Here is a 62,776-nt window from a genome sequence, read left to right as displayed (position 1 = left end):
AAGTGGGCTGTTTGATTAATATGAGCAGCTGGCCGGCTCCAGGTTCAACAGATTGTGTTGGTGCATATAACTAACAGTAATGGGCTGGTATATACTCTAAAATGTGAACTGTCACACGTGTGAGATAAGCAGAATTATGACTAACACATTCTGCATTTACAAAGTATGATGTTTGATATGCATGCTGTGTAAATGGAGGTGAGTTATGTTTTTGTTTTCACTGAAGAAATATTCACTTCAGTGGCGAGAGATGCTATCGCTTCATGTGGGCTATACAAAAGTGTAAAATAGGCTGGTTTCCACATTCAAAAAACATATAAATCTTGCTCATGGTTATGCTGCTGGAATGGATTACACCTCAACTTCACCAATTCAGTCAGTGCAGTGGTTCAGTACACACTTATGTAGCTTATATCTTCATACCGTTCCTTCAAAAAGCAGGAATTTCTTTTAGTCTAAAATAAAAAGTTATTAGAATTAACATCATGTTGCTACACTACATACAGGTGTTAATTTGATAGTAGATTGTGTTGAACCACTAATGTTACATCCTTTAGACCTCTTTACCTATGTGGTCCTTTAAGCCTCCGTAATTGGGGCTTGTTGGTAATGCATAACTCCATATACTGTTTATAAAACCATAAGAACTTTGTTTTTAAAACATGCCTCTGATCAATTTAATTTGTTCCCATTCAGTCCAGTTTAGGCCCCCTGAGTGGGAGTTTACAATAGCAGTTGGAGGTTAGAGGCTGTTTGCCAAGGGACGGGCACAGTTAATGTTTTGACATCCAACTGAGAAGCTGTAAACTATATAAATAATCATACTCATGGTCCATTAAAACTCCTGCACAAAAAAGAAGAATATTGCATGGAAAAGCTGATGCCTGAGATATGGTAATCCAAGTTTTCAAAGATGCAGTAAAATGTTTTATTTATAATAAATCACTTTTGAAAAAAAAAAAAAGGGTAGCATCCAGGTTTGGTGTGAGAAACTCAAAACTGATGCAGAATAATATTGTGGAAAATGGAAAAAGCCAATTCAGTCTAGACAAAGAACTGGGTAAACATGCTTTACACTAATTCCTAGTAACACTTGACCATTACAAACATTTGTGGTCAAAAAGTGATGGAGGAGACTCCCCACATAACAGCCAAAACCTAAAGTCAAAATCATGAAACACAAATAAAAGCTGTAAATTAGCAGATAAGGCTTTTTATTTGCAGGCTGTTAACATATCAACTAATCAGTGATTGTTGCAGCTCTAGTTGTGATCAATGGTCACTTTTCTTTAAATCGAGAAGATGAATGTGTGTATTGGGCTATTGTGAAGCAAAAAAGGTGAATCTGTCCACTTGACACCCACGGGACACTGTGACTGGACGCCTGTTTGCCAATACCCTCCTGCAACTCTGGTTCCCCAATGGCCCCAGTTCAACCTCAACTGTAACACTCCTAGAATTGACCACTCATCCCTGGACCCAACCTTTACACATTTCAACATCTTGACGTCCCACAGACAGGATCCAAACCTCTCTGTGCTCAAAGTATTGACAGCCATCAATGTTCGACTTGATCAAATGCTACCGCACCAGTCAGAGGCCATCAGTGGTCAAGGCATCCTCATTGGCAAGATCCATCGTCTCAATTTACACAGTCCATCCTCTTTAAACTGTGCTATTGATTTTGGCCTAGGTCATGAAGGTTTGGCATCAAAGTAGGGGAGAGGTGTAGGGGAGGGTAGGTGGGAGAGTAAGGACAGAGAGGGAAGAGAGTAAGGACATAGAGGAAGAGGCTTCCCATGGGTGTCTCCAGTGCCAGTTTCTTCTTATTTAGCATTTGACCCTGGTCTTGGCTTTACTGCTCAATGCAGTGGCCTTATTTTCAGCGTATAGTCAATGGCTGCCAATATTTTCAACAAAGATTTGTCACTCCTCTTCAACAAAAGCTTAAAAATACTTTAAACAAACAGACTTGATCTATGTAAGGTCAGAGGTTTCAGTTATGTTCGGCTATTCTGTTCCTACACATATCTTTTTTCTTTCTTTCTTTCTTTCTTTTGGTCACGGAGAGAAACTCAACACCAAACAGGAATCCAGTTTTCAAATCTGTCGTCCTGCTTTCCATAGTGTGACAGGTGCTCTGTACCTCCACACTTGCTGTTCCATTATGGGCACTTCTCATGGTCGCCTGTTGCTGTCGTTATTTTACAGCTCCGTGCCTCAGTCCATTAGCAACACCGCTGCCAGAGCAGAGCCGATAAACCATCTGGCCACGCTCCTGAAACAGATAGCAGCCTCTTAATGGAGTGAAAAAGTAAAAGCAATTAATGTCACATTAGCACATCACTAATAAGGCCTGCCCTCCAGTATGCTGCAGTGAGAATAATCGGTTGGTTCAAACAGAGATGCATCCCAACGCAATGCTTCACTGTTAGTCCTGAACAAGACTGTGTCAGGAGAATCAATTTCCATAAACAAATGACACACTTTCAGGTCAGCTGAGCACTGGCTTGATATGTAAGGTCAACGTCATGTATACATACACGGTACCACATGAGTAACATCATGACAAAGGTGTTAACATTAGCATTCATTAGCAATTATGCTTCTGGCAAACAAAAGTCCATAGTCACTCTCCTGTAGATCTGCTTTTAGTCTCCCCCAGCTCCTGAGAAAAATGGCAATTTTTAGCTGAGATGATAAAAAAAATACTCCTCTGTGTTCACCAGCTAGTTGCTAACTCAGTGAGTCTGGTAGAAGGCTAACACAAGTAGCAACTATTTGAGGCTGTACCTAAGCTACCTCTGCAAACCTGTGCATGGAGCTATAACAATGCTAACAGGTTAAGGACCATTGTTCACTATGATAGCATACTAAGACTTACTGAATACATTTTTACTTGAAGATAGGCCTGAGGGTTAAACTGGTGGCTGTGGGCTGTCCCATGTTCAGGAGGTTAGTGGTTTGATTCCTGGCTCATGTAGCAACAAACTGAACCCAAAATTGCTCAGTGTATTCTACTGGTAGGCCTAGCTATGAGAAACTGATATCTGTGACTCAGTTCAAGATGATGGAAATGATGGAGCGGTCACATTTAGTTAGCCTATGAAGAAATGTTATCCTGTACCAAAATTGCCATGGCTGAAATATCGTTCATAGTTGCTTTAAAGTAAATAAAGAGAGGCACTTAAAATCTACAGCTTCATATAGCTGCAAAATTGAGAAATGCAATTCTGCTACTCTGTTTATTATAAGGAGAACATTTTATTGTTACGACAAGATCTGAAATTATCCTCAAATAGGGCCTATGTTTTGTTGTCTTACGGTGGCAGCATTAGGCCGACATGTGGAACACTTTCTATGCAAAAAATTAGGCTAGTTCCAAGTAAAATCACAAAATCCAAGGCCACATGTTTTCAGCTAAACAAAACAGGCAGACATGATGATTTGCAGTGATTCAAAAACACGGCACTCAGAGTAGCTGTGCGAGAGTCTTCGACCTCTCTGAACGCCCCCTCCCGTCGCTGCCTTGACCTCCCTCACTTTCAGCTCTCGTCTTTGAACTCTAATTCAAACTTCACACAACAACATCCCCGTCTCAAGAGCTTTCCCCAAACACAATACATGCCCTCTCCGGCTTGAATGAGACTGGGATTTTAAGATCTGGCTTAATTGTTGTCTTTTCCAGCGTTTAATTATGAAAACACCAAAGCACAGTCTCTGCTGCTGTCTAATTCCACCATGTTCCGCTAATTATGTTGTGTTAATAGAGGTTTTTCTGTTGTGGCGTCACACTCATTAACTCAGCGGTGACACTGCCCTTAATTGGATAACAGGCCATTAAGTCATTTTTCTTTGATTAAAATTATTGCTCCCTAATAAACATCAGCTTTGATTCTAACTGGTTCAAAGCATGTGAAACAACATAACTTTCATAATAATCAAATTCCTAAATGTAACATCACCTACTCATCATACCAGCACAAAGAAAACCTGCTCTCTATTACTCCACATGAGGGAACGTGAGTGTCACTTGCTGCTGCTGCATGCTGTTGTTGCAGAGACGACACAGCTCTGTAGCCTACTGTAGGTTTAATAAGGATCAGTCTGGAAAGAGAAGCTCCACAAACCTCTAAAATGTCAGACACTGCAGTATCATCACTCACAGTAAATGGCCTTTTTTTTCCTCCATCTTCTGCCTTTGTCTTTTTTGTTGTGATTCTCCGGGGTCCATTGCACAGCGGTGATGCTGCGAGCTGATTATTTAAGGCAGCTTGTAAAACACAAGCTTTCAGGTCAGCTAACGGAGCAGCTAAGTGATGTCTCTTCACCAAAGTCAGCAATTGTTAATCTAGTCTGTAAAGTTGTCCTATTTAAAGCCGGAGTGTTGTCGAATCACCGCCAGCCATCATGTTTGAGCATCTCAAAGTTAATATCAAGCAGACCTCCATTTAACATAAGGCCCAATATAGACAGAAAACAGACTGATGCCACCACTGCTTTCAAATCCCCAGTACCCCTGTTCCCATACCCACACATGCCCTCAATTACCCTATGAGCACCACATGTGCAACATCATTAATAAGATCCACTAATAATGGTGGCGAGCTCCATTGGCCGTGAGTGAGATTTGACTAATTACTGTAATTGTATTGGAGTCATGCTCATTAAATATGAAAATTGTGTTCTGTGAAATGAATGGGGTTTCATGATCACTCTTGTATGGACAGGCAAGAAATAAATTAGAGAACAGTTTCTCGTTGCACAATTAACTACTGCACACACAGCTACCTGCCACTCCCCCCAGTCTGCTAATACAATGTGTGTGCGTGCGTGCGTGCGTGTGTGTGTGTGTTGGGTGCGTGTGTATTTTTGTGGATGTTTGCCAATGTGTCATTACTTGTTGCTTATGATTCTCTGTGCACGCACTGGCTGCATGACCTGCTTGCCCATGAAACGTGGAAATGTTAATATTGCACACAGCATATAATTGCAATTGTAATTATTTTTTTCTTTATTTTTCAGCTACATTAAATTCAGTTTAAAAAAAAAATTCTATTTAATATAACTAGCAGCTTATATCAAGTGTTTTTTTTTCTTTTCTGTTGTACTGAATAAGTACACAAGAAAACTTTAGATAGGCTACATAAACCCAAATTAGTTTTTAAAATGATCCTATTTTAAAGCTTTCTTTTTACTTTCAAAATTATAAAATAAAATTCTGTGATCACATTACACAACTGACAAAAAGTATGTTGCAAAAATATATGTTTTATCAGACATTCATGGCGTTTCTGTCCATGAATAATTAGTTGTGTGCAACTCCCAACCACAAACACAACAGTCTCCAGCCTTCACACAACACGATGTGTCAGTGACTCTTACTGTAACTTTTGTTCATACTTCTTTCTCTCACCTCTTGGGATTTAAGCAGCTGTCAGGACTCCAGAGCGTAGACGACAGAGTCTGGGAGTGGCTACGTCCCAGAGGAGCATGAGCATCTCTCTCTCTTTTTTTTTTTTTATCCTGCCTACCACTGTGTTTCTGCATGCTCAGTTTGTTTGAGAAATCTTGCAATGCAAATGCGATACTTACCTCTACCGCCCAGTAACAAAACTGTGTCACAGTCAGAGCTCGCTGTGAAAGCCCTGATTTTGTCTTAAGAGATATAGAGGTGAGCAGAGGCAGGTAAACAAAGCATAATGTGGAGGTCAAATGCTAATGAGCGCTCCATTTGTTATGTCTGGCTCCCTCCAAAGGCAAAGTAACAACGCCAGTGGCACCCAGACATAATAAATCATCCAAATAAATAATAAAGATTCATAGAAGACTTGGTGTTCATTGTGCCACTTTGAATGAATTTACAGCCCGAACCTGATTCCTCTCATGTGGCCTTATTTAAATTGTCCCCATTTTAAGCCGCCTGCTTGAGACAGCAAGATGCTTGCAAGTCCATTTTCAGGGCCCAACACCCTGCCATATAATTTCCATCTGCTCACTGGTTAATAGGCTAAGACCAGAGAGAACCCCACTATGAACTGTAATGTAACTTGCTTTAGTTGAGATACAGGCCAAAGCGCTGCGAGACTTGAACAGATGCAATGCCATGCGGGGTTTGCAGCTGTTGTGAGGTCTCAGAAAACCCACAGCTGTCCCCTCTCTGTCTGAGCGCCCCCAGAAAACGAGAAGACTGAAAGACGGACGTGACTGATGAGGTGACGAAAAACCCAAAGAGGCAGGTGGAAGAGGAGTAACACAGGTAGCAGAGAGCACCATTGCAGTTCAGATGTGATCATTTGCTTACTAGCTCTTCCTCCATCCCTCCCTCCCTCCCTTCCTTCCTCCCTTCCTTCCTGCGCCCTTTTTTATGCCGTAACTACCTATAGATGGCGCTCAATTCATTTTGAAAACGGTGGCTTTTCTCAGGGCTGTCCATCACAAAGTGCCACAGACTGCATGGTGGTGGGGATGAGCTGCGGAGAAAGGCACCCTTACCTGTCCTTGAGCCAGGCGAGAGAGAGAGAGAGAGAGAGAGGGAGAGAGAGAGGGAGGGAAAAAAAGAGTAGATTCAGCATGTATGTATGCTGTAGCCGGGAGCCATAAATCATGACCTTTTTCAATTTACACAGGGAGCATATTGATGGTTTCCTATCTCCTTCACTCACTTTCACCTAGTTACATTGTCTAAGACAACAGCACTCTGGGTAACCATGACTGACACTTTACAGCCTATTCTCAGTGGACTCTCACCTCCGCCGCTGAATAATACTCGCATGAGGCAAAGGAAGGAAGGGAGAAGGAAGGAGGAAAGGAGTGTGAGGTTGGACCAACAGTATATGATCCAAGATTTTGCTGAAGGTTGGTTTACGGCAGTGTCAATGTCCCATCTTGAACACAGACAGGTCAGAGAAGTGGTGACGATTCGAGGAGAATAAAAGCAGGTTTCCAAGGTGGAGGGTGAGTGTGAGGACAGTGGGCCATGTCCTGATTCTCTTCTATGACTGCAAAAGAAGGAAAAACTACTTGTATTTAATGTGAGATAATAACTGCTGTGATGAGAAGTTCAAAATAAGTGTGTTTTTTTCTTCTCTCTCCATGCTTAATGATCTTTACACCTTCACGTTGACTTTTACTGGTAACACGGATCTGCCATGCAAAACAATCCACAAGTTAATACACTGTAGTTATTTGCAGTAATAATGTGGAGTGGCGGGCGCGGCCGTGCCAAGAATAAATAAAAAATGAAAAAGTGACAAGGCCATTTATTTGTTTAATTCAATCTTCTGTTGAGAGATCTTTTTGCTGGACATCATAGTTGATTTTGTTTAGAGGAATGGTTTGTGGCAGGCTGATTAAACACAGACTTCCCCCCCCTCCTCCCCTCGCTCACCCTCATACTGGCTGAAGTTGAAAGCCCAGTAAATGAAATGACTTCCACAGGATTGCACCACAAAGGAAGAGAGTGTGTCAGATGTGCATTCAGCCAGTGTTGTAGCCAACACAAGGTCAAATGGGACATTGTGTAGACAGCGGACCAACTGACAGTCGGGGCAGGAGGATGCCGTTACACCCCGAGGCACCGTCTTGCTAAATGTACAAGTGTGTGAGCTTGCACACACACAGATGGACATATACACATAATTGGTCATACTTGGCACATTTGACTGTAGATTTCTTATCCTCAGTATGAGACAAGGACACGGCTGTAGCTACTGTGAGACCGGATGCAGTTGACGCTACTTAAGAGCATGACATTTCTGTTCCTACTGAATGTTATCGTGTTGATATTCAAGAAAAGAAAATTTTACTCTCACCATACACTTCCGAATGAGTTGGAAAAGCTATAAGCAGCTTTCCAGGAAATCATTAAAAACTCACAGTGTAGATACAGTGACTGACAGAGAAAGAGACCAAATGTATTATTTACGATACTTGTAGCATATTAAATTTGCTAATTTGCAATGATAATAATATTTAACTAAAGTAGTTTTTGAGGTGTGTGAGTGTATGTCTAACTGCAAATTTTAATTTTAATTTTCTTCTATCTGCTGTAGGAATAGATTAAGGCTGTATTCATATTAGGTTTAGGAGAAAATGTAAAATAAAATCGGTAACACTTTATAATAAGTTAAGCATTAGTTAAGCATTAATAAATATGAATACTCATTAGTATGTAGTTTATACATACAGTTAGTGCTTATCAATGATAAGTAAAACATTTTAACTGTGTTTATAAACTACATGCTAATTGTGTTATAAATGATGAATACAGTATTTAATGCTTAACTAATGCTTAATAGTGTATACTTATTATAAAGTGTTACATTAAAATCACATTACAATTACAGTGAATCTGACAATGTCGCCCTCTTCTGTATCCACACATTCAATAGGTCAAATGCTTAATAAACCCAGTATTATCGATGTTACTCATACTGGAAATCATTGAGATGCACATGCATACGCATATACTGATTTCTTATTCCCAGTTCTGGTCACAAGACACATGGTCTTCCTCAGGTCTGAGGGTCAGAATTATGAAAAGAGGGCGACCATCTGTAGTTAAAACACTGTTATGTGCAGTGTGTGGGTATTTCCCCCCTCTCTTTTGGTTTCTGTGAGTGATACATAATCCTGTAAAAAAGAAAAAAAGGCCGTTCCTCTGGGCCAAAGCTACAACCATTAGAAATGGTTAGAGGTGATTATTCAAAGAAATAATTTGCAGTGGATACATAAACCATGTGATTTTTATTGTCACTGTACATTCAGTGCACTGTTTGATCTGACTCACTCCAAAAAAGCATATATTTACACATGGGTACAGTAGGCATGAACACAACAAACAAAACACAAGAAAATGGCACACAATACTGTCCAGTGAAACCTAGCTGTAGTTGGCTTTTTGCTTCTCACTTCTCCCATTTTTCCCTTTTTTAGTCTTGCGAGCACTGTGAACATGTGTGCATAGTTACCCTGTCTTTCTGAGCAAAGGGCAAGTTTACAATTAAAACGAACCAAAGCTTCCTCTTAACTTGATTCATATATCACAATTGCTAACATATTGCTTTTGAGGGGAGTAAAACTCTTGGGTAATCACATGTCTATGGTACATACACCGAGCAGGGTCCTTTATACGCCGCAGCCCAGGTCGGCCAGAGAGGTTCCTCCATGTTTTATGTAAATCTCGTCATCTCAGAGTGCATGGAGATAAGATAAGTCCGCAAATGGAACAGCGAATAAGCAGCTTTCTCCTCCGAGGAATGTGTTCCCCAATTGCAGTAGGTTCATCTACATTTTTTTTAATACCCAGTCAGTGATGTCACTTTATTTCTGTGCCACTGATTCCCATGAGGAACCCATGGCCCGCTTCCAAACCCAGTGTAATTTTCAAAATATGAATTGAGGTATAGGGTCTAGATGACTTCACTCTATATGTCCTGCTGTGCTAAGAACCAAAATCGATGATAACTCAGGGTGTGTGTTTTCAGCGTTGACAGACACAAAGACACAGAAAAGCAAAATAAAATAAGAGAAAATCCCGTTCTCAGATTAACATAATGGACTTATTCTCACTTGAGTAATAACCCTCTGACTCAATGCAGTCGTTTGTATTATACAGCTATTCAGGTTGGCTCTAAATTCACGTTGAAGTTGCCAATACATAATGAAAAAATTCAGTAAACAGGCAAACGAAACAAATAATCATTGCTAGATCGATGCACAGCAGCTACAATATAGTATAGTGAAATATGCACAACACATCTGCCGTGTACAGCACTGTACAGTATGTAAACAAAGCACAACTAAACATCGGATGCTCCACAACACAAGGAACATAGGTGGCCATATTTGCCTTGCATAGCCCAGTGATCGCTCTGTTATGAAACTATTACAGACACCCGTGAAATCGCCTTTGTAAAGGTTTAGACAAACCCTCCCCACCGTCAACCGAAATAAAACGACTCTTGTCCCCAAGGTAGAGCCAAAGCAGAAATTTAATTGCTCCATTTCTATTGAGAATTTCAGCTTAGGAGACAATTAGAATTAATTGGATGTAGTCGAACCGTTTTAGAACTCTGAAAATAAATTAGGCATTTTTCTTTTATTTTCTTATATTAATTTTGGCAAAGTTGGGAAACAATTATCTAGCCATCAGTCTTCTTCAAAGTGCACAAAAGGAGAGGGAAGTGATGGGGTCGGCTTGCGTGGTAGCGTTGGTGTTGGTCAAGTTTTCAACCAGAACGAGTTTGTGAACACTTCACACAACCAGCACAACAACACTGAACAGATGGAGCTTGTTGAAACACTGGCTTTAAACTGCCTCCACACAGACTCTAGTGTGAACAAATGATCGCCATCGAAGGTTTAGAAGCTGCTCAGAATGGAGTGGACGCACAGCTGGACCCTCATGAGAACGAAGGTGATACTATTAATGAAACAGCTGCTGTGGTTTCATCGCATGTTAATTGTTCATATTAAATGACTCGAAGACACTACGCTTTGGTTTGCTACTGTACAGAGGTGATGCATCCCTAATTTCAATTGGGAATGGATCAGCTGGTTATAAATTTGGGGTAAGTGCATCTTGGGAATTGTATTCTCTACTGTATTGGGTTATAATTATCTATGCATTACATTACAGTGAATCAATAGCATCTGATCTAGTGGGGATTGTCTGTAGTTACTGGTCACTTGTCTTGTCTGTTTTCTCCTTGTTTGGGCAAAAGCTAATGGGATTTGACACTTTAAAGACACGGAAGCTTTTAAGTGTTCATAAGGGACGACATCTGTCTCACTAAAAATCCTACAGGCAGCCGATTAATTTATTATGGTATTACTGTGATCTCACGATAACATGTGCCATCCAACCTGCTCAGGTTATCAAGACAGGAAGTAATGTGTTGATAACTGCATCACGTTATTCTCTTATTTAAATAATTTGGCAACTGGTTTTTACAATTGATAGATACAATGCTCTAAATTGTCTACTGTCACTTCTGGAGTATACACATATATTAACGTAGTTTGTGTCCCTCAGTGTGTCAGTGTTTGTAGAAATGTACACAGAGTACAGGGTCAGTCTGAATAATTAGCACCTTCATTACAGATCAGCTAAAAAATAGAAACTGATCGGTGAGCCGTAATCTGAGGTCTGATATATTCTGCCATTATCAATGAGTTTTAATTCAGAGTGCAATTCAAGTTATTCTCAGAAACACAGGTGTCATTATATTGCAGCACACAAACATCTGTTGAAGTCTTATTCTGGACAGGTTTAAAACGTTGCCACCTTAAAATCAAGGAGACAAAGCTGCTGAACATCCTAAATCATAAAAAAAACATACGCATTATTTAATTTTGATCTTTGCCACCTTAAAACTCAGGAACATTGATATTGTGGGTACTTGCTCTTGTCAATTCATCTCTAGTGAATGTTTATTTAAGAGAAAGTTGTAGCTTCGCTAAGATAGTTTCACATTTGACAAACAGTCATAAAAGCGGAGAAATTACACCCAATTACAGCGACAACTAATGATTATTTCCATTAATGATTAATCTGCTGATTATTTTTTGATTAATCGACTAATTGTTTTGTCTTTAAAGTCTTTAAAGAGTGAAAAATGCCTGTCATAATTTACCGCAGCGCAAGGTCATGTCGACAAATGTTTTGTCTGACAACAGTCCAAAGATATTCACAGAGAGAGAGAGAGAGAGAGAGAGCAGTTCAGATATGTGAGGCGAGCACACACACACACACACACACATGCACGCACGCACATACACTTTGGTATCACACACTGCTGAGGACTGATGTAATTAGCTGTGGGACTGATGCTAATAATATAGTGACACTTGTTGTTTGAGAGTACAACCTAAACAAAGAAGGAGCGGGTGGACACAAGGAAAAAAAGCAAAACCTATACAATATATTGCAATCTAATACAGCACCTTTACAACCTATAGGCTGGAAAGCAAACATAGAGTTGAATCAGCAGCTACATGACACAAACTGAGCGTTACAGTCATTACAAAGGTAGTATGTGTCCCAGGGCTATCGAGGTGTATCAGATTGCATTAAATTGCATAGACGTTGCTGCTGTTGTGCCCTTCACATTTAGATAAAATAAACTTTCTTTCTTTTTTTTTTTTTAAATGACGGTTGAGTTGAAAAATTCTCTGCACAGAATAAAGCTTATCGTGTGTGTGTGTTTCACAGTATGTCTGGTTGCCAATATTTCCGTATGACACGTAACACAGAGAGAGAAGTGATGAGTGAGTCTCTATAGAAGCAAGAGCCGCTGACCCAGACGCTACCAGACAGAGCTCGCTAACACAATACCCATTATTGCCACGTTATTCATAGATGCTTAGTGCAAACTCTTTGTGAACTGTGATCACTCAGCCAACCACTGTCCTTCTGTGAGCACCAAGTTGACTATAACCACTGAGTCGTTGAAGCTACTATGAGGTAAATACATTACGAGGAAGTCGAGAATCTTAACATACCCGTCACGGTTGGGTGGCGCGTTCTTTGATGACGAATATAAGAATATGTCTAACAATTCTCCCCCCCCCCCTCCCCGCCCAGTGCAATTTCACACAATATACAGTACACATATTATATGTAGACCAGTTAGAGACTATTGCTTTTAACAACTGAGATTAGAAAATATGAAAGAAAAGAAACAAAAAAAAAAACACATAATGTGGCCGTGGAGCCGCACAGTTCTTTAGGACATTTATATTAACACACTTTTCATTTTGAGATGAAAATAAGATAAGAAACAAAATCACAGAAGCTTCAGGTGATATAGAGCAATGGGTCTCTGGTTATAACAAGACCTCGGTTGCCTGATTTCTGTACACAACATCTTTATATACATCATCGTGATCCCACATCATTCAGGTTGATAATTTACCCTCTTTAAACCATCGCAAGTTCCTTTTCCTTTTATTTTTATTACCATTTAAAAGTGTTAAAACGACTCAGTAGTCCAAAGCTTCCTCCTCTCACCGTCAGTTGGCACACCGCCTTTAATTTTATAGGCTGTCTCTCGCCTTTGCATTGGGTGATGCAGCTGTCTGTCAAACCTCTGGCCCGGGTGTCAAGCCTTGGCTTCCAACATCTCCAGGAATAGTTTGTGCATGGGGACTTTGCCCTGCATTTTGATGCTGTAGAAGTGCTGAACCGCCTTGGTGGCGGTCTGACGGAGCAGAGGCAGGGTCATTAGGAGCTTCCCCGCCCGTCGAGGGTCCTCCGGGTGCTGGGGGCCCTCAAAGTCCTGCAGGGCCTCGTGGAGAGAATCCTGGAGCCTTTGGACGGCCTCGATGTTTTCTATGTGCATGGAGTCTGGAACGGGGAGGGTGGAGAGAAAATACTTGCTTTCATATTTCAAAAGCTACATATACAAAATAAACATTTTCTACTCAATTTCTGCATTGCGACAAAACATCTGCAGCTACAACAACAACTTGATGTTTTGCAATTGCATCAATTGGCTTTAAATTGTCCATGGTGTCTTTGCAAACATGCAATTTTGGAGAGAGGTTTTCTCTTGTTAGTGGTTAATGACGCTCCTTAAATAAATGCCTATGCGTGGCTGGGACCCTGGGGACAGTGGGGGAGAGGGAGATGTACTGTAGGTCTGTATAAATATACAGTGGGACAGGAAAAAGATTCATTTCTTTTGGTATCATGGACCACATACATCCCCCCTGCTAATGAATTCAGATGGCTGCATTACTAGGATATCGTTCAGCTGAATGATGGCGGCAGATGGCCTTCATTTCCATAAGAAAGAGCAGTTGGCCCCCTTATGTATAGGCTCTAAAATAAAACCAGTTGAGACTTATTAAAAACTGCTCTCTATGTATACGTCTACAAGTAAGTAAAAAAAAAAAAAAAGAAAAAAAAAAAGGCTTGTCCTCCAAAGGACACACTGACAGAGAGGGTTTTAATAGACAAGCAGTGGTTTGCTTTCAGCCAATTTCACTGCATAGACTTACAGTGTCAGGTCTAATCTGTGTATGCATCATATCCACAATTCATCAGCTGATAGATAAAATAGTCCACAAGCAAAATGTGAATTCAATTCGGTTTTATAATTGAATCAAAACAATTCATCCTGGTTTATCCATCAGAATAAAATCGACTTGTTTCTTTCTAAACGCGCCGTATTACCGAAGCTAAACCAAACGTGGCTGCTGATTGAAGTGCGTGAGTGAATTAGATCAGCCCTGCTATGTGTCATGAAAGTTGTGGAGTGAAGTAAGACCGTGTATGAACATGTAAATGAGGCAGAAAAAAGGAAAGTACAAGGCTAATTATGTTCCTAACTGACTGATTAAGTCTCTTTTACCAGTCGCCTTCTGTGTAAATTGCGTTTCTATCTTGGGAAATTAACTAGGCTATGTGGACCGCACATGTGTTCCAGCACTCTTCATTTGAAACCTTCATGTTAATACTGATCTGATCCTCGTTTGGCTGTGTGAGCATGTGTGTGTGTGTGTGTGTGTGCGTGCGTGTGTAGGAGCAGGGAGAGGAGGAGGGGGACGCAAGAATATGTTTGCAAATGTGTGTCAGTGTGTGTAAATGCACTGGGAGAGTGTGACTCTGTGTGTGTTGGAGGAGGTTAGGGGCGGAATGCAAAACTAACTTTGAAGAAACAATTTCCATGTAATCCGTCAGCAGCCTGGCGTCAATCCCGTCGATACTCCGCTAATTACAAAATCAATGGCCATGAATTTCCACAGCTGTCACACCCACAGGACCCCTGGAGCCGCAGCTCTCCGAGACTGTGTTCAAACGAGCCGAAGCTGCCCTCTCGCCCTCCCTGAGCCTCCCTCTCAACCCCTGCCTTCCTCTCTCACACTTCTCCCTTACCTTTACATCCCTGCCTTTCCATCACCCCCTCTTTTCCCTCCCTCCCTCCCTCCGGCCCCTCCCCTCCCATTTATCCTCCCCTCTCTCCACTCTCCCATGGAGAGTTTGTCATCAGAAGACTAAAGCTCTGGGCTCAGCATTTTTCATTTTTCAGTCAGGCAGGAGAAAAGACTCCTAACAGGCATTGATTAGTGGGGGACAGGCCCGGCCTCATGAAAAGCAAACTGTCGATACGGGCGCAGCATCTTCGCATTGGAACAAACGAGGCCCGTCGCTCCCCAACGCTCATTCCACTCCGCTTAACACATTTTATTGACAGCCCCTGTTTTCCTAATGAAATGCTAAATATATCTCCCTCGGCTGTGGCGCGCTGGCAGCTACTGTTATGGAGACGGAGAGAATGAGAGCGCAATGTGACAGTCGCACACACATACACACACGTATGTGCACACAAATTAAAATATAGATGCACACACACACTCCCCCACACATAGGAGGTGTTAAATTAAACAAGCGAGCTGCTGACCTTTTTGTCCCCCTCTTATCAGGTATCCCTCATTGTGGAAGTGATCAGCTCCTCAGATATAGACAATCACTTGACATTTTTTTTGTTTTATTTCTTTGTTTGCTTTAATTGAATGCCAGCTATCTCGATTTATTTGAGATTTGACATAGCGACGCACCTTCTGCTCAAGATCATGTCACCTTTGAGTTTGTAGGGAAAAGTAAAGGATATTTGGCCAAATGACTGATTCACAAAAAAACACCAGTTCTTGATGTTACCTTTGTATAAATTATTTTTTGTTAAGTCAGTCTTACCTCAATCAAAAAAAAAATTCAATTATATATTCAGTATTTTGCAGTAAGATATTTGTTAATGTATTGAATGTATGAATTTACCACTTCCTATCTAGTTTTCTTTACACTTTCCATTTATTGCCACTTTAAAAAAAAGACCAAGAAATCATCTTAATCCACACTGTCTGGAATATTTGGTATATTTGGTCATTTTGATATCTATGTAAACCGACTAACTTGGGGTTAACTTTACCTGAGTTGGCGAGGGCGATGGCTTTGAGCGTGACAAACTCCTCCTTCTCCATGCGCAACTTCTTGTAGCGACGGACCAGCGGCAGGATGGCGACGTGCAAGTCCAGCAGGCCCGAGAGCCGCGCCTGCTCCTCGTCCACCACGTAGTCCTCTGCGTACACAATCTCGTCCTCGCAGGGCAGCGAGCGAAACACGATGCTCAGCACCAGGATCTCCATCCAGGCGCTCTGCAGTAAACTCATCTGGTCTGCCAGCGACAGAGTGGAAAAACCTAAAAAAAAAAGAAGAAAAAGTGTCATTATTTTTTATATTTTCTTTCCAGCCATTGCTTTGTACAACCACATGACAAAGCATGAGATCAATCCATTAATCTCACTACACTTTAATTGGCCATTTCAAGTCCTCTGTATGTTTTATGGGCAGTGTGTACAACGCTTTGCAATCCCCAGAGAACCCAACTTGAAACAGGGGCCGACCACTGTATGCGCTGGCTTAAGGGAAGAATATAAATCAGTCAAGTGTAGATGCCTTTGAAACATGAGCCAGAGCTGCTTCACCCATCAACCGTCAACAGTTCTTCTGCGACCCGGTGCATAAGCACATGAGACAGCACTTAGTGAAGACAAATCCATTCCCAACACTAACCATCTCTTATTCTGCTCACAGTGAAGAAGAATGAACAGAAAATTAATTCTCCTCCAAAAACAAAGAATAAATCCTGGATTTTAAACTTCAGTAAATAAATGGGCCCAAATTTTAAATAGCTTCACTGCCATTATTTCAAGTTTGTCTTTCACAATCTGATGTTTAAATCACATCTCATTGAAAAAGTCACAAAACTCTCCTCTGGTGCAGTGGGCTTTATTCATCAAACATTATTCAGACACTGTGCCTTCATCATCAGTCCAATTGTTTGAGACCCCTTATCCTGTGGGGGCCCTGAATGACGAATAAATGTTAAAGGAGACAAAATGAAGACATTGCAACCTGAACAGGAAGCTACATTTGGAAAAAAAAAATGAATAGTTGATTTTCTGAGGGGGAATTATTTTCATGTTGAATCATAGAAAAGGTTTGATATTGTACTTTTGCAATTTGATGGAAAAACATTGTAGAGTCAAGACTTTACAACATGGTGAATATTTATGAAAAGAAACAAAAAAGTCATCAAGGTACACTTTAACTTCCTCGATTGTTTTCCTCTGCGCCAGTGGAGAGGTTTACTGTGTTGCCTGGATAATGTACTGGATGCAGTGTTATGTAGAGCATAACTTCTATTTATGGCAATTTATATTTCTCTTGCAACAATTTATAAATAAAACTTAAATCATCAGATACCACCCGCATAAAGAAACCTTAGCTGGAAACTCAGTATATTAAAGAAGAGTTGTGTTTAAGTGTGGTGGACATAAGAGTATTGTACGATTAGTACAATTAGAAGTAGAAGTTATAACATTAAGTTGAGTCATAAAAGTTAGTTATTGGAAGTCTCTATGAACATTTTGCATGAATCAATGTTATGAAGGGACAGACTTCATAAATCCAGCAAAGATAAAACTGAACTATAACCGTATTTTCAACCTGAAAGCTTCCTCCTTTTTTCTTTATTCTTTTGACTTCAACCCTCTGAGTTCAGCAACAATTCATCCAAGATCTCGAGGTCGACCCATCAACTCTCTCCTTTAACATTCACACACGGCGCATCAAACAGACGGACACCTGAAAGGACCTGGGCCGCCACAATACCTTTCACTGCTCTATGGTGAATAGGAAGGTGATTGGGGGGTATTGACCAGAGCCTTGAACCCACCTCTCTGCTTACTTAAATCTGCGCTCGTATGGCTGGGAATGGGGCAGGTTGACTTAAAAGAGGCCCCTCCGATGGTTCTTATCAAGCAAATAGAGGAACGATGAGAAGAGAGAGAATGAAGCAGAGAGAAAAGAGTGCTGGGGGTGTCATTGATTAGTAGATTGTAATCAGTCCACCAAATGCGAAGGGGGGATCGATCCGAGCCTCAGATCTGACAAACAGACAGTTGATGGAGGACATCCGGTACACGTTTAGTGGGGGATGGGAGGACTCCGGGATCACAGAATGTAGATACTGTAGACTGCATCAGGGATTCATGAATGTACTCGCCATAACCCCAAAACATCCTTTCTACGAAAATTAATGGGTTTAAAGTGTATTTAGAATAATGATTCAGAATCAATGACCATACATGCAACACGTTAGTTGACTGGAAAACGCTAGAGTAAATTAGAAAAATAAGTGTTTAAATCATCAAATCTCTTGTATAGACCACCAAAAACATGAGCAAACAAGATACATTGAGGCACCTGTTTTTGTCATGTGCCTTCTTTCTCTTTTTCAAGCAACACTATGTTTCTGAGAGAACCAACAACCTGTTCAGCTGTCTTCTCATCACTTTTCTGTTCTCCAGCCTGCGCTCCTTTCTTTTTTCTTTCCACTCAATTTACTGAAGCGATGGAGTGACTTCCTGCCTCCCCGGGGGTCGCCCCCGGAGCTTCAGGTGCGTCGCCCGGAGGTGGCTGAGTTAAGTGTTGCTGTAAAGGGTGATTCCCCCCTGATGAAATATCAATATTTCACCCTACTGATTTACTGCCGTTTGACCAAACATGACACAATATTGAACAAACTGGAGGATGTCTACGTCTCTGTCTCTGCAGTGTCCTCCTCGCGCAATGACAAAAACCACGATAGAGACAAGAAATACAACAAGAAAACTAATTATCGCAGTAGGTTTAAAGTATTCATCACGGTTGACATTGGATACAAACAACTGATCACACCTGCACTCACAAAGAGTTTCCAATTAACCTGCAGGACCAACCAGTACATGGAGGAAACTAATGCAAGCACTGAAAAAAAAACACAACTTCTCCACCATTGAGCCAAGCGTGCTAACCACTGCACCATCATGTCGTCCTACACTTTAAAATGAAATCTAATTGAGAAAAAGTTTTACGATTGAACCAAAATCACCAAATTAAATAAAGTGTTGCCTAAAACTATGCAAATCTTAGTATTTTAAGTTGTATGAAGTTAAGGGGGAATCAAAATAAAACATATTTCTTCTTTCTGGGACTGTAAATATTCATGTAAGAGTCTGCAATGTTCAAACTGTTGCACTACAGTATATGATGTGAAATCACACCTTTTGTATATTTCTATGTAGATTTTTGAAGTACAATATCTGGTACATACCAAAGGGAAATAAAAAGTGCTGTGACTATGCAACAGTACAGTACAGGTAGAGATCAGATGAGTAATTGAATCCCTGCTCAGTACAATGAAGAGACTGAGTGGTTGGCAGTGAAGCTTGAAGCTGTCATTGAGAGCCAGGTCTAAAACAGACAGCAGTTCACTCTCTATTCATTTAGTATCATTACAGGCCTCCTAAGAGCCCTAATGGGCCTAATAAAAAGACAGAGGTAATAATGAGACTAGAGGGCCCTATATGAGCTGGAGGAGTAGGAGGGGGAGAGCCAGGGGAAAAAGAGAACAAGGAAGCCAGAGTGTGTGTGTGAGAGATATGATGGTGAGAGAGTGGCAGAGTGTGTGAGTGGCAGAGAGGGAAAAAAAAAAAAATCAAAGAGGAAGAAAGTGATGCTCTGAGCCGAGTGAACATTAAATACCAGAGGGCGCTGAATGCTGCTGCCTCGAATATAAATCTACACATGTTGTGTGCGGTGGCTAGTACGTGTCTAAGATGGTGTGTGTGTGTTAACAGCTGCACAAATTAGCGGCCACCTCTGACCTCCTGACAACTGTGTTACGATTCTGTTTCCATTTTCATGACAGTGTGTGTAACTGCCTGCTGATGAGTTACAACCGTCCTCTTTAACATGTTTCACCCCGTCTGCTAACTGCTTCCTGTTTAACGCCCAGATGTGTTTTCACTTCTGTTCTATTGTGATTAAAGCGTCTATCTTGAATCTGCCACAAATGTTTCCTTTAATTTAAATATATAATGAAATTGAACTTGTGCACGTTATTGAACAAAATCTATTTACCACAAATATTCAATCCTTCAGAAATATGTAACATAAAATCGATTTCACGTTGCATGTTTCCTCCCTGGTCTCCACATCTGGGTGTTGAAGGACTTTTACATTAATGGAGCAATCTGCAGTAATGACTCTTATTACCTCATCGTTAAGGCCATTTGCGCAGCGGTCTATGAGTGTAATGGTGGGAGTGGACTGTTAAACTGGAGGGACCCCTTTTGTCTTAATCGTTACTTGGTGACACTCTGACCCGGTGGCCCCGGGTAAAATGTCCCCAGAGTGTCACACGCACCTTTAATAACTCTGTCAGGTCTGGACTGAGATCGTCATAGCACACAAGATCAATAGTTATACATAGAAAATGTAACAGAGATTGAGGTCCAAAAATATGACAGAAAATTTGTTGAATTCATTTCTGCGCGCCCGTGGCTATGATTAAATTGAAGAATTTGATTGTAGTTGCCCTGTTTGACCTCCTTTTCACTCTGAAAAATATACCTGAATTAGATTTTCAAAAATAAAAAAAGCTAGTTCAGACATATCCTTGTTCTCAGATGTTGGATGAAAAAGAGGTCAGGGAGAGAGAAAAAAAACTGTGCATTTAGGTCAGGGATGCTCCTTTCGTTGCAGTGTAAACTGAAGTGGTGAGACAGCAGCTCTCCGGCTCTCTCGGCACAAGTCAGAAGCCTCTGAGGGTCTCAGGGCCAGTTTGGCATCAACGCACCTTCAACCACTTCAAATTGCATTAATAAGGTACTGAATCTGATCAAAAATTTGTAAAAAGTGAACATGGGGAAAACCTGGACAGACGAGAGGAGGAAAAATATCTCCAATTGTTACATTAAAGGAAATACACTAAGATTTCTTTCACTCCAGACTTTTAAATGTGAGGATTTGCTGCTTTATCTTATATCACTGTACACAAAATATTGTTGGATTGAAGTGTCTGTGAAGCACAATAAGATGTGTCGGTGCTGAAACAACAACTGGCATTTAACCGGGGGGGAAAAATGTTCAAAACACTCATCCACAATATTTCTCAGTTAACTGAGCTGAACTGTCTACACATTAAACTCTGTACATACTTTTTGTGACTGGACTCAATGGGATGCATCTACTTTGACATGCGCTCCCTTCAAACATACTGGGGTCCAAAGTGTCTGTTTCAACTGATAGAGATGAAAAGAAAAGAGGATCTAAAAACATTTGCATAACAAGCCTTATTTAAGAATTCTTCAACAAGGACCGGGGAAATCCGTCAGTATTTCCCTAAATAAATCAATTTTACCACAGGCCCTGTGTAGTCTCCTTAAGTAAGTAAGAGGATTGCTTTCTTTAAGTCCTGGATTGAAATGGAATACATTGACATAGGGGCGGATCCCAACCCCCCAGACTCCCCCACCCCACCCAGTCAAATCAAAGGTTTCAGCTGCTCTTTATTGATTAGATTTTAGAATATGGGACTGGCTTTTCCCTTAGGTGCAGATGAGTAGCAGATGTTAATTATCCTGTGTGTGCATGAATGTATGTATGTGTGTGTGTGTGTGTGTGTGTGTGTGTGTGTGTGTGTGTGTTGGGGAGGGCGGGAGGGGTGTTATGTGTGTGCAACAGTCAGTGAACTACTTCAGTAATCTCATACTGTATCATTTCAGCAAATTAAACATTGCTTTACCAACAGCACACCACTTATGAAGTTACCTTTTATGAATCCAGTCGTCAAAAACAACAACTTAATATGATTTTATCCTCATTATAAATAATGTTCATATTCTGAATCCACCCGTTGTTTCTTGTACTTATTCTACTGATTCTACTGAGTGCATACACAGCTTTATAGAGGAAACATATTCATTAAATGTGTGACCAGGTTTGAATAATTAAGAAATGAAAAAGGAGGTCATTCATTAGCAGTCATGTCTCTACCTGGGATATGTTTGGCCCAGCCGATGATGACCACCAGCTCGCGGTCGGCCAAGTCGCACAGCGTGGTCAGGGCCTTGATGTCTCCGTCGGGCATGGTGGGGTCAGGCATGGCGTAGATTTTCTCTGGCTCCACCACCAACAGATGGGAAACGATTTTAGTCACTGACAGAGAGGAGGACGGGTAGAGGGACAGAGCAAGAGGAGAGAAATTAGAGAGGAGTTCTCAGATGTCTGATAATTTCAGGAAACATAAAATTGTTTTTTTGTTTTTTTTTAAAGGAAAATAACAAAACTGAATTATGCACTGACAAAAAGAAGTGAATGAAATAGGTTTGAAAATTGTTAAATAAAATAACATTGTCTCTCAAACATGTGACAGGTTGGTCTGGAGATGAATCTGACTTCTTAGTGCCAACATTTCATTTCATAAAATTAAATTGGTGCTTTGATATAAAAGCAGAATGACGTCTTTCTGAATCACTAAGGTACAAACCTACATTTCAACTGATTAAGATAAAAAAGAAAGAAAAAAACAACAAGAACAAACAAACAAACAAACAAAAAATAGTGTCTCACGTGGCTTTTTGGCTGGAGGGGGGATAGTGAGACCGAGGTAGGCGCCACTCTCCGCGTCCAACCTCCGTTTGTACTTCTGTCGCCCTCCTCTCACCCGGTCCAGACGCACACCTGCAAAAAAACAACAACACACACACAGAATAAAACCGATGAATGAACCATTAAATGCAGATATTTTATTTGGCGGTTTAGTTTTTTAATCAATCAGACAAATCTCACATCAGTACAATTAAAATGCCATGTGACCAATTTGCTGCCATTTACATCGACAGCTACAATTACTGCTATCGACAGCACTGTAGCCTCCTTCTTACAGGTTATTACTGGGAAACTTGACTTATTTGCATATTTTTTGCTGAGTCATAAATCTCTCTCAAGCCTTCCAATATTTTTTAATTTTAACCTCTTTATGCCACACCTCATGCAAAACTAGTTCGTATAATACTTTATATTTATAGTAATAAATTACGAACACATCTGTCTTCATTTATAAAGGCCTGCTGCATAAAAAGTACATTAAGGACCTACGTATATGTTAGGTATTATTATGTATGCATTATAAGTGGTAGCACAGAGTTTCCTTCCTTTATTCTTAACCTTTTGACTGTCAAGCGGGACCGTTCAATACTTCCTCGTTACAGATGGAGGAGTGTAAGTACCTAGTTAGTATACAAACGTGACATATCTGGGATTATCTTGAAAGCCATCTCAGAGGACACCGGCTCCATCAGATGCACCTTATGTCCTGGATTTACACACTCGTATTAAAAGTTGTTTGAGCATGGAGGGAGAGCAAACAGATTTTACATGGTCAAGTGGAATTGAGTCGTGTGAGATATCCCAGTGACTCATATAAATTCCTTTGATTCCCCTGGAAACAAAAGAATCCGATTAGGATGGTCTTTCAATTTCCTGACACCGACTATCCACTAACCTAATTACCCACCGTGCCCAGAGGGAGCTCATTCTTCCCAGCAAACACAGTGAGATCATTTTATGCCTGGCAGATTGAAGCTAAATCGAGAGCACCTCTCCTAACACAGCTTTCCATTTGTACGCCTTAAAGTAATCAATAAGGCTTGCAAATAGACTTCTTGTTCTTTGAACACATGTGGATGTGGTTTTAATTAGTCAGTTAGGCAGCTAGGAACTGGGTTTTGCGACAGATGGAGCTTTAGTAGTTGTTTTTACCATTACTCTTGGTTAAGGCAAATTCAAAATTATAAATTGTGCTTCAGGAAAACTTTGCATGTACTCCACATATTAAATCAATTCAATAGCGTCTCTCTATTTAATAACACACACAGGCCCAATAAAGGGGCATGCGGTTAGTAAAGGCTTTCACAGCAATAAGCTTGTGTAATGCAAAAATATATTGAGCAGGTGTAGACTCTAAATTCACACACCATAGACTTGTCAGACTAAGTGACAGTGAATTGTTGCTGCTTTTGTCCCTGACATCTACTGCCATCCATCCACACATGCATGCACATGGAAACACACACACACACACACACACACACACACACACACACACACACACACACACACACACACACACAAGTACAAACAAGTGGACAGACGCACAAACACGCACACACTGGTTTCCCTGCTGCGGGCTGCAGGGTCATGTGGCTGCGACAAGCGACAAGTGACCAAACAGCCGGAGTCAGAATTCCAAGATCCGCGGGGGCTGTTTGAACTGGAACATCCAACTGGTCCATAATTAATGGACGCTGACAAGAATTAAGAGCTCAGCGCTAACCAGTTTCAGTTTACAGCTTAGCAGCGCTGCAAACGGCAGAGACCCATGGCAGGAGGGGGCACAGAGAGAATGACAGAGCGGAGGAAAACAGGGGGTTAGATAATGCTGAAGAATGGGAGGGTTTGGGGGGGAAGAAGACAAAACAAGCTGCTGCTTTTGGCCCGAGTGTATCAGTTTTCTGCAAGATCTGTTTTTTTTGTCTTTCTTTCTCTCACTTTTCCATCTGTCTGCCTCTTTTTCCTCTCCCTTTTAGCATCGGGTGTACATCTCCTCCCTCACAGCACTGCCTGTCCCAGCCAGCGCCTGATCCAACCAGTGCAGGATTATCTCCTCCCCATGTGATACAGCACAGTACTGAGAATCTGACCACAACAAGACAGCTGGATGAGGCCCTTTGTAGAGGGCCGGGGAGAGGAGGAGGAGGAGGAGGAGCAGGCGGAGGAGGAGGAGGAGGAGTGAGGGGGCTTGTGTCATCGTCAGCACCACATTCCACAACTCAGGCCCAAAACCACAGCAGCCTCCATGTTTCGAGCCGGTCGCGTCCTGAAGAGAGCCTGCGTCTCGGCGGTGTGTGAGCCGCTGGTGACACGACGGCGGCCGAGCGGGTGCAGAGATCATGTTAAAAGCATCCAGATCCATTTTTTATACGGTGGCTGCATGGCCCTTCATAAAGTTTGGCAGCCAAAATATGGATGCAGGGGGTGAGGTTATGGGGTAGAAGAGCGCAGGGAATGGGAGAGGTGGTAGTGGAAGTGTGCAAGCTGGATATTATGGGCTCGGTAAGATCATACAGTGCTGTGCAGTATGCTCATAACTTACTGCAGACTGTGAGGAAGACGGGCTGAGACACAGAGATACTGCCTGATAGTACATCCTCCTCACTATGTGTGTGTGTGCGTATGTGTGTGTACATGTGTATGGAAAGACGATGAGGCGTGTTTGCATAGGAGCAATCTTTACGGCCACCTGACCCCAGCTTCCCTTTCACATTCAATATCTTTATTGACTTCTTAAAGCGCAACCTTAAAGCGCATTCCTGATTGAAGCGGCTGTTTATTCCTGACGGTGGCAGAGTGTGTCATCTGGATTTATTTTATTCTTTCATTTGTATGTTATTTGTTTTTATTCAGGTCCACAGTGTAATTGGGATTCCTCCTGTGTCCATATAAAAACCTATCTATTAAAAAAAAAATAGAAATACTAAAGTCATGACGCCAAGTCTTATTGAATAAAAAATAGAGATAAAATAATTAAAAACTCACTAAAATGACAAATCAAAAAATGATGAAAAATCACAAAATGATCACATGTATCATGTTTATTTATTCTGTCAATTGTGTAATAGACCAAACATGGTCTATATGTGCCTTCTCAAAGATGCAAGAATGATTTATCTATCTATCTAGTTGTCCTAAAAGAAGAACAAATGAAAAATACTGAGTCTAAAATGCTGAAATTATTTGATAAATTACCCACCATGCACTAGTTTTTGTTTAAAATCCAGTATGCTCTCATTCAACAGTGGGTGGCCATCAGAGTCGTGCCGTGTGCGTTCTGTATCATGTTAAAACCTAAGACTCCATTTTATGGCTGTAACATATGACATCAACCAGAACTATTCTGTCTATCTTAAGCATCGATTTATAGCGTATAACTGCTCACGGTTGTCACATTCCCAGATAAAACAGACGACATGACTTCAGCGTCCTTTAGTGACGGGTATGGCTCGACACAGTGCATTAATGACACTGCTGGAGTGTTTAACAAATCACATCTAAACAACAGAAGTTATGTGAATAGAAGGCTGAGAAATTAAAATGATAAAAATCCACTTTGGTTTCAAACACAAAGTTTCATTCTATGTAGAAGAGATTCTTCAGCGAGAAGATTTCATCTGACAAATGTGCATGTGCAGGATCAAGCCGGTGTGTTACAATATGAACATGTGCATGAGTGTGTGTATCTGTGCGGGTACATGCGTGTGTGTGTGTTTGTATCTCACACAACTATTTTCAGCCGCTCACCTGTCAGAGGCGCTTCTTTCTAGAGAATGTGTCAGAATTGGCTGGCTGGTGAGCGCTGCCAAAGGGAGATTAGGAGCTCCCTATTTTAGCTGGGAAAAATCAGAGGGATGCAGCGTGCGCCCCCTCCTACACAGCCGCTCACCCTTTACAAGGCACGGGGACCTTGCCCTTGCAGAGCTACTTCTAAGGGCCGAGTGTGTGAGCCTGAGAAGAGCTAAAGGCACTGGACGGCTTTTGTTTGATTGTACAGAGACTGGGTGGGCCGCCGCCGCAGAGAGGGAGGGAGGGAGGGAGTGTCTGAGAAAATGGGTATGGGACGAGAGGAAGAAGGGGTCTATGAGGATGGCTTCCCACCTGCTCTGCCCTGATGGGCTGACAAGACAAAGCTGGAGCTGTTCTCCCATAACCACGCACACTGGCATCGCTCTCTTTATCATGTTTTACACTTTTCATAGAGCTGAGCCGGCGTGTCGGCGAGGGGTATTAGTACTGTGTGTTACAGAGCCGCCCTGACCACAAATGTGCCTGTAATCGAAAACATCTGCACGGCTGGAGATGGGCGGGTCGATCCGGGATCCCCGGTGTATTGGTTGGAGCTGTAGCCGGCTGCGTTCAGTTTGTTGTGTTCGCACGGTTGTGTTGCGGGCGAGTGAGAAAAAGACATAGACTAGGAGAAGGGTGCCAGGAGGAAACATGTACTTCAAGGTCCGATTCCATGTCACTTGTCAGGGGTGATATACTGTACATTTGGCATGTGTGTACATGGATGTATGTGTACTGCGTTGTGTGTGTGTGTGTGTGTATGTATGTGTGTGGGGAGGGTTGTAAAGAGGTCAGCACTTCACTAAATCCCCTTCTTCAGAGGAACACGTGTTAGCCTCCATGTCTGATCTATCACCTGCCAGACAGTGAGGACAGGCCAGAGCGGAGCCTCTGGGTGGGCGCTGACTCTCAGCTGCAGCCTGCCAGATACTCTGACACCCGAAAAAGCAAACAAGGCCTCATACACGTGTGCTAGATAGACAGGTTTGGAAAATGAAAAAAAAAAAAAAAAAAAAAAAAATGAATGTAGCAATGGGTCAGGGGGCATTCAATCCTGCATACGCAGATGTAGCGCTAACGTAGCCTTGTATCACGTGCCGCTTATGCGCTACACGCTTTTGCTATATCTTTATTTTGATGATGTAATCTTAGCGTATGGATTGGTTTCTGATCTAAGCCTATTGATTGGCAAGGGACCTGACAGTCTGTGATATTGGATATGGCTTTACTAATCTTTTGTGTATGTGGCTGGAGGAAAATAAGGCTGTAACGTTACCCCGGTAGCCACGTTCGCTCAGGAAAAGACTGCTGATCCCTATCTGTGGTCTGGCGAGGGCAAGACAGCGGTGTAGGTTGCCAAAATAGTCTGGCAGCTTGTATTCATCCACCACATTACAGTGGTGTCAGAAAATCCCCACAAGCAAAGAATACGCCACAGAAACACCGAGCTAACACTAAAAAAAACCAAACGAGTGTCAACTTCAAAGGAGCAAGAAGGCCGAAGAGTCGTTTCTGGGAAAAACTCTTCATTCCTGACAGAGTGTCCACAGCGTCCATGAGGGCAGACGCTGCTCTTTCAACAGGACATACTTTCCAAACACGCTAATTTGCTAACATGATGATGTGATTACTCAGTCAGTCATAGACCTACGCATGTTTTACTGCAGCGCTAAAAATACAAAAAAACTATAAATAAATCTTCCATCTCGCACAGGAAATAACAGCAACTCACATCACAAAATAGAAAAATAAATACACTTTAAAAAATGCTTACTCAGTCCAGAAAATTCAAGCATCATTTAGCACCATAGAGTAATGCTATGGGGGTATTAGCGCTACTATTAGCTATGGGCACTGACTTCTGGCAGTAGTGACTGACACCATACCTTCCGCGAGTTGTAATTACGTGAGGGTTTTTCCATTGGACCTGTGACCTTTTATCGGCCTCGGTTGGACATTTAAGGGGTCACTGAGCGAGACAGGTTTCTTCAAAAAAGCCGCCTGCCTGCCGCTACCATCCGCCCTGCTCATCCCAGACGCTCTGCTGTGCCGCAGCAGTAAAGCCAGATCTGGAAGGAAGCCTGTTGTCTACAATGGGTTTCTTTTTTCCATCAGTGTCTTTGATTTAGATACAGAAATGATGCGTTGAGTGACAAAAGCTGTCAGATTCTCTTTATGCGCATCCAGAGGCAACTTAATACACACAAAATGGACAAATGTCCTTAACCCTAGAACACTAACGTTACAAAAAGTAACACCATCACTAACGCCGGGTATTTTTTACCCGATATAATATACCCATAAAAAAATATTTCTCACCAAAGTATATTAAAATACAACAATACATGGCAAATTGAAGTACACTTCCTTAATTTTCCACTGTACAATGTTTCACAAAATGAAAAAAAGGTATCATGGTGACCCTATAAAAAAATGTCCAAAATTTGTGATTTTTTTTTGTTTTTTTAACAAAAACTTCTTTAAAAAAAAACTAATGGAGCTGGGACTTTGTCCTTCAGACCACCCATTTGTGGGACATTTGAGCCTTATTTGGTGGAGTAAAAAGAAAAAAGAAGAATTTTCAGCATCACCAGAAATGGTCGCCAGATTTAGATACATAAACACTAACGTCGGGTGAAATCCACCCGAACATGTACCTGCTGAAAAAACTAGGGATGGGAGCAGGGAAACATGCCTACCTTCAATGACGTCAGTGAGCAGTATGAAGCTACCCAGGGACCCACGAAACTCAGACAACAGCAACATAATGAAAATTATGAAACAATAATTTCATGGGTGAAAATCACCCGACGTTAGTGTTCTAGGGTTAAGATTAACTGCATAATATGTGTTTACTACCACATTTTTGCTTTCCCTGGTCCTCTCTAGTGTGTGTTGTTGAGCTGCTGCTGCTGCTGCTTCAGAGGAGTTGATTTGTTTGGACCTTTCACTCGACGCCACCAAAGCAGCTTTAAAAATTGAAGTCAGCTGATCAGCGGCAGGTGTTGCATGGAGGAGGGGGTTCCTCCTGCCTGCCAGTAGTGCCGGTCTGGCCCTGGCAGCTGGCACCATATGATTCAGGATGGCATGCTTAAAGTGGAGCTTAGAGGGTCCTGGTGGAAATATTAGATGCTTTAAGAACGACTGAGCGCATAAGTTCTCTCAGCATCTTCTGCGGCACAAGGCGCTTCTTATGATCACTGCTGTTGCCGCACTGGAACAAGTGAGAAACACATTGAGCTGGGATGTTGTGAGCAGACATTTGTAATATGAGCCATGCCAAAAACAATTCATAAGGAAATACTTGGAAATATCTGAATACTAATTCTATTCATACAATGGAATATTTTAAAATAGAGATAAAATCAAGTTTTCAATTTCAATATTATAACATTTTTAATTACCCAGCATTTATTGACAGTGTTTTTGCTTCTGTTATCGGCTCTGAAGATCTCTCAGGACTAGATAGCTTTGTTCATGACATTCACGTTACACTGTGTGAATGTTCCTTTTCCATGACAGGCTCTCGGCCACTTGTTATACGGTGATCTCATTACATGAAGTAGGGCAAGCCTCTGTCCCCCCACTGATTCCATGATCAAAGTTCCCCCAAGTGTGTAAGAGGCCACGCCGCCGCGCTACGCCACGATTAAATGTCCTTTTTCCTTTTAATTGAATGCCATCACTTTCAGAGAATCACCCACTGAGCCACATGTCGTTGTGGCTGTGATGCTGCATCTCAGGAGCGGCAGGTGGTGGAGGCTACGGCGTCAAATTCCCCCTAACACACACTCTGAAACACACAGACACACACACACACACACTGACCACATCAACGGCTTAGCTCAGCCCGCCACAGACAATACCCTGCTGTTTTCCTTTAAGCATGCGCTAATAGTTTCAGCTTTATTTCTAAAGCAACAGTGTTTTTTCTGGCTGACAGTCAAAGCCTCGGTGTGAGATATTTGGGCCGGGATGAAGACATCAAGAGTGGGCGCAGGTATAAATAGTTCTGTAACGGCAGCACAAAGGATGACCCTTCAGTCTGAGATGAACAAACACAGCTACATCGGTGCACGGTGAAGCTGCATTAGTGGACGCGGACCAAGAGCCTGACATACAGTCTTGTGTTACCAGAGCAGATTGCAGTTAACTGCCTCTGGCTTCTATTATGAGACGTGTTGGTGCTGGCAGAATACAACAAACCTGTATCACCACGGTTTTATTTTTAGGAAATTTATGACTGTTGTGTCTCTAAGTGGAGCCTATAAACAAAGTCTGTAAACATTCCCTTTTATATCGGGATATATATCATACAATCAGCGCGGATGGAGTTGGGCTGAACTCCAGAATTTGATCTGGTGAGACTTCAGAGAACAAATAATGTTCGACTGAGTAAGTATTGAAAATACAAACAACTCTGTGAAACTGCTGTTTGTCAGCTCAACTTTGCCCTGTGTGCGCGCCCCAATCTGTCTCAAAAAAAAAAAAAAAAAAAAATCTAAAATGTTTGTATAGCTGATTTTAGGCATGGATTTTTAGAGTGTGACACCATGCCCACCCTCAGACAAAATCAAGACCACACCAAGCCCTTCAGTAGAGCTGAATTAACAAACTAACATCAAGCTTTTTCACAGCTCTTATTTGCATTGTCTCTCTGATGTACACACAACTATCACCGGATATTTTTTAATACTGAAAAAAAGAAAAAGATTCCTAGGCAAATTCTGCAGGTTTTAGAGGCATATTTTAAAGCGTAGTCTTAAATATATATTTTTTGTATTATTTCTATTTTTATTAAAGTTTAGTAATGGATATCTGGGTTGTACAAAAAGTTACACTGAATCTACAAATATGTGTATCACGTCTATGTGTTCAGGTTTGACTGACTGACTTATGGCTCTGAGAATAAATACATCGCAATAAAATGTGGCGCTAAGGGATGTAAAGTACCTCCATTACCTCCGTGAGCTGTTTGGCACAGTTACTGCTGCAACTTCAAACGATGAATGTGTTGAAAAGTAAGAATGGCCAAACTATAATAACTGACTTCCTGTTGTTTTCAACACACCTGCATGCAACTGTCGCTGATCTATGTATACTGACTGAAACTCATGAGAAGAAAACTTGATGGGAAATTGGAAACAGATGATGCACGATATTTAAGTGTATGAAATGGAAAAATAAACAAACATATTTTTTTCATTCCTCAAATGTCAGTATATAAATATTACTGTGCACACTGTCAGCTTTAACTGTAACTTCATTAAAAAGCTATATTATATCTTTAATGTAATACATTTTCCTGTTGTTGACAGTGTGTGTGGCTTATTTGTGATAGTTTTAATGATTATTTATTTCTATGCATCTGTCTGCAAACAGCTGTAAAAAAATATTCTGTTTTTTTTTTGGGTGAGACAGATAGAAATGTTTTGTTTTTTGTTTTTTTAAAGGGTCAGTTTCTATATATTTTTAATGACATGACAGTCTACCCAAAAGAAAAGCACCTCAGTTATACACAGTAATGTCCCACTGGGTATAGTAATAATCCTCTTTACAAAAACATAACTTCGACTCAGTGTAAAAATCCACCAAAAAAATAAAAACTCTTCCCGGGAAAAAAGAAAAAGAACAAGAAAATCTATCGGCTAGATTTTCCCTCTGTGCTCCCAGAGGTCTCTCGGTGGAGGAGAAACAACACATGCAGGAAGTGAGGTGGGATGTTCGGAAAGCATTTAGCGGATCAATACGCCAGGCAAGAGAGGGGAAGGGAGACAGACAGACAGACAGCGAGAGTGAGGGGGAGAGAGAGAGAGAGAGATAGAGAGAGAGAGGGTGAGGGAGGGAGAGAGACACCCAGGGCCCATGGGAGAGGGAAGTCTTGGGGGAACAGCTTGTGCTTTTCAAGAGTACTGTTACACATCTCAGTCAGTCTTTGGTAGGAACATCCAACTCAGCAGCTTTTCCCACCCGCCTCAGTTCAACGGCGAGAGGCTCAGGGGTGCGAGGAGAGGTAAGTAAGGCATGCGGGTGATGTCACCGGTGTCTCCCCGAGGCAACAGCTGGTTTAATATCTGATCACTGACTATAGTCCTTCAGCCCTCAGCAGGTCTGCTGGGCCGCATTAGATTCACTGTCATGACAGAGACAGTTGTGTGTGTTCAACCTTTGTTTCAGACCTTTATTTTTCACTCGTGATAATCAACTCTCCCTGATCTAAAAAACACACACAAACACACTGACACACATTTGTTTTTAGCCTGGTCACTGAGTCTTGATGAAGTATAATAAAACACAGAAATTAGAAGAATGAGAGAGATTAAATCCTCAGAATGATAATTGGCTATTTTAATTGTTGAGAGCAATACAGTTTATGTAAGCTCTCACCACAGTTACAGCTGAAGTATTTCTATTTATATGTTTTTTATAATCCAGAAAATAGGGGGAAAAAAAACGAATCCTTTCATTTTCCCATTGAAATGATCACTGAATAAAATCAGCACTCACCTTCTTTCAACATGCCGACTTTCAGACATTTCATGAAGCGGCAGGCCTGGCACGATTTGCGTCTCCTTTTGGTGATCTCACATTCGTTGGTGGCCGGACAGCTGTACTCAATATTCCCTGTAAGAAACAAGACAATGTGTTTATTTATTCTGTGTGTGCATTAAAAATCAGTCAGAGTTTGTTTTAAAAATGACTGAACAGTAGAGAAGATCAAATCACAAATGGTAAACAACAGGCGCAGAAAGCCAGGAAGAGACACAACATATGTGTGTGTGTGTGCTTACGTACACACACACACACACACCTGTCCCAAGGTGACCCCGTGTGACACTCCTGAAGGAGAGGAGAGTTTAGTGGCATTTTGATGGGACATGTAAAAAGCACCTACCCGCCCTGGAGTCCCACCCCCATTTTGATTCACAGATAAATTAGCTTCATTAATGCAGAGCGTCCTCTCTGCGAGGCGCACCCCTTCCAGCCCATCCTTCTTCACCTAAGGGATGATGGGAAAGCTGCCCTCCCCTCCACAACACAAGGACTAAGAGATGGACGCGCAGCCCCGGCGCTCTGCATAATGTTCCCCAGTAAGGACCAGGAGCTGCTGTTAGATTCGCCAATCAAACGCTGCCATATCATGTAGCAAAGCTCGATGTATTATTCAAGTCCGTCTCGACGGCTGTTGGCTCGCTATGGAAATATTTCCTATGCAATTTAATCACTCGGGTCCAAAAACAGCCAGAAATGCAGACATATTGAATCTGCTGCCATGTAACCGCTGCCTTTTCTTTCTCACCAGGTTCCGGTTAACAGTTTTTCTTCCGGATCATTACACGCTCACTTCAAAAGTTGACGTGACCCCCAGAATCCAATGACAAATCCTCCCAAGTATCCAAATCCCTCGATTGAATGTTTAAGCAATGTCCCGTAAGTCCAGAGATGTATTAATGGTACCTAAAAACAGCAAACCAGGTGTTGTCTGGTGCAGATCTGCCAGCTTTGCCCCCCCCCCCCCCCACCACCAACCACACACACAACCCCCTGTTGGACAAGGAGAAGGTGCCAACATTTGTCAGGATCCCTGGAATCGATGGTGCCAGCAGGGTCACATGCACAGTGAGGGGCCCGGGGCACCACGCCAGGATGTTGGCAGAGGCTGGTGCTGGTTTCGGGGAGGCTAAAGTCTTTTAAACTGTGCAGCCATAGCAGAGGGGAAGTACAGTCGACTGCAGTGCACATGTGCAGGCTGCAACACTATACTCTTTGTGCAGTGATACCATGATGTAATGGCTTTGTCCAGTTTTCATATGATGTATTTCCAAACAGGTTTTCAACTGTGTCCTGTGCTCACATAGGTGAGTGACTAAAGACATTACACAAAAGTCTGTGTGCATAGCAAAAAAACGCTTGATTTCTTTGTGATGTTTGTATATGCTAAAGTCCCACATTGCAATGCACAAAAGAAAGAGACATGAAACAAGCAAAAAAAAAAAAAAAAGTTTCGGAATCCAACTTTAACAGACGACTAATGATCCACGAGTTGCATCTTTTGTCCGTACATAACTGGGACGTAAATTAATTTCTCATATACTATAAGTAATAAGTGTATTTTGTTGTAATATTCAGCACAAAGTGTATACTATGACAAATACTACACGTGTTGTAAAGAATTTGTGTCCAGATGGAATTTGGGCAAAACTAATGAATGATTTTGTTCTACCACAAAATAATGCAATGCCACAGTCAATTATCCGCACTGTTGTAATGTTTAGCAGCTGTGAGCAGCTCCTCCACTGTGGGGAAGGATGTGTCCTATTCCCCATTCACTATATAGTGCACTTTATTTTAATGTCCACCATTTAACGTCTGAATTCTGAGTGTGAAATTCACTCTTTATATGGAGCCCTAAAACATTTCCACAATGCAACACAAAAGTAAGGTCCGTGTCCATGAAGACTACTGTCAGCTAACAATCCCACAATGATTTGCGTTTTACTGTCGCGTAAAAGTACAGCTGTCGATGACGCAAAGCGACGATGATCCATAAGCGCTCGAAATCTCATCTCATATCTTTACTGCTCTGCTATACAGTAAATTACTCAGTGTCCATCGTACAGAGTGAACAGTAGGTATTCACCTTCCTCCATATTTTACCTTCACGTTTTTCTTGATCATATTTGATTTTATTTATAAACACATTATGAACAAATATTATACTGTATATACATATAATAATTACAGTAGAACATTTCCCCTACTGTATTTAATTCTTTATAATTTAACATAATAACAGAGTACAGACGAGTTTTGTGAGATTAGAAAATCCATTTCATTAAATATTTTTCTGATTATTAAAAGAAACATTTTGTACCTGAATGGATCAAAAATGACCTGTGTGTGTGTAAGTGTGTATGTATGTGAAGGGGGGGGGCTGCATTGGGGGTCCACAATAGTCTTAAATTGCCTACCTCTAAAAGCTCACTGTCGGCATAGCCTCTTAGTTAATCAGGTCTTGTGTCCACCTTTATTTCTCAAAGGACATTTCAACCACTCTAATATCCTTCCTTAACCTCTCTTATTTTCCCTCTAAATTTTGATATATTATTATGCCATGCTATTATCCACGCACTCATCTCCACTCAAGCTGGACCTCTCCTTGTCCTCCTCCTTTGCCGAGGCCGGGACCCCCCTCCCTGATTACCATTCCATTAAAGCAGCTTCTCCTTTCAGTGAATGACCATGTCCCCTGTCCCCTGTCCCTCTGCCTTTTATTTAGAGGACTTCTCAGCGCCTCTCTCGCTCTCTCTCTCCTCCTCTATTCCCTCTCTCTTCTCTGTTATTGCCCCGACAACACGTGCCTGAGCTTCTAATTGGCCCCCACCCCCCTTGGGTAGAGGGGCCTGGGGGCAAAGAACAGATCCACACCTCCCACCCTCCTTTCTTGACTTTCTCCCAATGAAATGCCTGGTTCTTAATTACAGTCACCCAACACTGATTGTTATTGACTGAAACTCCCGTGGCTCAGGACGAATGACGGACAGATTAGGTTCATTACGAGCCTGTCCTCCAAGAAGGAGGGCGAGAGACAGAGGAAGAAGAAGAAGAAGAAGAAGAAGAAGAAGAAGAAGAAGAAGAAGAAGAAGAAGAAGAGAGGGTGCAAGACAACACAAAGTCACACACGAGCGCTATTTGCTGTCTCTACTGTGTAATTGGTCAGATGTAAATCAGAGAGCGGCTCAGAGTTGTTTGCATTAGATTTGTGTCTTCAAATGTTTTGAATGGGACACTGAAGTCTGTCCCAGCACAGAAGTATGGCAGCTATTAAAACAACACAGAGCGCTTTGAGGCATTTAGTAAAATTGACACCACAGTTTATTTTCTCTCTAACTGGTTGTCATAAAACAATGTTTCAACTTGTTTCAAGCTCATTTAAAGAAATGTTGCTGTGGTAAAATATCTCCATGTAACAATTGGGTGTTTATTAGCTTAGCTTGTCTCTCAGCCCATGTCGGTGACAATACAGCTACATATGGCTGTTAATAGAAATAATGCTTGTTTTAATAGTCACTTGCTCTGCATGGGACCTGTCACTTTCTGCAAACTATTGAGTTTATTAGTCATTATCAGCTACAGTAATCCATCTGTACCTTATGGGTGCACTAGTGCGCCACTATGGTTTTTGCTACCAATTACCGATAAAATTCAAAAGTGGAATGATGAAGATGGAAATTCGGACTGAGAACTTTTTCATCAGATGTATCTGCCTTAATGTGTCCATGGCCTCACTAATCTGCTGTCTGACTTTATGTCTTTAGATGCAAATGTTGCAGATGAAATTCAAAATTCTGCATCTCATTTTGTGGCATATTTTTCTCTGTCCAAGTGATTATTCTGGAGCGGCTCCCGCACGTGGCAGAGCTGATGCCAGACATACGATTCACATGCAAACACATCAAAAAACCACAAACCCAGAGCAGATTTACAGTCTGGGCCTAAAGCCTGCTGTAGACGCTCATAATCACTACACTGTATTAGTCCCATAAGCGCAGAGGGTTAGGTATCAGCACTGAGGAAACATGTGGGACACATGTCAATGGACTCAACGTCAAGTGAGTTTTTTTTTTTTTTTTTTTTACCGGCAATCACAGCTGTCAAGGTATAGCTAATAAAAAGTATTTAGAAAGTCATAAAAAAAAAAACTATTTTGTTAAATACATAACACTTCTGAATATTTAACCACCTGCAAAATGACACAAAAATCCTCAGACTGCACTGAGAAGGACAGACCCTGGAGATGAGCTCAGGTGAGCCAGTAGAAAATAAAAGAGAAAGTGGGAAATACCTTGTATTGTCCTTTTGAAAAAGGCTTTGCAGGCCTCACAGGAGGCCACCCCGTAGTGGTAGCCTGAGGCAATGTCGCCACACACCAGGCACAGCCTCTTGGGAATGGCATTGAGCATGTACTCGCACTTGATTGGTGAGTCATCGGCCATGCTGCCGGAGCACTCCTCGTAGCGGCGTAGGCAGGCGGCACCGCCTCCGAGCATGCCTGGGTTGAACATTGGTGGGGAGTCCAGGGTGTGTGAGCGTCCGCCGCTGCCGTTAATGTAGCCGCCGCTGGCGTCAGAGTTCCCGCTGGGACTGTGGTGACTGCCGGTGTCGACTAGAGAGGAGGACGGACTGGAAGGTTCGGTTTTGACGTAAGAACCACAGCTGGACGATAAGTGACGGTCCTCAGAGGGCATTCTGGTTAGTAACCTGGGGGAACACACACAGGGCCAGAGCTTGAGTTAGAGTCAAAACAGCTAAATTCACCATTCATACGTTTTCAGTCAAGACAGCAGCCGATTTACCAAAATGGACTCCATCAGCACTGACACAGGAATCCTGAACTTTTCTCTCACAGTTCATGAAATCTTTCAGCTGTAGTCAGCTCACTGGAACAACGGGGTTTTCAAACAACACCAGCGATGTGATAGAAAACGCTGCCTGTTTACCTCAAATGGAAATGAGAACTAATTTTCTAAAGAACCGAGGAACATAGAACATTGTACTGTATATGAAAACCAATATCAATCAGGAAACTGCAGCATCAATAAAAACATCCCCACTAACAAGTCCAACAAGATGTACTGCATGTTGCTTTCTTCCATCATCGCCTGATTATCCTGCGAGAGATTCATCAGCTGTGATGGAGCGCACCGCTTCATTGGAGTTTGATAGATTATGTTACAGACACGAGCATTAATGCGTCGGAATGCCAAGTGATATACTACAGTAGCTTATTTCTCTCAGGCAAAATGGTAACTAATGATCATGTCAATGGATGCCCAATACATCTTGCAAACAATGCCCACAATGGGTCGGCTGCCAGAAGTAAGTGAATAAATGAAACTTCAGAAGGCTGTTAATGGACAGAGAGAGGTGTTACACTCAGCATATGGAGGATCATGGGTAATACATGACCCAATCAATAGTCCTGGTTACTTTGCCAATGGATGGTGCTGGGTTACGGAGGATTTAAGTGAGAGGTTGGACCGTCTGTGGAAGACACAGTGCAAGATTCACTGATAAAATTTAGGAGAAAAGTTTGAAAGAATTAAAGGAAAACATCACTTCTAATGTATTTAAGAGAAACCCTGTGTCGCTCCTCCTGTTGTTTCTTCCTTAAAGAGTTAAAGGCCAACACCTGTATGGATGCTGAACAGATTTAATACAATCGTCTTGACTGGAATCAACAAAAAACCGTTTGAGGATTTCTAAATGACCAGATGTTACCAAAGGTCATCGAGGTCTCTGGAGGACTTTTTTTTTTTTTGTAGTGAACTGTTCTCATGGCAAATGTTATTTGTGGAGCTAAAAGCGGATGCAAAGTCCTTTATTTGCCATGTTTTTGCAAGTGGCTTCAATAATATCCTCTCAAACAAAGCATGAAATGAGGCTTGGGTCTGTGTTAGAACTGCTGGCTCTGTCTGTCACAGTTGGTGCTGATCTAACACAGCTTCAGCCCTACAAGCTTGTAAATATTGTGTGAAAGCTGTGGAAAGACATGCTAAGAATGTCTGAAACTAACAAGAAGCTAATGCTGCCTAGATTCCTCTGAACTTTGTGTCTGTTGCTGCCGGGGACTGCCCCATTATTTCATTTTTTTTTTTTTTTTTTCCCCAGATTTTTCTGTTGTGGTTAGAAATGTATTTTCCCTCAGTTGCCTTTTTTTTGCATAAGTGTTTATATATAAAGCCATGAAGTCATCAGGCCCTGACAACATGAAACCTCTCCTTTAACTGCTAACGGGGAGCGGTGGAGTAAAGGATGGAGGGGGAGGGGGAGATAGCCTCTACCCCTGGGCCAAGATCAGATCTATTGATCCTCCGCTTCCTTCCTGTTCCAGATGAGGCATGAAAAAATAAACCCTCCTCTTACGGGTCCCAGACATTCCTTATGCATTTTTAATCAGTCAGGACTGTTAACATAGTGCAAGATAGAGCGATACAACATAATGTTAGTCTTCATTCTGAGGCTGTTGTGGTTTATAAAAGATTCATAAGACTCAATGTTAAATCTTGCTAGCAATTATCATGTACCTATAGTCAACTGGAAGGTATATTTTCTCCCATCTGAGCGAGGTGGAGAGAGCGGCGTGGTAACAGTTAATACATCATCGCAGCCAGATCGGGGGGGGATTCCCTATGGGATAGTACATTGTGGCATATGTAAAAAGTAGTTCATTCCACACTTAGCACACAGTAACGCTGGGGAGATGTTTTTTGTTAGGTTTAATGGAAATTTCTAATGGGTCCTTTCAAATCTGTCGAAATGAAATAATGGCACGAACCACCAATTCGCATGGACAGAAATAGCTTCATAGTTTCATAATTTGGTTTCCCCCCTCTTATTATAAAGAGACACAGTTTTTTTTTAAAGCGCAGCCTGACTTTTTTCAACCCGCCCCGCTCCCTTGGCAACACACATACACACACGCACGCACACAGACTCAAACATACACACAAACGCATTGCACCTAATGTCTAATGGAGTGGTGTTTGCTCCGCCACGCAGAAAAATGGTACAAACCGAGCAGACAAGCAAGACTCATCAGACAGACGTGAAGGTCACCTGCCTTCTCTGTTCTGCTGCTGTTGGAGGGGCCAGATGCTCCCACAGTGAAAGGCTCGGAGCGGCAGACACACGAGGTTTCAGCGTGTCCACCAATCTGAGAGAAAGAGAGCGTCTAGACCAGACTCCATGTAAAAATCTAGAGAGCTGTCCAGAATCTTTAATACGACCGAGACGCTGCCTGAAATGCCAGATCAGTGACCACAGCCTTTAAAAAAAAAAAAAATCTTTTTTATTTATTTTGGAGCCAAAGTGTGATGGGTGTGAAAATGTCCCATCAGATCAGCTTAAAATATCAAATGTTCATGTTCATGTGTGTGTGTGTGTGTGTGTGTGAGTGTGTGTATTTTGGCATGCCCCATCATGCTGGCAATGTTGCAGATTCCCTGCTTCCCTACATAAATCCTGAATCCATCCACCTCTTCTGTAAGCCATGAAATATCTTTTCCAGCCTCTGAATTTCAGTGCAATAAATTTTAACAGGAGTCACAAAAAAAATGCATAATCAAAACAATTCTCCACAATGACCTCATGCTATCCTTTCCTTGAAGAGGGATAGGTTTAAAAAAAAAAAAATCAGTTTGCCCCCATTTTACTATGAATTTTCCCACTAAGGGGAAATATTATTGTTAAGCTTGGGGTTAAGCTTGTAGCGAGGAGCACGGCGTAAATCATGGTGCTGAACACACAGTCGAACATGCAAGCGCAGAAGGACAGAGGCAAGGAGCCATGCATGAAATTAGTTCATTAATCTTTCTATGATAGGCTGTCCTTGTTTGGGGCAAACTCTATCAGCTTTAAACTGAGTGCCCCTTCCTGCCTGACACATAGATTACACTGTTAGTCCGCAGCCGGGGTGTCTGGGAAATGAATGGTCATGTGAGCGGGAAAACGGGGTAGCGTGTGTCGCCCAAGTGTTAAGTAGTAACAACAACATGTGCGAGACACAGCGTTGGCACAAATGAAGGTCGTCAAAAAAAAAAAAGAAAAAAAGAAAAAAGGAAAAAGATTGTTCTTAACATTTAAATGCATCGTTCATGCGCTGCAGCAAATTATGGAGTTTGTTTTTTTCTAAAAGAGACATTACTCAAAATACATCAATAAGGCTCATTGAGGTTATATGTTGATTTTCCTAATGGAAAAAAAAACACATTTGTTCAAATCTGCAAGCTGTTTCCTCGAAACCTGAAGTTTCACACCTGAATCGCAGCCTTTCAGCCGTGAAGTTAAATTTCACATCGTTTCAACATATTAAGTCTTTTAATCCCAAACTGTTGTGTCCATGAAGCACCTTCAGTTTGCTCTTACGTTTGCTGTCTTTGCTTTTAAATGAGAGTGGTTTTCCTCAATTAATCAGCAATCAAACATAAAAAGTTTCACACTTACTTATTCATGAATCCAGCTGTTTAGACTGAGAGAATTATTTTTTAATTGCTTATTTCTTGTCTAACTTGGACTTTGCTGCCTCTTTGTGATTGAATCTTTGTGTGGCTGGTTTCATCATTTTTATAGAGTGTCTTTATAATTTCTCATACTTATGTGTCTTATGTTCAACTATGCACTCATTCAACTTTTACTTGGCTGGAAATTTTTCTTTTGGGAAATTATTATTTTTTACTTTTACTATCTGCAGATCATTCACTTGATTAACTGATGAGTAGAAGGAGTAGAAACACTAAAGCACCTTCAGTCTATTATCATGAGTAAATCGATTAGAGGATTGATATGATATTGATTGATAAATTGACTAATTGTTTCAGCTCTACCAAGTTTGAATGTATGTGTTGTGATTTCAATGCAAATGTTTAATGACACGGTTTCCTGTTCAAGCTCCATTTGTTGAAGAGGACCATTGGATTCGGTCAAATGCTCAGGTTTATAGTAAGTGGACCTCTTAGTACACACTACTTGTAGCTATCCCAAAGGTGGCAAATAAATTTGGTTTTGAAAACAATTTTTTTCTTTTCACACTAAATCTTTGCCTACCTTTACACAACCAACATAATGCACAGATGTACTTTGTTTCTCCGTCTCTTTCTCTCTCTCTCTCACACACACACACACACACACATACTTGTACACACATACTGTACTTGTACACACAGATCTTGGAGCATATGGCCTCTTCAATGTCACTGCCATGAGGGGAGATTGCATAGATTTCCCACATGGATGATGTCTCCTTACCTGGGGTATCAACCCCCATCTACATACTCGTCCAGCACCTCCAGGAGACTGCTCTCCCTGCAAAGTCAAACACACCCTTAACTGCCTTTTAAAAAGAGACAGAAGAAGAAGAAGGAGGAGGAGGAGGAGGAGGAGGAGGAGGAGGAGGAGGAGGAGGAGGAGGAGGTTATGGGGACGAAGGAATAAACGAGCAGAGACTTAAGCCGTCATTGAGAATCAGAGGGGGACTCATGAGGGACAGTTACGATATTGATTTCATAAATAAACAGAGATGGCCATCGATCCTAATGTTATTTTGCATTTCAATTACTGCCCAGAAATATAACCTTCAAACGTCTGCTTCTCCACAGTAATAACATCCACTGATAATCACAAGCGAGTCTTGTCCGGCGCAAATTGGCTTTTCTCTCTCTCTCCCACTCTCTCTCTCTTTTTTTTTTCCAAATGTGTAAATGACACAACTTTGCATTTGCCTAATGGTATTAGGGCATGGGCTGAATTTCAAGTGCGACTCAAGCTGATACAGTAAGCACTCCGGTCAATTGACACAATGCAAATTAACGTGGTGAAGAGGAATTAAGTTCACAATGTGAGACGTCGAGAGGCTACGACGAGGCCCATTAAATTAAACATGCTGGCTGACCCACACTCCATGATTAGACGCACTGCTTCTCCGTCTTTGTGTGCATGCGTGTGTGTGTGTGTGTGTTAATTTCATTTGATCAATAAAACAAACTCATTCTACGAGCTCTTCACTGCTGCTTATATTCAGCCTGGGCCCATGAAAGCCACATTCATGTTCTGATTGAATAACGGCTGCACACAAAAAGGAGAAAAAAAAAGAAAAAAAAAGTGGGGGTCCATCTACATCCTGATGAATTCAGAGTCCTTGACAGGCTGCCTAAAGGATATATCTATATCAAGAGGGGGTCATGACATGTAATGAAGTTAGTTCTCCTCTCATACCGTCACACAGCAGCTCTGTGCCCTCATATGCAGCAGTAATAAACATGACAGTCTGAACACTTGGGGAACAGACTCAGGACAAAATACAGCAGAGAGTTTTGAATTGTTTTTGTCTCTGGTAATTTTCCTCAAACTCAAAGCCGGTGCTGAAAGAATAGTTGGAGGCGATTTTTTTTTTTTTTTTTTCGCCACTAATGTAACTAACACAACGCAACACCCACTGTCCCACCACCTGCTCCCTCCATCCGTCAGTGAACTCATAGGTTCAGTTCCCAGACGATTTTACCAGTCCTGTCAGCCAAGCTTCAAAACTAAAGGATGGGCGAGATCAGCGCGCGGCGAGATCGGTGAGATGTTTCAAACACCAACCATGACCGAGTTTCTACAAGTGCAGTGATAAAGTGTTTTCCAGAAAGATGAGCTGGGAGCAACAAACTTTGTCCACTCACTCGGGCAACCAAACAGACTGTGACATAACTAGCAAAACACTTCCACACAAACATTACATTTACTGTTTCTTACTTGCACATAAAACTGATTTGAAGAACACACGTTAAGGCAAAATCGTCAGTAACCTATCGCATGCCGCTTCATAAATCACTGTGGCACTTTGGAACTGCTGCCATGAAAACGGCCATGACATTTTAGTGTGTTTTCTTTCTGCATCAGATTTTTTTTTCATGTCAGTCTCAGTTTCCAGTGGAAAAAACTCATTTTGGCAGAAGAGAGTAAAAAATCATATTAGGGGGAACATACATTTATAATGTCTGGATCGACACATCCATTCAACTACAACTAAAAGCAGCTGCATAAAAAAAAAGTCTCTTTATGTAACGTGTGTTGCCATGTTTTTTTCAACTATGATCAACCATTGATCATGATGTCTTTCTATTTATTTAAACAAAAGATTCTCATAAATAAACAGATTACATATATACACTACAGTCAGTATGACCACATTCATAACCAGTGTAATAAATGCAGATGCAAACGCGAAACGATAAGATGAATGTTTCTCTTAACAGACACAGTCAGGTGTTTCCATGATATGGCACCGCTAAAATTAGATCCCAGGTCAGCGTGCGATTCTTTGCTCTCATCTGTATGTGCGCGCACATGTGTGTGTGTGTATGTGTCTGTGATTGTGTCTTCTTGTGTGTGTGTCATGCATTTGACCGCTTAAGCTTTATGCATTCCTGTTCGTTTGCCTATACGAAGGGCACCTACTGTATGGGGCCAGCAGGTGGAACGGGAGAAAAGTGGATCTGATTTATCTGAACAAACTGAAGATACAACAACGTTTCAACTTTTAAAATTTAGATGATCCACTTGTCTAAAACTGCCAAAGTTAATTATACTGAAACCACAGCTGGTCACGAAGAGGCTCAGAGTTTTAAGGCAACATGTTAAACGTATAAAGAGGTAGCAAATCATGTGTCTGTTTTACATAGAGCACATTCTATTATGCGTCTTAAGTAAAGCATTTACCTTGTAAAAAATGCAGAATAAAACACACCTTTGAAACAGATTATCAGCAGAAGAAATTTTTCTGTCCTCAGAAAATGTAAATAGTGTTGAGTGAGTGAGAAGTGGAGTAACTGAGGAGGCAGATTTTAATAGTAAATCACAGATTTAAATGACTTTTGGTCCAGTTTTTGTTTTTTAAATCCACACTTAGAACTGCAGGTTGTTTTTGATCTAGGTCATAAAATTGAGATTTTATAAAAAAAAATTGATTCAATGAACACCTAAGCAGTCCTGATGAGAACCTTTAAAATAAAATAAGCAATAAATTCATTTAGAAACAATTTTGCATATTAGAGCATAGAAATCTACATATTTTTTTGTTTTTTTTCCCCAATACTGTGGCATAAAACTGTGAGTCATTAATTGTTATTTCTTAAAAGGGCACACTATTAATCTACATATGTGTGTATAGTGTTTCTATCTATCTATAAATTATAAGGTGAGATGCCTGATAAACTGACATTAGTCTGTTGCTGCAGGAACATTTGCCTCTTCAGCAGAGACGCAGCGTGACAGTTGCACTCAACAGTCGTCACACACCTCTCACCTCAGACCAATAGGCTTGTGGTTAGCACAAAAGTCCTCAAGGGGTTAATAACTTAATGTGACTCTAAAACCACAGACTTAGACTATGCAAGTTCATCAATACATACATTTACCTCCTGGTGTGAAAATGTACTGTATGACAATAGTATAGAGAGGTAAAGGCTTTTTTTTTAATTTTATTTTTTTAGAACAGTTTAGTTAATATCACATGTTGTAGCCTTGCATATTATGGACTTTTCTCAAAGAGAGTGTGCAATTGTCCTACAGTTTATAGTTGTGACATGTTATTTTTATTTAAAAGTTTTGTCCTGGTTTGTTTGTCTTCAATAAAATAATAAACTTTGTGAAGTAAATCACCGCCCTTTAATATACACAATTAATCACTTGAACAGCTGAGTTCTAACCGGTATAAACACAGTGTGTAGAAAGGTGAGTTTGTGAAACAGCACTGTAGCATTTGTGTGTGTTTGTGTATGTGTGTGTGTGTGTGTCACTGTGTCATGAAAAGTGCTGTCCTATCAAATGTGATCAAACGGTCCTGCAGAACCACGAGGAGAGACGACGACACATTCAGACCGCACACACTCTGATCACATTCACATTCACACACGTGTACTTCCATGCACCTGTAAAAGTGAGCAGCCACCGCCTTCTTCAAACACACGTATACTTTTGTGAGCATCCACATCTGCAGAGCAAACATGCAGATTTACACAAACATACTGTATCACAAACACAACACACATACACACACACACACACACACACTACGACCTGATCCAGGGTCATTACAGGTTAACAACATCACATTGTTGCCTTTGTGTTTTTTTACAATTTAAATTCAGGTTGAAATGTTTTTCACTTTTGTGAGCTTAAGTTATAATATGTTTATAATGTTTTTATTACACTTTATTAAATTATAATAATATAATAACTTAAAGGCAGTTTTAGTAGGATAGGTGTGTGTTACACGCAGGTTTTTAGATTCTGGAAAATGATGATTGTGCGAAAAAGAGGAGCTCAGGGTTGAGGGTTTTATCACTGCAACCTGCTTAGGAATTGCAATATTGAACATCAAAGCTTTAACAGACAAAAAACTGATATGTATTTATATTGATATTTATATATATCCAAAAGAAATGAAATCCACTGTGAAAATTGTGTTGTGAATTTAATTGTAGTAATTATTTTCAATTTTACATTATTTGTACGACACTTTGCTGTTGTTAACGTCTTATGAGGATTTAGCAAAAGAGCATAAAAAACTCCACACCACTTTTAATAATTGCTGCAAAAACTATAATAATAGGAGCTACTTTGGAGTTCAATAACTTTTAATCATGTCTCTAACTGAACACATAGAGACTTTTATGAGTTTATCTGCCTCTATCGATCCTGGACTCAGGTGCAGTTAAGAGACTGAACCAAATAAAAGTAAATACTGTACATAAAATAAACATCCCAGAAACGTCCTATTTCTAGGGAGTCTTGAGAAGTTTGAAACATACCTAATGTAAGTCCAGTTAAAGTGTTAAGAAGGTTAAACCTTTCCAATCCCATCTACAGCTCAACATTAAGAGGATCCCAGTGAAGAGTCTCTCTGTCCAGTTAAAAGAAGAGCGAGTCTCAGCACTGAAACGCTGAGGACCAGTTCTCCAGCTGAGATTTGAGAGTTCATTTCCTGTAAGACAAGGTGCTTGATCCCTGCACATGGACTAAATGCACAATGACAATATGTGCGAGCATAAGTGTGAACCACTTTAATCTTTTGATATTAAATAGAAGTAACTGTTCTCTTCACACACACACACACACACACACAATCTCTTTTTAGACTTTTCTAATTCCTCTCTGTCAATGCAACTTCTACAGAAGCACCAAAATTAAGTAAAATGTGAAACCACAAACAACATGAAAGTGTTCAAAGCTTTAAGTAAACACAGGCAAACAGTTATTCACCCCCCTCCTCTTAAATATACTCTTATCTGTCTCTCACACACTCTTTCTCACACACAAACACACACAAGGGGCAGCAGCACAGTCACAGTTTTCTTTCTCTGGGACACGGCCGGACAACGACTGCTGCCAGAGGATAGTCATCTGGATATCGTCCGCATTAATCTGCCTCTAGCTCTTCCCTGTGGCTGAGGTTAAACCCTGGATCCTGATGCAGAGCTAGACAGCTGTAGGGCAACCATCCGACCTGGACTCCCTGCGGGCTGCGCTACTGCAGCCTCACTGATACAGCTGAGCTCGGCTGTCCCGTACACGGGGAGGTGGAGCCGAGGTAGCGCAAGGAACTCCCTGTCTTTTGAACTAGTTTACTCTAAACATGATTGTTTATTACACAAATACATTAAATTGATTTCCCTAATGTTTATATAGTTTGTTCTCCCCTTGTCATAAAAAAAAAGTTCAAGAAGTGAATTTAATTCTGTCACCTTAAATGGAAACAAAAGCAGAAATGAATTTGAAGGGAAAAAGATGCGTAAAGAGATGCACCTACTGGTTGTGGTAGCAGAGAGCGTCGGGGATGCAGAGTTCGGAAACATCCATCAGTCCACGTTAAGCATTCCAGGTGTTGCAATAAAAAACAGATAAACAGCTTGTGGAAAAGCTGAAGGAGGAGATCAGTTCAGTTCCTAAGTCTCCACATATCTTGATGAAATGTTGGTCAGGTGTTCCTGGGTGTTGTCTCCCCTCCCTCCCCTGTTCAACACACACACACAGAAAAAAAAAATTAAAAAACCTTCTGCCTCGGCCCGACAAACTCCAGTCTGCACAGGTGCTGCACACTCGGGCTCAGGAGTACGTACGGAGAGAAGAGGAGTGGATTTAGTGATCATAAAGAGAGGGGAGAGTGGAAGAAGAACTTGAGGTTCAGAATGAAAAGAGAAGAGAAGAAGCAAGTGTCCAGAGGAGGAGAAAGAATAAATAAAAAAACAAACAAGGGAGTGATGGATAGAGAAAGAGAGAATAAGAGATAAGAGATAGCTGGATGGAGAGCGGCAGTGGTGAGAGCGCACTCTGGCTGAGTAAGTCAGTGAGGGGATTGAGTCTCCATTGAAGACATGGGGGCTCTTTAAGAGCAGGGGGGGCGTGGTCTGGTGCATATGGAGCAGCCGCCACTGGTTAGATCTGGGGGGGCCGTCCTGAGGGCGGCCAATGGGGACGAAGGATTACTGTGATGGGACGTCCCTAATGGACGACCCTTTGGTGTCCAGTCATTCACAAGGGAGCCGCTGCAAAACAGAGACACAGGCAGAGACCCCCCTCTAAAGAGAGAGACAGAGAGAGTGTGAGATAGATAGATAGATAGATAGATAGATAGATAGATAGATAGATAGATAGATAGATAGATAGATAGATAGATAGATAGATAGATAGATAGATAGATAGATAGATAGATAGATAGATAGATAGATAGATGTTATGAACTGCACTGATGATCCACAGAAGTAGCAGCACGTTCACTGAGGGTGATTTAAACAGGTCTGTTTACGGGGCTTTGGAGGGCTCAGTGCCAGCTTACAGAGCTAAACTGTTCCTTTACTCTTTTATCCTCCCCACCATGGATCTGGCTTTCCACAGCCTCACCCCCCCCCTCACCTCCCTCCCTCTTTCCCTCCCTTTAAACTGATGGCAGCTGCTTCCCACAGCATCTCACCAATCACACTGTGGAGAGAGGGATCTGCCAATCCTGAAAGAGGCAGGATGTTAAGAAACGGAGAGAGTGATAATGACCTGGACAGGAATGTTAATAATGATGACGATGAAGTTTGAGTGCACCTTCTTCACCACGTCTGTGTAATGTGTGGTGGCCATCAGAAGGGAAGCAACAACCACCCCTCCCCTCCCCTCTCCACCCCACCCCACCCACTACCACCCACTCACCCACCCTCCAACCCACTTCATCAACCCACATTTTCCTGATCGATACAAAACCCATCACACGCTCTTATTGATCACAGCGTTGCCGTGTCGCCAGGAGCCTCGGGACAGACTCTGTTTCCCCAACCGTCTTTTAAATAAAAAGGAATTATAAATTTGAACGTTTTCTTTTCATGTCAGTCCGTATCAGAGTCACGGGAGCACAGGCTGATTGCTTTATTAAGGGAGCTGTGCATTCTCAATTAAATTCTTGATCAATATTTTGACATTTAATGTACTTTCCTGCGAAGGAAAACCAGGATTTTCCTGCTGATCTGATTAAGACATCCAGACATAATCAATAGAGGAGATATGTTTATGTTTTTAATGAGGCGGAGAGAAAAGGGAGAAAAAGAGGGAGACTGATGTTCAGAGTTCACAATAGGGGATGAATACTGGAGCAGAAGTGAATGAATTAAAAAGGAAATGTGGGAAATTTTGTTTTTTGTTTTTACTTTTACAGAAATTAGTGAAAATATCCCAGCTAAAGGTAAAATAGCTGGTTGTTCATTATGTATTAATTTTACATTTTAGTTCCTCTGCTTCCCTGTTGTCCCTCTGCTGGCAGCTTCCTGAGGTGGGCCATATTGTGCCGCCTCCCTCCCCTTCAGTCAGCCAGCTTAGCCAGCGAGGGAACACCGGGCTTCATGGCATCTGACAGGAAATCTATTGAGCGCACAGTCTGTAATCCCACTATCACGCTATCGCCAAACCAAGAAACAGTAATCCAATCATTAAGTCTGTATTTAAGCAAAACAGATTTTCAGCTCCACGATCAAGACTGTGTCCCTTTAAGCGGCTCTCAGCCAGTCTGGGGTCTCGCCGCTGTGCGTTTTCAAGCAGCAGTTTATGTTTTCATTATAGTTTTGCTCTCATTTGCTGTTTTTATTCTCAGTGTTGTATTCCCCCATCGCCAGCGTCCCTGAATGCTGGAATATGGCCTTGATTGTAAACCGAATATAAAAAAGGGGAGCTTATGTTTACTTTCAGAGGGATATTTAGGCTTATACACTAAACACACAGTTGACGACGTGAAGAAAAACACATAAAAGCCTGAGTTGTAACGTTTCCCACAGCAGCTGATCAGAAACACGGAGATTTAACTGTCTGTGCCAATCAGCAGCTTGTTTCTGAAAAGTGAAAAAGAACCAATCGTTATCTGTCGATACGTAGTAATTACATATTGTGTTGGACTGAGGGACAGTGTCTCTCTGTCACACTGGGTGTGTGTGTAATTAAATTCCTGATTCATGAGCAAACTGGTCTTTTATGTCTGACCTTCTGACCTCAGCAGAGAGACCCCGTGGCTCAGCAGGAGGCGGCACTGTGTGTTCGCCTCCCTAACTCTGCTGCGCTGTCGACTCTCTGTGGACGACTGCTGCACGTCAACTTTTATCAACAAAAAACACGAGGGCAGAGCGCGATTTCACTAGGTTGTTTCTGCAGCAACACAAATATTTATTTATAACAAAAAAAAAAAAAGGAAACCGACTGAATTACCAGAGAACAAAATAATATCAGGAATCTGTTTAAGTAGCTTCCTCAAAGAGAAGTGTATAAATTATTAAGGAGCCACGTAGTTTGTGATGGAAATGACGGCTATTAAGTTTTATTTGACCCATATTTCACATCAATCCAACACTACTCATACAGCTGCCACCTCTCTGGTTTTAATGAACTCATCACATGACCTTTAGCTGCTGATAATTAGTGGTAATTAAAAAAAAGTGTGAGAGAAGAAATGAAAGAAAAGGCCATATTGTTTGAAACTGATTTACTCAAAGTTTTTTTTTTTTTTTATTAAGTAAAATTTGTTTTTATTTGAGATGCAAAAAGTCGTCTCTGAGAATTTCTTTCCTGTAGAAAGTGTGTCTAATACAGTGTTGCTGATCTTAACTGCTCTTATTCAACTACAATATATTCATACTGTGAAAACTGGCAACATGATGTGCACAGTTTCATAGCTAATGGTGCTATTTATATACTGTGTAATATTTTTTGCACTGATAAATATTTACTTGTTTTTGCTCTACTTTGCAATAATACAGTTTTAGATTCAAGATGCTACTGTTTTAAGTGTTGTTCAATAAGCGTTGTTAAATCAAAACAAAAACATAATACAAAGAAAATCCCTATATATATACTGTATATATATATATATATATATATATATATATATATATATATATATATATATATATATATATATATATATATATATATATATATATATATATATATATATACACAGTAGAGAGTAAATGTTTCAGATGGATGAAAGCTTGAATTTCACCTGTGTTGTCAAATGTCTTTATCCTGCTCCATACATGAAGCCCACTGAACAGAGCCTGAATCGCACAGATCCATCATTTGCACATTTCCCTCTCACTGCCACACACTTGTTTGGCTCGTCTGCTGGAGGAGTGTGGAGAGGGATAATTACTATAGCCACAGGGCTGCATTAATCAGCTGGGTGCATTTGTTGGGCTTTATTACGTTCCACTCCCTCCTCTCGGCCACGCTAACTGAGCCACCAGGACCAGACAGGGCTGGTGGAGGACCGCGGTCGCCCCGCTGCCCGCTCACGCTGGGTTAATAAATGCTATTAGCCTCTATCTCGTGCCTCTTAATTTCTCATTTAACTGAGGACAGTTAAAACAAAACTCAACAAAACTACATGAGCGGCGGTGTTAATCAGGGACTCATAGCAGGACTCAGATGTCTTGATTGAGAAAACTGGACTCACACAAAGAGGGAAGGAAATGTATGCTGGGATCTGTAGCATTGTGAGTGGACTTTTAGTTTCGCTGTGAAACTGCGTCATCATGTGTGGTCAATTCACACTCAATCATTTATTCAAGTGGTGGTATGAGCATCCATGAAGTAATGATGCTCAATTTTTAAACTCCTGTGTAGAGAATATTTTGTCTGAAATCTTCTTGATGTGAGGTCCTACAGGAGATTATATTGTAGGTACACGCATTGAGCTGTTGTTGAGATGAATATCAGTAAAAATTATTTAAACTTTTGGTCAAAATATTAAATTTTAATCATAATTTTGAAGGAAAATCCCCCAAACTCCAAAAAATATTGTCAACTTTCACTGGTTCAGTCCTGTATTACTGTCATGCTTGTTCTCATGCGCAGTTCATAATCAAAATGTTTTCAATCACGATAAGCCACTTTGGTTAAAGGCAATCGCCAAATGGCATATATTATCCTGAGGACATTTTTCTAACCAGTGGAAACCCTGGTTGTGATTCCGGCAACAGCGAACGCTCTCTATGTTTAATCACATCAAATATAAACAAAATCAATTGTACCCATATGCTCTAATTTTAAATAGCTCCTTGACACCAGTCGAATCCTCAAGCGGCTCTACGTCTACGTCACCTGCATAACACAAGAGGTCTGGATGGAGTCACCTCTAAACTGAAGCCAGGTTGTGTCATTGCAATCCAGAAACGGGGGGGATCAATACATTCATCTCAAGTTCATTCCAATAAGGCAGCTGGCAAAAACGGCCCTCGTGGTGTCAGCTTTTTAAAGCTTGATCACGCTTGTGCGTACGTAGCAATGCCTGCTGTGTCTAGACCCCTGCAGAGAAAACAGCTAGCGCCAAGAGAAGTGGGTAACTTTACACGGCCGCCTTCAGCGTTCGCTGGATTAACAGACTGATTAAACAAGCGTAATGAGATGTATTATTATTATAGAGAATAATATATGTAGATTTTTTTATACTAAAGAACAACGTGCAGCATATTTAAAGAATAAAAAAATATTTAGCAAGAGCTAGCTAGTGTGAAAGTGTGAAGAGGCATGCAAAGAAAACGCACCGAGGGATACGCAGACTGATCTGTATAATAGCAGTTGTGACAAACTTCACATCAGTGAGCCTGAATGTCTGAAAAGGAGAAAAATTTGAATTCACGTCACGGAGCCGCCAGTCGGGCTCATATACCGACTTCAACGACTCAGAACACCCACAGGGCGCTAGTAACTCTTCAACTAGCAGCTCCACTCCGAGGAACAGCTAACTAAAGTACAAAACTTTCTGTTTCAAATGACTGAGAGTGGGTTTGATAAGGAAATTATCCTCTTAGCTTGTCCTGCTCCCCTGATACAAGAGGCTGTTACTGTATAAATTACCTCCATAGGTGAGAGGATTGTGTATAACACTGAGAGCCGGTGGCGTATCCTGTGAAACAATAGTCGCCCGAGCTGCTGAGAAATCAACACCTGGTCTGGTCTTCTGTGAACTGCGAGGGGGGGGAATGTCCGGTGGATTTTAAACTGCAGGAGGTGCAGCCTGTTTTACACGGGGGCTGATGAATATAATACTGAAAACAAACATTTATGTAAAGCGGTTGGCAGTAAATCTCATTTTGAGGAGAGGCTTAGTATTCCAGACTTGGCTCCCCTAAGATCCAGGGATGACTTTCATTTAGTCTCACCTCTCCATCCAACTGGGGTCACCCCTGTTGGTATAGCAAGCACAGCAGTCACATTGCTCCACCATGCGCGCAGATTGCTTACTAGAACCGCCTGGAACCTTTCATATTTCCCAGTCAGCATTTTTACAGGATAATTTTGGCAGCCTTTAAGGATATCGCTGCCTTAATAGAGGATAAAAATAAACGGGTGGTGGAAGGTCTATATCAGGCCGGTATAATCTTGTATTCTACACTGTGTGGAGCTAAACGTCTGGCTTTGGCTCCATTCAATGAGATTAAACTTCTCCCCAGTTGATTCCAAAAGACCATTTGTCCTATTTTTAAAACTAGAAAGGGAGTTTTGCGCCAAGTGTATCTAAAAAGGCCAGTTAAATTGATTAAAATACTATGGTGTAAATAGCATTATAGCGCAGCTTCTAAGAATGTCTTTGCTCTATATCCCGTTGAGCGATGCTGGTCAGCAGATTTCTGTAGATGGTTTGTCAGATTCAGTTTGTATTTTGCACGTGTGTGCGGCGCGCCTCGATGTGCTCCGTATGTGTGCGTCTGGGTATATGCGCATACATAAACCAGCATATGTGTGTTGCTATGCGCATATTGGTACGGGGTCTGTGTAGTTTTAGCAGTGACTGACTTCTGCACAAGAAAGCTTGTCAAAATGTCTCAAAGAAGGAAACAGCTTAATTCAATCAGCGCTACTGCTTTCAAGACCACGAGGGAGCCGGCTAATGGTGTTAGAAACTTGAAAAGTTGGAAAAATAAGCTTGAGGAAGTTCTCACTACCTGGGAAAGAAGTCTGTTCCTTGAGGCTTTCCTACACTGTATGATAGTAAAAGCTCCACTCTTCTGGGCCTTGTTGCTTCTCTGTGAGCTCAAATGCTGGATTTTAGTTTGTGCTCCTCCCATGAGGGGCAAAGCTTTGCAGAAGTTAGAGGAGGGTTATATGAAGTTCAGTGGAAATGTTTTTCGAGTACTCAGCCCAACTTTTTAATAAAAGACAAGAATATGGATCGAGATGTTCTGCAGAAGCATGTTTGGAAGTGAGTGGATGGGGAGTTGGAGAATATACAGGTTTAGTTAAATGTGAAAAAAGTAACCCTTCTTCTAAATAGGCATCCTGTGGGCATTCCCTTTCAGCATTATGAGACAGAAACAAATGTTATGCCAAAATCGGGAGAAAACATGACAGTCTATGTGTGTCTATGTCTGTGCAGTGCGGTGAAAACCGGCGGCTCTATAAGGCACGCACCTCCTTCATTTTATGCACCCTTCCCCCTTCTCCAACATTCACCCACATTAATTCCGTGATTGTGTCTTCCTCTCATTTTCTCCCTCGTTATGCATTTAATGTTTCCAATTTGCCGTCATCACAGAAAAACGCCACAAGACGCTATAAATTCTTTTCTAATTCCAAATAATTAGGATTACACGGACCAGTAGTTTTCAATCAGTGAGATCATCTCAATGATAGATGGTAGGATAACTGGTCATTGCCGAGACATAAATATTGTGTCGTTCAATTAATCTGGTCTAATGAGGTGTCAAAGCTGCCACTCATCCATCAAATACAATTAGGAATAAACACATATGCATGGAGATGGGTAATTAATAATTAGCAAAGCAAAGAAAACAGTATTGGTTTCAGCAGCCACATTCACAGAGCAATTTACCACAGCTCTTTTCTTCATTCGATTTTTCAAGCGAGTGAGACAATGCCCCATCAAAGGAATTTGAATCAATTTTTACCCATTTTCGTGTCTGATGTTTGCCACGCTCTGTGATTCTGCCAAGACGTGTGTCAGTTTAGAAAACCGTTATGAAACTTAAAGAGGCAGCGCTACATTACATCACCTTCAATGACAGGTCAGTCATTGAAAAAAAAAGAGAAAGAGAGAAAGAGAGAGAGAAGAAACCTAATCCAGGTGCCTTTCACCCAAATGCACCACGACGGAAATAAAAGCAGACTTTTTGTGAGTGTGCTCCTAAAACTTAATGATGGATGGAGTTATTTTCTGGACCAAAAAGGAGGAAAACATTTATTCTAGATCTTGGGAATTAGGGACTGTCATCAACAGTTTGTCTTCATCTCTCTCTAAAGCCCACAAGGCTCATTGTCCTAAAAAAGACATTTCATACAGAGCGTTCATTGTCTTCCATTTTCAGAAGGCAGTCAAGCATCCTGACAGAACTAAAGTGCAGTGCTGGGATGAGACCTCCGATATGAAAATAATAATTTATTCTCCTGCAGCAAGTTCAATACATAAAGTTCCAGCTGTCAGCAGCTTTCATCAGACTCTGTCACACACAAAAGGTAGAAGTATTTGTGACCCACTCGTGTCAACTCACAGCCAAAGATCCCGCTTATTAAACCCCTCTGGAGTTGACACCTGTCATACAGGAGCTGTGGGGTAGTTTCCCTTTGACACGACACAATTACACGGCTTCATCTACAGACCTTTGGTCATGTTCGCTGAACCCAGGGAGGAACATGACACTTGTGGTGAGACAGAAGACAAAGCTTTGAGCAATAGCAGTTAATTATTGTGTTGTATATATCAAAATATGAGTATGAATTTAGATTTGATCTCCGGATTAATTTTGAAAAACCTTTGTTGACTGTAAGACTGTTTATTAGAAGAGGAGATAGAGGTGGAAATCAAATTTCTCCTCTGTGTCTTCAAGATATTCTGTATTTCCTGTATCATACTCACTTGCAACAGTAAACCTGTTGAGAAACAAACAAAAAGTATGTATTTCCATTCATCCACTGATTTAATGCACCTTTTCAAGTTAAACAAAAAAATCTGTGTAAACAACATTACAACCGATTTTATGTTTGGCTCAAGTTCAGTTATCGCTAAAAGCAGGAACCCACAATTGTAACTTACAATATCTGTAATGGTTGTGTGCAAGCGCTCACAGCACCTTGTTATGGCGACATGGAAAGATTGTGGTTTTGGTCAAAAGGTTGAAAAAGTCAAGTTAACATTTAAAGAGTATTTTATCACCAGAATGAAAAGCAGTGTTTTACTGCCCTCTTTGGTTGAAAGTCTGTTCCACTTATGACCACACACACACACATACTGTACACACACCACGTCAGTGACGCCACGGGGTCCTGGAGGTCACCAGCACATCACTGCAGTGAAACCAGTTAAACCACTGGATGTCAGAAAACACAACATTTTTAGGGAGTGGTGAGTGGCTTTAATAAAAAAATACAAATATCTGCCTAACTATGTTTTATTATTTATTTTTAAATGTTTCTCTTACTCTAAGTCTCACAGTTTTGAAAGGTCTGAGTAGTGCTTGCATTAATACAGTATGGTCACTATGGAAACATCCCAGCCAAACATAAAAATGATCTCTGTGCTTTGTTTATCTGGGTGTTACTGTAGTTTTTATAACAAGTAGTTGTTGCTAAACATATATTTATATTTAAAAAATGGATTCTTAAATGGATTATAATTTATATGACATGATGTAAATAATGTTACTGAATGGGTTGAGGTTAATTTGTCGCCTCATTTTAGTTCGACCCGTTTTGACTGACACCTCAATGCAAAAGAGAAGACAACATATAAAAAAACACCTGTCTGTTTCAGGTCAGTCTGGCCTTCAGGTTAATTTTTGAAAACTTGACCAGGATCAAATGAATGTCCAGATTGGTGCCAGATTTGGCCAAAGTGCCAAAAACACCAGAAATAGACTTAGATACAGTTTAAGATGTCAATTTATGAAACAGCTTCCATCTGGATTAGCAATTTTTAATTGTTCACTTGCTGCTGTACTGATGTATTAACAAAAAAATATGTTTTGTTTTTTTGCTTCAGTTAAAATATTCACAGTGATGTTTTCATAATGATGTGTTTATTCCAGTGTACAGTATACACTCTCTCTGTAATGCTTCCCCCTCAAAAAGTGTCCCAGCTGGTGATGGCGGTGACACGAGATGCGACAGAAGTCAGCGGTGTCTTCCTGATGTAAGAGTCTCTACATAACAGGCAGCGAGACACCGAGACACCCTGACGGCTAAGTTCAGCTGTAGCAGTATAGCTGCAGCAAAGAGGCAATTACCCAGAGGCATCGGGGCGAAAGACAGGAGGAAAATCAATACATAATTTCAGCATTTCAGAGGGTGTTTCCTTCAACTGAGTCAATGTCTCAATTCACCGGTGTGCGCTAGTTGTTGTTTTTTTTTTATTTTCAAGCTGATCTCCTTATATAGCACAATGGCGATATTAATAATTGATTTGCCTATCGTTACTTTACCTTTTGTGGGTGATTTGAGTCGGTTTCAAGTGGATGAATTCAAATGCAGTGGGGATGTGTATCTAGTGAATGTGAGGTGTAGCATTAATGAGAGCTGACAGCATCCTGCCATGAATTTTGAGTCTGGAAAAAAAAAAAGCGGATCCTAAACTCACACAAAAACGCTCTTTAGACGCCTGCGTGAGCGGCACATCAGGACTTCACTTCACCTGACCCCGGGGTTAAGTGTCTGAGAGGAATTTCATCTAGTACCTCACGGCACGGGGAGCACAGTGTAAGTTCACACACAGTTTACAGTAGCAACGCTGTCACACTCTGTTATGGCGGCGGGCAGATGGGGCAACCCCTGCCTTATACCCAGCACCAAGATGCCACGGCGAGGTGACGGCAGCCCAGACGCCGGAAAAAAAGGAGAAGAAACAAATCAATAGTGGCGTCTCTCGTGGAGAAGACCAAACCACAGCACAACATGATAATGACCACACATCCACTCAAGCGTTGAGGCTACCCCCAGAGAGACGCTTGTTTAAATGAATGTAGGTTAGTATGATTGACTAATCGCCTACTAAATTAGAAAAGACAATATCATACGGCTTGTGCTGCTTCTGAGAGCTCCGTCTGCTCTGACTCATAGGAGCACCTATGGCCCGTGATGACTGTTAAACATAATGGTACAGCTTCTTTCATAACCCGGCAATTATACCGCCTGCAAAAACTTCAGGCATTATCTCCTTACAAAACAGTAAAAGACCCATTTTTGGGATTAGATATGGCTAACTTTTATGTCGTGGATTTGAATATGAAAAGGAGACTGGTGGGAGCGCAGGGGAGCCCAGGGGACCTAAACACAGACTTCCTCTAAAATGTTAATCGTTTGGCTAATTGAAGGTATGTTCTTTGTCGGCTCTGTGTTTTGGAGGGTCCCTTCTATGGACCGAGCGAGCACAAGGTAGAAGGGCTTTCAGATGTTATTGTATTTGACTGCTGCTGCACTGGGGGTGCCGGTGGATTTAGGTGCTTTCAAGATAAGTTACGAGGACACGCACGCACGCACACCCACAGACGCGGCTGGTGACGCGCGCACACATAACGCGGCAAACACACACCAACACATGTACATGCCAGCCATTTACATTTCAAAAGAGCATAATTGCCCAGGGCGGCGGCGGGGGGAGCGTGGCCTCAGGATTCCCCGAGAGCACCTGTGAAGTTAACGAATCGTGAGTCTAGACTCAACCGAAACTCCTCTTTCATACAAGCACATTCACACCAACATCCTCCTGAGTAATAGTCAGGTAGAGTAGTCGCACACGGTTACACAGACAAACCCATTCACTGCGTGTTGCAGCTCAGGCAACAGAAAAAGGATAATCTTTAATTGTTTTAACTGTTGAGCTCAGTTATTAGCTATTTTACAACCAAGCTGATCAATACTATGATTACAGGCTCACAGGAAACCAGCTGAAATTAGGCTGACACATTTAAATACACTGCAATAACCTGACTTTTTTTCGGCTGATTTATTTTGACCTTTTGTAATTATTGCAGATAAAGTGATAAGTAATGTAACCCCAACTTCCTTGTGCCTTGTCTCCGTCTCAGAGGTTGTAAAAACCCTTTTTAGGTTTTGGTATGGTCACTTCTCTCCATCAACAGGTTTGTCCTAATCCTCTGTTATCATGTTGCTGCAGTAAAAAGTGGGGAGTCCAAGTAAAAAAAAACAACAAGCTGGAGTGCCCAATAATAATTTTAAAGAACATGCTTGATTATGATTTAGACACAAATTATTTCAGTGACATTTTTTTGTTGTGTTGATTTTTGTTCGTTTCTGTCAACAAAACTTTTCCTTAGTTAAATTTTAGTCAAAGTTCAGTCATGTGTTTTTAATTTGTGCTTTGAGGCATTGTCGTTCTTGTCAATCAAAAGGTCTGCATGTCACTCTGCTGTGGAGAGGTAGAGCAAACTGCCTCTCCTCAGTATTGAATGTCTTTTTTAATGTGAAGCACTCTGTGTACGCGTACTATGATGGGTGCTATATAAATAAAGTTTTATTTACTTACTCCTGTTATCATGATAATACTGTTGTTCCTGCAGCTGCCTGTTCCCTCCACCAATCACAAACTGGATTCACTCACTACCTGTTCACTGATCACCAGTTTATCTTGAGCTGAGAACCTAACATGTTAAATGATGTTGCAAACAACTAAAACAAAAAAGTACTTAGACGGTTGACAACTGACAAATAATATTTGATATAAAGAAAACCTGCAGTCTGAAAGTCACGTTAGCGTTACATCAATCGAACTTGTTGTTATATTAGCTTACTTCTTTTTGATGTTGGTTTGCTTCCAACATGTTTTCGTAGTTTGTGTCAGCTATTTTGGATTTTGATGGATGTAGTTATAAATCAGTCATTCTCCAAGAGTGTCAGATAATATACTGGCAGGAACATGTTACTGAATGCTAAACTTTAAATGTTTTAGACTGAACAGCTAAATTAACTTCTGAACAGAAGAAATATGACTAGACTGAATAGCAGAGGATACAGTTTTGGTCTTTTTCGCAGTCAGATCTGTCTCCAGACCTGTCTGCTGTGTCAGCACTTGGTGAATGGTCTGGCTGCACTCGTACTTATTCAGCTGTGGGGATAAAAAACACTCTCTGGCTTGTTTGCACTTCTTTAAACCAATCACAGTCCTCTTGGCGGCACAGAGCCCAGGATGCAGTGACAACAACTTGCCATTTTTCAGTGTGTAGGTTGCTATATGTAGCTCTGAGGATGTTATTGTTTCCTGTAGCGAAGAAAAGAGTCAGTGAAGGGGGAGAGGGAGGAGACAGCAGATGAAATAGGTGTCCACTGGCAGGCTTAAACCCACAGTCAGTGAGTCAGACTGTTTTACTAATCAGGAGCAATTGTGGGATTTTTTGCAGATGCAAACAGATCGTTGAATAGCTATAATTTGTCCTTTTATCTTTCATTTATTTTTAGTTTTTATTTGTTAATTAAATGTGTATATTTCAGGAATTCAAATGTAAACACGCTCCAGTAGGGACTGACCAGAAACAGGCAGCTTGACTGGACGTATAGCGATAAATATAGCCTTGTACATTCTGGTCAGACTCATGTCAGTCCGGTGGGGACAGTCGGGGGGGAATGATAGAGGAAGCTGAGGTGATGCTGAGTCTGGTACTACATGGACTACAGTCAACTGAAAGCTAAGCTGCCACGTTGCTGGAAAGAGTGATGGCCTGGCAGAAGTGTTATTTGTCTTGCATTGCCGGGTGAGCCCTCACGTCCACTCAGGAAGAGATGAAAAAGGGACGGACGGTCTGTCTGGGAGAAGTGCTAGCAATGTGGTGGAGGACAATCTGTCACCAGCAGTCATCACTTAACTGAGCCCAGAGCCGCACCACTCATTCAAAGAGAACCTCACCAGACTTAAATGGGAACGCTGGGCAGAGCCAGAAAGAGACATGATTAAAAATATGCATGAAACGAAATGAAATGCAAATCCTTCACTTTTTTTTTCTTACTTTAGCACTGCTCTAAAAAAAAAAAACTGAACGTACAACATGAGACACATCTTAATAAAAAACGAATCACTAGAGTGAAAATTAGAAAGGAACAACAAAGAATATGAAAAATGATTAACATGCGACTCTCGTTTTACCTTTCGCAGAAGTATTTTCAACGTTTTTTTATCCCGTGTTAACAACCGAGGTGCTTCAACAACACACAACACACAAACGCGCTGCAGTTTCTAATAGGAGCTGGCGTTGCACGTGGAGGTGAAGGGCGTGCGGAGGGGCTGCCCTGTCTCATGACACAATAAATGACTGTGATCCAGGTTCCAGCAAAAACAAGGACTGCTTTTCAATTCCACCTCTTTTACACGGATGAATGATGAACCCTGGGTAAGAGGTGCAGTGTTGTGGTATTAATATACATCAGGGCCCTGAGCGCCACACTAAATCAGGAGCCCCGATGCATTTGTTATTCTAATGACAAGCAATAGCCACGATCTAGCTGTGTGGAAGTGGGAGATCCTAAAATGTGAGAGGACTAAAGTAAAAAAAAAAAAAAGACTGTATGTAAAAACAAGGAAAGGTCTTAAGGAGATTGATAAAAGTCTAGTGGTTGTTTAAGGTTTTCACACATGGTGTTTGATATGTTGAAGAAGTGGCTTTTCACAGTAAAGCAGTTTCCGAGAGCTAAAATTCAAAATACAACCCCGGTAAGAGTCAAACAAGACGGGCCACTTTTTAAAATCACATCAAATGCTCTTTACTCCAAATCACTTTTATTCATCTCGGAGGTGTTTTAACCAGCAGCTGCTCATCTGACCCAAAAGATCATAAATCAGCTTTCAGGAGAAGATCGAGTGAAAAGGAGAAGAGAAGACGGACGACTCTGGTGAACTCTGTGGATTGAATAATCAATACTGACAAAAATAAATGGCTTGACTATTTATCAAAGTCTGTGGTCAGCACTATAGCAGAATTCCTGTAATGTATATTTCATACACTTTTATACCCATTGATTACCTGCCCTGTAGTTTGTAAATTACGTGTATATTGATCTGCTCATCATACAGTGGCGGCTTTTACTGTCGGCCATTTGTGTCACTGATAAAGAGTTCAGGATTGAACTCTGTTGTATAAATCTCGAGCCACTTTCTGCCATTACCACATCACTTATTATCACATAAAATATCACTTCATTCTGTAACGGTTTGTTTTCTTGTGTAGCACCTGTTTATTTATCTATTTATATCCTGCACACATTAATGAAGGTTTAGGTTTTATCATACTACCGTAAATCTTTACTGACTGAAATCACACTAGTGGACAACAGTGCACAATCACAAGGTGATTCCTGCACCCTGAGTTAAAAAATATTGATTAGAGGAGATAAATCAAACATGAAAAAAGGGGGGAATACCAGCAGCAATCAGAACTGCCATTTATTCTCATTATC

General features: G+C 41.2%; 1 protein-coding gene across 1 annotated transcript; it reads right to left on the bottom strand.

Annotated features, from left to right (window-relative positions):
- Nucleotides 1–13,106: 13,106 nt before the first annotated feature.
- esrrgb (estrogen-related receptor gamma b) lies at nucleotides 13,107–47,698 on the bottom strand (the record flags this gene model as incomplete). Its single annotated transcript, XM_084000649.1, has 7 exons — nucleotides 13,107–13,351; nucleotides 15,936–16,205; nucleotides 21,890–22,051; nucleotides 22,466–22,576; nucleotides 32,804–32,920; nucleotides 37,143–37,558; nucleotides 47,649–47,698. The coding sequence occupies 7 exons, from the start codon at nucleotides 47,696–47,698 to the stop codon at nucleotides 13,107–13,109; spliced, it is 1,371 nt and encodes a 456-aa protein (XP_083856775.1).
- Nucleotides 47,699–62,776: the final 15,078 nt, after the last annotated feature.

Source organism: Trachurus trachurus, assembly GCF_905171665.1.
Source record: "Trachurus trachurus genome assembly, chromosome: 24".
NCBI lineage: Eukaryota > Metazoa > Chordata > Actinopteri > Carangiformes > Carangidae > Trachurus > Trachurus trachurus.
Note: the sequence above shows the minus strand (reverse complement) of the source record. Positions and strands in the feature narration are given on the sequence as shown.